Here is a 67,944-nt window from a genome sequence, read left to right on the forward strand (position 1 = left end):
CGGGAATCACCGATCGCTAGTCCCGTTCTCAATGTTACAAAGGATTCTTCTACCAGCTTCCAAAACGGTGGTCGCTGGTTTAAATGTACACCGGAATTACAGTTCAGACTAACGCGACTCACTTCCGATTTCAAGAAGGAGTTAGGAAGCGAACTTCCGTGGACCACCATAACTATCTCGGCCGTTTCGGAGACGATGACGATTCCCAGATTTGGTTTGTTGGATGCTCCAACTCCAACTCCGCACCTTCATTACTTCTCCCGTGTGCCAAAACGGCGTGTGGCGAAATATGGAAGATGACGTTTCCGTTCGCGAGATTCCGCGTCTCGAAAACGGTGGGAACTGTTCGGCGCGATCATAAATTTCGAATGATACATCGGCCCCGGTACCGGCGGTCCTCGAGGGAGACCAATTGACACGCAGTTAGTGTCTGTCACACTGGGTAGGGGTTAAAAATGCAAAACAGTACTGTCGCTTATACGGGTCGCTTCTCCAGCGCAGTGTCTCAGAGTGTCGCCAGACAGAGGTGGGTTCGGGACCGGGGACGATATGCCAGACACTCCGGGCGAGGGAATAGGCACATGATCAGTTGGTTAGATGGTGGCCGGAGGATGGGCGGTGTGTTGAGCATAAAATCTCAAACCAGCGGGAGGTCCCGGAAAGGGAGTCGTACGAATAAAAACAAAAAACCAAAACCCAAAAGTAGCATCTAAGAAACGAGAAACACTAAACAAACCTCGCATTAAAGCAAACGAAACTTCGGCTTCTTTTTAGGAAGAGATGCTGACAAGGTGGAAGACAGAGTGAAGAAGACAAGAAAGAGGGAGAGACAAGCATCGGGATAAACGAGCATCGGAAGATCAGCAGGTTACGCGGCACATGATCTACATTTCGCGGAATCGCCTTGCACCTGAGCCGGGCCTGGACCTTCAACCTGGACGAGCGGTAGTCCCGAGGTCCCGCGTAATTGACAACTCCTCATGGACTGCGCCGTGGTTGCCGGTGCCGTAGTTATGGTTCGTGTGCGTCCGTGTGTTAATGTGTTGCGGTTTTGAAGCGCAGAGTGGATGTTTGGCCAAAGGCCCGTTTGAAGTGCATCCAATGAGCCGTTGCGACGCAGAGAAGAGTTTCAAAGTGAACCGGCAAACCTTTGCGTTTAAGCGCTGACCTAACCTCAAACAACAACAACAACAACGGAGCGGTCCGTGTGCGCGCGCGCGGGGGCAAGAACGGGGGCACACGTCAAATTGTCCATCGGAGTTGGAGCTGGTGCGTGACGTGTTGTTGGTGCGGTTCGAGTCGATCGAGTCGCTCGCCTCAGTCCGCCTCACGAGACGTCATCCAGAAGTTCCGAAGGAGATCCCCCGTCCAGTCTCAGTGCTTGAGTCAGTGTGCATGTAAGTGTTGTTCTTGGAGTGAAATTTTCCCGTCCCGTTTTTTTTTCCGGACCGTGCATCCGCAACTGCCGCCCCGGGGCCCGTGTTTTGTGTGCGTGTGTGTGTGTGTGTGTATCGATTCTTAATGTGAAAATCGTATGCAATGGTGACACTAATGCCTTGTAGTTATATATCTGCCCCCCGGATCTCCATCATTGATAAAATGATAGAGATAGAACCAAAGGTACAAAACTAAACAATCCAAAATCTCGTCCATTTATAAAACGGTGGTAGTGGTTGATAGAGGTAGTGTCCCTCGCTTCACGACTAGCCTTAAACCCCACTAACCTAACGACTTAGAACTAACGTTCTATTCATCCATGGGCTTTTTCTTTTTCCTCTAACCATCCCACTATCGGCTCCAATCTACGGAAAAGCAAGCAAGTATGTGTCTTGTTGTGATCTTGTCCTTATCTTCGGTACGGGTCTTCTCCATCTCTTCTCCGTGTCTCACCTGTTTTCTAACCAGTTTTTATCTATCGATTTGCTGCCGGGTTTTCCTCCTCCCTCCACGTTTCATCTCTTCTCTTCCTCTATCCTCTTTCACCCTTGAGTTGTGTGTGAGATTTTTACGTCGATTTGATTTTACAACTCCCAACTCCCTTCTCGGGTGCTTCGCTGCCACCAACGGGTAGCCCCCAGAAGGAACCACAGGGAAAAAGGAAGGTTCTCGACACGAGTTCGGCAGGCCATAAATTTGTTTAGTTTTATGGCTGTTTAGAGATACAAATTATTTAACAATTTGTTCCCCCGTGGGTATCCTCCACATCCGATGCATCATATTAGAAAGAAAGGGGACTCGAGGGATGTGACGCTCTATGTTCGCCTATGTTTCATCCGATGAAGTTCCAATAAATTGTGTGGTGATTTGGGACTAAATTGTTCATATTGATTTGCTTTTAAACACCCCTCACTGATTTGATTTTCTAACCACATTGAGAGCGTTATAGCTATATCGCTGTAACTGGCTTCAGTTTGATTTATGGATGTTCTAACTATATATTGCTAAAGTTTGAAAAAAAACATGTTTAAGGGCTTAAAAACATTTTAAAATGCACCGTTAAAAATCTTCGCGATTTTCGCCACGGTAAATTTGCATTTCTGCACCTTCGCTGGTCGAAGTCCTTTCGTCTCCTAATAAGCATACGTACACATCGCACCTACATACACACATAGTGCACACGCACACCCCATTGGTTTATGGTTATTTTTCAAATTTTATTTGTCCGATCATTTCTCATTCCTGCGAGGTTCGTTCGCTCGTTTTTCCCAAGCCTCCCAGAGGCTGCCATAATTCTTCCTTTCTTACGTTCTTACGTACACTATCGCCCGGTCTGATCTCTCCAAGCCATCGGTCCAACCCCGGGGAGCTCCACGTGTCTCACTGCCTGTGCGTGTGTGTGCCTGCTAAAATATGCCGTGTTAATGTTGTGTCTTTTTGTTTATTAATTTAATTTACCTTGATCATTCAACCCGGTGGGATTCCACGGTGAATTCCTCGTTGCCTTCTCACATGGGGTGTGTGTGTGTGTAAGGTCCTGTGCTTGGATGCCCAAAGTGACAAATAACGGAGGCCGGGTCTTTTGTGCACGATGCTTCGAGGCCTTTAAGGTTGCATTTTTATCTCCGATTTTGCACGAAATTGTGCATCATCAAACAAATTAGTCTTCACTGGGACGGTCGAACAGTTGTGTTGAATGATGTTCAACATTTACCAGAATAGGAAAAGAAGGAGGCCATACGACATAAAACATGTTTAACATGTTAAATATTTTCTAAACATACACTTAAAATTTAAGACATACACTCAAAAAATTCTTTACGGTCTAAAAAAGCTAAACTTACCTCTAAAATGTGAACATTAATCACCACAAAGTTTTACATCTACCAGTTTGTGTGGATTCTCCAAGCAGCGCTATCGGCAATCAGCCATAAAATACGTCTCGTGAAAATCTCCCTAGACGTCGGGGGGACTTTACTTCTGACAAATAAAATCCCCAACCCAACCCTTGGCGATAAAAACGCAAATCCTATTTCCAAACAAACCCCAACCTGGGTGGAATGCTACAGTTCGGTGATAATGATAGATGATTAGCGCACTAGCACACGCCAGAAAAAGCGTAGCTTCAGCGTTTTAAATTAGTCGGAAAAGAACACCCTGGCGAGGAAACCAACTTGGTCGGCCTGTTGCCAAAGTCCTAAAGATCACTATCGGGGACACTGGTGGGGAATGGAAAAGTGCCGCGTGAAAAATGTGTCCCCGACGCCAGGGAGGAGGAGGTGGGTCAGGGACACGGAGGCGACGTTTGGTGACACATGACGAATTAAATCAAAACAAACACGCGCGCTCCTGCGGGGCGAAAGGGGAAGATAAATTAAAAAATAATATAAAATTAATTATGTTTTAAATTATGTTGCGAGAAGGACCGTCCCCCCATCCCGCCCTGCGCCTGGTTAACGACCCCGCACTCACCCGGCGTACGTGATTTGATCGCCGAATGGAACCCGGGGCGACGTCGTCGTCGGAGCCCGAGAAAAAAGGGGGAAACCCTCGCCGGGCGCGACGGAGAGAGCGAAAAGCAACGAATAATAATATTACCGGCATCCTCGGTTCGCCTTCGGCCACAAGGGGAGAGAAATTCCTGGAAAATCTTTCAACTAATATTTTAAGCAGCGTTTGGTCACTTTTCAAGTAGATTTATTAGAAGTCTGTGACCATTCCACGGAAAAGGTCTACCGGGCGAACGGCCGGGGTGTCAACTTCTTACCGTACCGTCGTGTCCACATTTGCCACACAAGGCGCAGGGTCCCGAAACTTGGCCTGAGTCCTCCTCGGGTTGGCCTGGTTTATAAGCTGCAGCCCGTCGCTTCGGCAGACTTGAAGGCTCGGTCACTTTTTGGTCAGCGAAAAAGGAAAAGCACATGGGAGTAACAGATTCGGTTTGAAAACAAGACGGAAAAGTAAAGAAAAGTGAACCGATGTAATGATTTCCGTCACTTGACACTTTGCAGCCGCGTAAGAGCTGCAGGAAAAACGGACCATCCGTTCGTACAAATGTGCTTCTTTTTTCGTTTTCGGTGTGCCCTTGGTTTGCACGAGTGTGTAAGTTCAAGTGGCTTTACCCTACCCAACCCTGCCTAGCTAACTTCTCCATCCGGATCCGGACACATGTTTTAGGCGTGATAAATGTGTGTCCCAGCGTCCAAGCAACAACAGCGTCTCGGGACGGTTGGTTCATTTTTCCCATTTGCACATTTTATGCTCACCGACACCTTCAAGAGCGTCAAAAAAAAAAAAACAACAGCATAAAGCTGGGGAGCACAAGAACTGTTCCTCCAAAGTGTACCACTGGCGTAATGCACCTCGTAATGGGGTTCGCTTCGGTTGCCGTGTAAGGTTGACTGCTCCTTCAGAACGAGATCGTGTGCTTCGACACGATCTTCGGCATCGGGATGTGGTCCGAAAGTACATCGAACAGCGAATGATTATGTTTGCCATATTTCACCAACCGTTTAAGCCCGCCCGTGTATTGTGCTAACAGTTTGCAACACTTTTCTGTCTTCGAATTGTGCTTTTTATTTCGTTCAGCTTTCGCCAGAAGGAACCATAACAAGATGGGGAATGGTTTTCGGAACGGATTCCGGGTAACGTGTTCTCCAAAACGATCGCCAAAAAATGCCATAAACGCTCATAAGCGAGCGAGAGGAGAGGTAGAGAGCCAGGTCCGCCAGAAATCGATACGAGCTTCTTCAGATTCCCCAACATCAACTGTACGCCGGGCGCTAAACACGGCACTCGGAAGGCAAATTACGATCGAGATTGATCCTCTTCTGGTTGTGTGCATCGGGTGCGCGAGATAAATCGCACGTTTCTCAACGCGAGTAGCAACCAGCACCAGATGATTCCACTGTCCCGCAACATCGATCGATCGAAGCAACCATTGGAAACATATAAAAAAAAACGACAACGAGCCTCGTAAAATAAACATAACCCAGCGCGAGAGCGCATCCGGAACCGTTTTGGAGACGGACTCCGCTGGAATGTTGTCAATAAAAATTAACCAGCAAACAACAACATAATTCTTTCGCCCATTAATTAGCTTTTTATAGTTATTATTTATGAGCATTATTTATGGGCCTTTTTTCTACCCCTATTTGTGGTCGGTTTTTTTTTGGGGGAAAGGTGTTCAGTTGGTGGAAGTTCTTACCTGGTTCGAGTCTGCTCGGAAATCAGCTGAAGATCGACTTCTCTTAAACCTTAAGGTCATATCTGTTCGTACCAACAAATCCATCGTCCATCGTTTAGTCACTTCGAGGAGTTCTACAAGTCAGTTTGAAGGGCATTACTTTTGACACACGACAACATTCAGTAACGGTATAATTTTATCGTTTTCCCTCACAGTTGGCGATGTGATCTTAGTCGACATCGACTCGACTCCGTTAAGCAATCTAGAGACTCATGACAAGTTGAAGCTTGAACAGGCAGTTGTGGAAGGGAGTCGACAGTAATCGTGGCGATATAAAATTCGTGTCGGCCGTCGACCAGAACACGATAACGGGGTTGATAAGTGTGTGCGCGTTTTAATGACATCCAGAAGTCACCCGGGATAACCGCGATAATTTACAAGGGTGATGCATTTCCACAGTTCTGTTGGACGAGGTAGACGCTCCGATAAGGTCCTTGGAAGGAGATGAAAGAAGGAGATTACAGGCCCATTATTTATGTGAGTGTGTGTTTGAATTTTACAATCTCTTCTTAACACATTTTTACATACAGTTTTTGTGTAGATGCAACTTGTTCCAAACGAATAATTAGAACAGGCTGGGACTACTCGCGTTTTAGACGCTTTGCCTTGGTTCGTGCCTTACAGAGACGCACAAACCAACAAAAAAAATCGGAATCATCGAAATCTTCGACCTCGTGTCAACACATGCGCCGTTTCTGCGCCGTTCCACGTCGATCGGTTTTTTATGCGTTCCCCCACCCGCCCGTGGCCCGCGGAACCTTGTTGACACCCATCAGTTGTCGCCTTTTTTATTTTTACGACTTTTTGTTCGATTTTGAGTGAGGTCTGTGTGATGTTGGATGTGTTTCTTCTTTTCTCATTTATTTTCCCTCCGATCGTTTTCTCATGATCATGCCCCGCGTTCGGCTCGGAATGGAAAAATAAGGAGGAAAAAAAGGGAACCACACGCGGGAAGCCCTTAAATCTGTCAAGTGGATCTTTCGACCGGCGGTGCATAAAATACGATGCAGGCGAAGGTTCGAATACCCGGGAAGCCGTACGACATGGTGCTGTTGCTGTTGTTGCTGCTGCTGCCGATGCTACTTCTGTCCCACGGAACAAGGAAGCGAACGCTCCGCTAGGTTTTTCCTCCCAGGAACTTGCTGGCCATATCGTCGTCGTCGCCCTCGGAATCCCCTCGAGAGGAAAGGCGGAGGGACCGGGCGATCCGATGGCATCTTCTGCTCTTATCGTGCCATTGGAGGAAGCGTTTAAATAATTTGTTCCCGTTTAGCGTTTTACGAGCCGCTAGGGCCCACCGCTAGATCGTCGCTCCTTCACGGAAAACGATCCTCCCCTGGGGGTGGTGGGAAAATCGGTGGGAAATGCGAGAACGGGTGGCGAGCTTTTTCGTACACGGCGACCCAGTTCCGACGAAGGAAAACTCGTTGCAGATAAATTACGAGCTCACCGACACCGGGGTTTCGGGAAAACACAGGAAGACACAGAGGGCCTGATAAATCACGATCGCTAAGTAGAAGGACCATGCCGCGTTGTAAATATTGAGACAAACGCCACACACCAATCATCATCATTATCAGGTTCCTTATCTTCCTTCTTGTTTAAATTGAACGATCTTTAACGAGATCATTTCTCTCACGGTGCTTTTGGGGAAACTGTTTTAACACTTACCAAAAATATTCTTTCGCTTCCGTTAGCATTTCTGACTCACTCCTGATAACATTACATTTATTTTCTCCTCCCTCACGTCATTTTCTTTCTTTTTCCCCTCCCGCCGCAGGGAAAACGATCACGCACTGAAGGACCCGAAACGACGGAACGTTCCCGGTAAGTAACAACCGTTTCTTTACGAACCACGAACCCATTTCGCGAAAGAGATTGTTTTTTAATTTAAACGCGAGAAGGAAATGATCTGCAGATCGGTTTAATGGCGTGCGTGATTATTTACGGTAAGAAAACGGTCGGGAAACTACACGCACGTTACGATATCTCTCCCAACATCCCAACAGGAAGGGGAGGTAGTAAAGCTGCAGTCCACCATCGCGCTCGATCGTAAACTCCCTGGCATCCCGGGTTTGTGGTCGTAAGAAATGTGCGAAGTGACGTTTAACTGGCGAGTCGTACGATCGGAGGGGAGGTTTAAGGAAGGATTTATGGCCCAGCTGGGGTTGGGCGCTTTATTTGGCACACCGGTTCGTTTCGCTCGTTTCATCGGTGCAGATTTGCCGGTTGGTTAGCTGACGGGCGAGTCAATAAAACGCCGACAAGTGCGTTAGAATGCAGTAAAGTGCGTTTGTGCCTTTGTGGGAGGAAACCGTGTCGATCGTCAAAACAAGACATAAAAATTGCTGCCACGGTATTACAGAAAATATCGGTGACGATCTTTGAGGGGAGGAAAACACAGAAGGAGGGAGGAAATATGCCAGGGAATAAATTTTTAAAGTCTGTTTTATGAACTAGCAACAAGTTGACAGAAGGATTGAAATGAAAACCCGAAGAAGGAATCTTGTCTAATAAAATTAAATTACGTTTAATGATATTTCTACCCTCAAGTCTATTGCGATTTGTAGGAAAGAATATGATAGGAGACAAGAAGAAACCCGTGTGCGTGCGTTGCTCATTGGCAAACCAGGTTCAGTCGGGGATGCGATCATCGCGATCGAAACACTCCGGTGATCAATTGGTCGCCAAGAAGCTCTCCACCTAACGAGCAATGATCAATAGCATTAAATCATAGTTCAGCGATAAAACCAGAAACGTGTTGAGCCACGGTTCGACAAGGCGCAAACGAAAATGAGCCCAAACGAAATTTACGATGCTCCCAAACTCATCCCGAACATTTCTCCTCATCGCGGGAAAAGGCAGCGTGAACGAGTCGAGCCCGAGAGTCGACCACGGAGGAGTTTGCGCGCGTTCCCGTTGGGGAACCAACCGTGGGGAACATGAATAAAACATAATCCCAATCGAAGGCCCAATCGAAATGGCCATTCCGGATAACGGAGGGCAAACGGGAGAAAAGAGGAAGAAAAAGATGAAACAGTGGACAAAAAAGACGAAACACCAAATCTAAAATAAAACAAACAACCAAGCTGTGACAATGGCCATCGTTGACAAGACTTTTGTCTACGGCGGAATGCGCGCAGATCGCCGGGGGGGGAACCGGGCGTCATCTGTATGCAGATGAAATGGCTTCAGCTCCCCCCCCGGGCCTTCGCACCCTCCCCCTACCTTGTTCCACGCGCGCGCGCGTTTTCCGATAAAGTATCTCGCTTAAACGGCTTAAATATTTAGATATATATAAACCGGCCACAAACACAAAACTATACGCTACTGCCCTGGACCGTATCGGATGTGGGATCTCCAATCTGGAAAAGCGATTCGGTGCGATCGATTAGCGATTAACGGCTCTCTGGCGGTGGTGTCGAGTTGATTCCGAACACCCGATCCCCGTCCGTTTCGGTGGGTGAGGGTTGTGGAGAGGTGTCGAAACGGATGCCCAGGGTGGAGATTAGTCACCGGGAAGGAATTTTCACACCAAGCTCCCCGAAGAAGCCCCGAACTCCACTGTTTACTTTGCGTGAGTCACAAGAAAAACGACGAAGGATAAATCGCAAATAAAAAATGGAAAGAGTTTGTTCTCTTGTGAAACAAAATAATAGTATTTAAATTGAATTTAAAACAACAGTTAAAATGGGTAACAAACACCTGATGGATGCCCTGCTTAACTCTTCACGAATCTAATAATGCTCCATCATAATTATGAAGTAGCAAGAAGTAAGCGACTAATGTTCGCATTAGAACACGAGACGAGAAAAAGAACCTTGCGCCGTGACAGCGTTTTCTCTAAACCCTCCGCCCTCGGAAACGGTCGCTGTCAGATCGTCAAAAGATAAAAGCAAAGCCGTGCCGCCGTCGGCGTTCGTCAGTCCGCAACCCATCTAAACCCATTTTCACCAGACGAAGACGAGACGAGAAAGGAAGCCGGCCGTTTTTGATGGACTGCTAGTTTTCGTCTAATTAGATTATTATAAATACCCGTACGCCGGACCGCAACCCGGACGCAGACTTATCCCCGGGAGCTAAGTGATCACTTTGGCGACCGGAACGGCATATGGTGGCCTTGGTCCTAGCTCATAGCGTCAACTACTATCGAGGGGCCAGATTTTATGCTCCTTTTTGGGTGACGAGCATACACACGGAAGAAGCAAGCCTCCGGTTGATGAAGATCGCAGTCAACATGTCTGGATTACCGTCCGGACGATCGTTTACGATCTCGTTAGTAATCGGTGGTAATTTGCGAAATTGTTGATTGTGTCACTGTGGCGTTCTGGGCTCGGGGGAGGGGATTAACTTCGAATGTTTGCCGGGGAGAGATTTACTGACGGCCGAAAAAGACCACTCCGAGTCGCTCGTGGAAACATCTAAATCATGCCCGATTTATCGTCCAGCCCTTGGTCGAAGCGTGGTCCGTTCCGTTGACCACATGTTTTTTTTTCTCTCGGACCGTCTTCGTGCTCCTTTTGCTTTGCCAATAAATTGACGACAATTTGTAAGGAACGATATTGATGTCAGGTTGAATTAGGATGACAAAGAAGTGAAACAATCCACCTCTCACCTGGACGTTCTTTTCGTTTGGTGTGTGTGATCCACCGGACGATCGATAGGGTTCCATGCGAAATAAAGTAATGCTGTGGAACGGGAAACCTTGAGGACCACCGATGGTTTGTGGACACGCGAGCCTAATGGAAACGGACGTTCGGAAACCCCGGGCGCGAATTCAAAACAAAGGAACTCTCGAAGGTGCGATGAAAAGAAGAGATAATGTTGGGGAGGTGGAGGGGAGGTGGTAGGAGGGGGATAAAAAATAAGATATACCCAGGAAAAGACACACTGATGATGAAGATAAAGATTATGATTTAAGACATTCAGCAGCGGTGGAAAGAGATATTCGAAGAGAGTCGCGTCTTCGACGACTTCCTCGAGGTGAAGCCTCCGGCGCCTGGGAGAGGGGGGTGGGGAGGATAATGGACCTTAGGCAAACATAGCAGCGTGTGCACCCTGGTGGGTGGTCCGGTCGGTCGGTCGGTCGAACACCGAAAGTGCCACGGAAATGGGGAAAATTAAATTCACACCAAGTGGCACGCACAGCTCGATCGCTCGATTCCTTCGGGCTCGTGACTTATGGACACCCAATCCTGGCTGGGCCCCTTACCCTGGTGGCTTGGTGACTTTTTTCCTGCTTCTTGTTTGCCTTTTGTTCCCTCTCTCCCCCCCCTGATAGCCCATTCCGTTGGATGGATCGATCTGTGGAATATCGAATTTTATTATGATCCGAACTGTTGTGGAAGGAAGATTATCTCTATGAACTTATTACTACTTGTCGAGTAAAAAGCGATAGTCTTCGAAAGTGCAATAAAACATATCCGCCTTTCTGTTCTTATTTTTGGTGTGAATAATATGTTGTTTTCTAAGAGTTTTGAACGACTTAAGATAAAAGTTCTTTTTGCTTACGATTCTGTTACAAACATAAAACTACGTTATTATAAATTCATTCACATTTTTTCTTATATTTCAAACGAATTTTCTCTTCATGCTTTGTTATGTTCGTTGAAGAGAAACAAACATATTTCTTTTTAAATCATTTTCTAAAAATAAATTCGCTATACATGGTCTTCCCGCTGGATCCCACGTGATTAATGATGTCAGTGAAAAACGTTGACGTTGCAAATTTTGGCACAATTCACATATCCCGAGCCAGAGGATGCGCCAACAAAAATGCTCCCCAATTAGGTAAGCTTCAATAGCAACAAAAGTCATTTAGCTTTCCGCGAGCTCGACAATTGGAACAACGCCTCGTTTCGTTCCAGTTTCGCAACATACTTCACATTTCCCCGCCCCGAGACCGACATCCGGACGACGGAGTGCGGATTTGGTTCGTTTCGTGTTTAGCTTGCGGAAAGGCGACAATTTGTGGCGCATTAGTGCAGGGAGTCTGTGCCGTTAGGGAGTCGCCCTAAACACCGCCCGCCTGGAATTAGCTGCGTCTAAATTCATGGCGGACGTAGACGAAACCATTAATCAACTGGTGGAAAGATAAAGAAACGCTTCGCCTAAGTGATCCCGTCCGGCATTTCAATATAAGGTCATGTTAAATAGAGTAGTTATTAAAACACCACCACCAGCTTGAGCCAAGCGATGGTACGGCAATTTGAGGGAACATTTGTGATCCTCCCCGTTTTCCCGAAGAGTCCACGGGGGTAAAAAAAGAGCAATCTGTAAACAGCACCGTATTGCTCAGCTGGTCCTCCGACCGTCGGCGTTCCAGGAACGTATGGTAGCCGGGACAACGCGGATGTGTGATCTGTTTTTTTATGGCGCTTTACCGAACCAGATTCAACGCAACGCAATGGAATGGAGCCGCCGGGTTTTTCCTTCCCTTCGTAAAATGCATTGCATGGCCCGACGGAAAAGGATCGAGTTTCAATCTGCGCCGGTTGGTACGCGCCCTTGCAACTTCGTTCGGTTCTGTAGAATACTGCGAGCGAGCTCCCGCTGGTTTTCCCTTCGTTAGCTCACAACCCGCGATGATGAAGGAAAACTATTCAACGGAAAATCAAAAAGAACAGTTAACCGGGGCTGCTTTTGTGAGTGCGTATCGTTCGGTTAAATGGACAAAAGGATGGTGGGTACATTGAAGGAACGTTTACTTACAGGAATAAGGCACCTGTAGCTAGGGTTAAAACTAAAAGAAGTAATCGTGGTACAAAAAAATATCATAAACTAATTGCTTTTCAATATGAGTCTTAGAATATTTAAATGGAATCCAATGAAGCAGCAGTTTAAGAATATTCAAATGAATAATGAGTATTAAAATGAAGTAGACACATTTAACAAAACAAGTTTAAAGGCTTCCAGCTGCACAAAAGCCATCAAAAGGCAATAAAAAGGAAACATCTCTTAAATTCTCCGCATCTGGTGTGCATTTACGAACAGGATGATGCAAAACACAGAGTGTCACAGAGTCCCAGTGGATTGACCATACTTGTTTTTTCATCTTCGCTGCTCCGATGCTGAGATGGACAAATTTTCTGGTCACTCTCCGAGGGTGTGGATAATTGCTGGTACGCTCAAATAAATCACCAACGCTCGAGAAAAAAACCCGGCACGGATCGAGAAGCGTGATCCTTACGCACCATTTCATTTGAATTTCTCGCCTTGAATTTTTGTCCTGTTCCTCGCTGGTAGGCGCGAGTTTCAGATTTCCCGGACCTCGAGGAAGACCCGCTTTTGGAAGGGAAATTTGGCCCGCAGAATACCAAAAACGCATCCCCGAGATGTAAGGAGTCTTTTTTTTTCTACTAGGCTACCACCACTTAACACTTGGCGTAATCCTTCCCACACACATACCGAGCACTGGGTTCGAAAGAAGGACCTAACCCTCTTTAGGACGCGGGCTTTCCGGCCGAGTTAGTTTACTCGCTACGAAGCGGACCCGGGCGTGAAGTGGCCGACTTTTCAGGCCTCTCGTGCTCTTGCCTCAGCCAACTCACAGTTTACCAACATGTGTTGCACAAATGCGCCGATGTTAAAAGGAAAAACGGGATGTGTGCGGCGGCGTGAATGGAACAAGTGGTCTCGCTCGAGGGCGCCCTTGAATCGGGCCCGAGGACCGAGATCGCAGACGTTGTGCAGTTTGTTTGTGGGTCGCATCTGCATCATCTTTTTTTTCCATCGGACAGAAGATGCAGTAGAAGCCAAAGAAGCAACCAGTAACGTTCCATTCTATTTGTACTTCCTTTCAATTTTGCCCGTACCAAACAGAATGCGCAAAAAAACACACAAACCCACCGTGGGCCTACGACAGCCCCGAAAGTCGCTAGGGTTCTGTGTGGCAGCCTTTTTTTGTTCCTGTCCAGCTGGCTTTACTTAGGCAGAAGCGCAAATAACTCATCTGCATCCAGCGGGTAGCGGGTTTCGGATGCCGACGGACCGTTCCGTTGGTAGAAATCTCATTTCTAGCGAAGCACAAGGTCGTTTTGGCGAAAAGGGCAATGGGAAGGAATGTTGGGAAAAAATGCCACGCACGTGATGTTCAAGATTCGCCCAAGAAACGTCCGCGCACAGTGAAACATTTTCTAAATCGGCGCGCGAAGAAACATTTGTTAAATGTCACGGAACGGAATTTATCGCCTCGCAATTGGTTCTACATAGGATTCGGTTTTTATGAAAACTGGGAACAAGATGACGCCTTTGAGCTACACTCAATATCAAACGAATTGGCCCGATATGTAAACAAACAAGACGAGATTTCGAGTAGGATATTACACTTTTCCGTTCGTTAAATGTTTTCCATGGACCCAATCCACCTGCCTCCCAAAATGGGGTCCAATAAAACTCTTGCTATGTTTATGTTTGTTTCAAATTTCATCGACACTTTGCTGGAGCCGCGGGGAAATAGCTCATCATCGTGCGGTCCTCAGGCCACGTTCTGCTCGTCAAACGTCGCGATGAATCGCTTTCTTACCCACTTTATGCGTAAACATTACAACTCGATCGTTAAAAGCGAAAAAAGCCGGCTCCAGATTGTCCGTTTGTACGAGAGTGATGAAGAAAACTCATCGGCACCACATAAAATAAAACCAGGAGCAAGGAAAATGGTAGAAAGAACCGTTCGGACAAAACACTCCAAGATCGTTGTGTTTTTTAAGAAGCCAAACGTCACCAGTTGTTCACCATACTGTGCGCAAGTCATTTGCTTCACCAAACTCTAAATCCAATCGTGTTTGTCTCTAGTCGGGGAATTTGATTCCAAAAGCCGTAACTTGTTTATTTTACTGTTGCCACATTCCGGAACAGAATGCCGCAATTGACGCTAAAGACCCGAGTGCGTGCACCAGCTCAGAGGGGCGACATTACGATGTAATTATTATGTAATTCTAGCATTATTACGATGGCGTAAGAAGTGCGCTGTAGAGAGGGAGAGAAAAAATAGAACGCACTCAATTCCGGCCGCCCTATAAATAGGCTTTAATTCATTCATTCGCCCGGAACACTGTTGGGGTAGAGATGCGCTCGGGCCATCAATTTACACCCCCACCCCCGGGCGAGGATGCATCGGTGCATCGATGTCACTTCCTGGCGTTTCCGCATCGCGTCACATCTTCCGCTGCTTGACTTCTTTTTATTTTGGTTATTTTATACGCACCGAGGCACGCTCTTGCGGGAAGTGATATTAAATTCGATACCTTCCCGCATCGGATCGTTCCTCTCGTTGCTCCGTGGTGGGGCTTCCGGTGAGCCGGTATCGTAACCAATCCATCCAACTACCTTCCGAATGGACAACGGAACGAAAATAGCTCCCAGTGCTTGCCTGTGCGTCTGCATTTCTTGCATTTTCTTCCCCTGTTATCTCGTTTGTTTGCTACCATTGATGGTGCATCATGTTATTCGATCTTTATGCGTTGGCTTTATGCGTGGAATGCAACAGGAACAAGCCAACTGTTGTGAAATGGAACCGAATCGAAAAGGTAAATATAACCATCAAAGTGGAAGTAAAACCGAATCGCACAATTTGATGGTCTCTGATCTGATGATGAGTTTGTTTATGTACAGTTCAATGGTTAAATTTTAAACAACACTTCCATGTGTTTTAAAATATGAGAAAATTACATATCAAATGATAAGATACTAAAGGATACAATAATGTTGGATTCAAAACTTCGGATGGTATAAGCATATAGTCAGATTTTACAACAAGTATTTATAGTTTAATAGCACATAAACTTCCATTCTTGGATCTGTTAATGATTAAAGCAATGTAATGGTTACTTATTTTGCCTTCTGTGCTTTTAACAATCTGTCTAGTCCTTCATCAAATTTTTGACAAAATTGCTCCTAAATATCATAATCATTTACTTTTCTTGTTATTGAAATTGAAATTCAAATTGTTTTTTCTTCTTCTAGATGGTTTAGTAGTTTGTTGGTATTTTAATCGATAGGATAAAGCATCATTCTCCATTTTCCACTTCAAATATTTCAGTGCAGAAGTTATGTGTATGTGTGTTCGTGCCTTTGATAGGAAAATCGAAGAAAATTCTCTATCTCTGATTCGTCCGCATCGTTGGCGGTTGCTTTTCGTCAATCGAATCATGCGTACAACCAACCTCGAGAAAGCGACAAACCAATAAAACCGTGAAAATGTTCTACCGGGCAGGCGTGGAAGTGTGAAAATAGGCACCAATCGCGTGTCGTTCCACATTGGGGGGGGGGGGATACGTGCGTATGTTTACACTCAAACGCACACCATCGGACGAAATTATCCTGACGATGATGTTGATGATGATGATGACGATGGTGGTGGGGAAAGTTCGCTTGTGCTTGAGTGAATATACTCCGAAGGGTGGAAAATTCATGGAAAAAGTATGTTGACCCAAAAATGCATCACCAACCCTCCCTGTTGTTGCCGACTCCAAAGGCTGCAGAGGGTTGGCTTGGGGGAGGAGACAAAAAAGAAAAAGGAAACATTTGTGTACGGATGGGGAGATCTCGGAACTGAGGCTTTGGTTTTCCACCGACGTCATCACGAATGCGACGAATCGATGACACGAACCAATCCGCTGCCATGGCGACGCCGACGATGACGATGTTTCTGCCGATGGGAAAGCGTAAAATATCACATTACATCCCTTACGTCGACCTGGGTGGGGGGGTGGATGGGAGCGTGGCTGGCGAAAACTAGAGGATAGTAGGCCGAGAACATAATGATCTCGTCTTCGTTGCTTTAATTTATGTTGTATCCACACTCCCGACGTCGCGTCGCCCTTGCCTGAAGGAAGTATACTTCAGGAAGTTGGGGAAGTAATGCGGAAGAAACGAACGAGCTCCATTTTGTTCGTACACAAATCGGGGAATTTCGAACAATAAATAAAAAGCACCCGGTAAATCTTTTTTCCATTCCCGATGACGGCCGAGACGGGGGATGTTTTGTACCGATTTCTTACCATCTTCAGCGTCACATTTCCCAAACGACTTATTCCCTCCCCGAAAAAGGCAGACGTCCAGAACTCCCCGTCATGAAACATAACCCTCCCAGTCCGGATGTTGGACGCCGGGCACGAATCTGTCCACGTTCTGTTCTCGGCGCTGCTGCCAAATAGGGTGGGCAATTAAATTATCTGGTTAACAAACATAAATGCTTAGCGTCACCGCGGTGTCGCCTTCGTCGTCTCCCCGAAGAGCGAAGGGAGCCCTCGAGAGGCGCTGCCAAAAGATGTGACCGTTTTGTCCGTCCGTCCGTCCGCGGACTCCCAAGAACGTGACTTTCGGGCGCGAGGCAACTGGAGGCAGCAAATCGGGACACAGCGTATCGGGATCGTAAATCAAACCGACACCGTCGCGGACACCTCGGCCCTGTCGTGTGCGTGTGTGTGTGTGTGTTTTATTTTATTGCTGCTTTCCCGCTTTCTTTAGTGGCCACTCTAAAACTCCGCTGGTGGCATCTCGGAAGCGAGCCCCAAACCAGCGAGGGCCCTCGCTCGCTCAATAAAGATGTTTGGTCAATTGGATTAGGAAGGATTATTATGATTATGTGCTGCCACCCTGTGGCCCGTGGCGAGTGGGAAATAAAAGGCACGAAATATGTTACGGCTCGGCTGAGCCAGCAGGAAATAAAACGTTTTCCCGTTTTCGGTTGTGCGTATTATTTTGTTTCCCCTGCTTTGTCGTACTCGAGTTTGTTTCCTTAATAGCCAACACGTGCTACAGTTTAAGCTGTTGTCAGCGAAGTTTCATCAGCGTTTTCCTCCAGCGCCGTATTCGGCAATTGAATCGAGTTTATTTGATGGAGGTTAAATTAAGAGGTCCTCCATTCTGCCCGTTAAACATTGATTTGTTGGTTCTGATCGGAGGTGACAGGATTTACATTAAAATGTTCCAATCGTAAAGATAGCCACGAGTTCTAGGTGGCCGCCGAAAGAAAAGCAAGACAAATTTAATTCATGGAAATCACTTTTTCGAGTCATCGAGAATCGAACCATAAAAAGGAACTAAGATGGATTGTAGTAATTTTATTTAGGAGAACTTTCTTTAAAACTATACCACGATGGACTCTTAAAGATTTCAGAAGACCCTCTAGTGTTACGCTTGGATGTGCTTTGTTTATCAACTTCATGCTTTTTCACATGAATAATTTAACCTAGTTTTGGGTAGGGAAATTCATTCCAGATATATTGACGAAAAACAGACCAACCACAACTAAAACAGTACTAGGTTAGATGTAAACATGATAGTAGCGTTTCGATTACGTCCCCACGCCGAACATTTAGAACACGAACGGTTGAGTTGACGACCACCACGGCTCGCATAGGACCGCATGATGATAACACCCACCATGTTGATGCCCGTGACCGTCCGCGGGACAGCGTGGGGTGAGAAAATTACCGAACGGAAACACTCCATTTCCCGCGGTGCCGTCCGACGACCGCTGGGCTGGCAATTCAAATTAGCTGTTAGCGCTCCAGCGTTCGGCGAGCGAGTTCGGACGAAGATGAATGTGTGTGCCGGATCCCCCACCGTAAGCGGGTTTGCGACGGACAGGAACCTGACAGTTGGCGGACGACGTATTACGACCACCCGTGTGATGATCCATTAGGGATGATCTTGAACTCAACGTCGATCTATTAGTTCAGCTACGACTAGCGTGTCTCCAATATACTATATTCTCCGAATAAGTTTGTTTAAAACAACACTAAACATCTTTTTGACATCGAGCGAACAAAACAACTCAGATGAACAAAATCCCTTTTCATTCTGTCAACAAAGTAAGCCATAATAGCACGGTCGACTTTGTTTTTCATTCCTCGCGCATTATCGTGACTTCTTGTTGTTGCCATTAAAACTACAATTTGGACAGTTTTTCCCCCTGGGGCAGTTTTTCTACGTCGCCCCAAACTGCCGTTGAAGCTTAAAAATTTTCTCACACTTTTGCTTTCTGCTGCGGTTTACAAAAATATCCTTCGTTGTGATTTTCTTCTCTGCGCACACTTTTGCAGCCTTTCTCGCTGCGTTTGGATTCATTGTCGAAAAACGGGAAAATGTTAACCGATTTTCGGTGCTGCACCCCGTGTCTCGGGGAGCACTTTTCGTCCGGACGGGAACCCATCAGCTTCGGTGGAGTGTTTACTAATGGCAATTTGTACAATTTGTTGACGAATGGCAATTGCACCGTTCCGGGCGCTGCTGATGAAGCTCTGTCCGTGTCTGTTTTTAAGGCTTCCTTCCCGGTTTGGTAGAAAAACATGGTAAGTCAAGTAGTCCGAGGGGGCGCAAAGTAGGCTGTTGTTTTTTTAAGATCGTTCAAGAACCGTTTCCTGGAATCGGGAATGCTAACCGCAAACTGCTGATAGAGGAGAGTTTTATTTTTTAAACGATATATTTTTCTTCACGCTCACAAACGTCACCATTCAGCAAATTCCCCGTTTGCCATTGAAAAAGGAACCGATTTGTGCTTCCTTTCGTCGCGCGGCAAGTGGCTGGGAACATAGATCCAGACACACTGGTTGTGTGTTTAATTTTTCCAGTTGACTCTTTTTGTGCCACCCTTAGCGCTCGATGTGCTCGAGTGGGCAGAAATTCGAGTGTCGACACTGTCCGGCTGCAGACGGAACGCACATCTCCATCCTGAGTATCGTCTCCACGGGCTTAACTTTTTTTTTTTTCAACTACAGAACAAACCTGTCGATGTTAGAACCTTCCCCCGCCATTGCTGGAAGGGGACTGGGGGTTGAGGGGTACATACGCCACGGTTTCGAGTTTCCGTGCCTTCCATCCGGGAAAGGAGGTAGGAATCGGCTTGCAAATATGTCGTTCCGTAACGGTACCCGCGGACACCTACAACTGGCCAAGGGCACGGTCAAGGGGATACGTTTCCAGTCCCCCTGGGCTGCCACGCGTCGACCCATCCTTGCCCCGTTCTCTTGCCCTCGATTGCACCAGGCACATTTATTGCACACATTGTTCCCTCTCGATCGCAATGGAATGTGTCAATCCTTGGCCTTGATTTTTCATCGTCCGGCCGTTTTTAACTGTGTGCCGCACGCTAATTTTATTTTTCTCCAACGACGGAAAAAAAATTTCCCAACAGCAGCGTATCGTTTAATGGAAAGTCTTCTTTCTAAAACGAAATAGTCATTTACCATCATTTTTTTATATTTAAATTTTTGAAACATTTTAAAACACATCCACGATATTTTGCGATGTCTCACTACTAGAACTCACTCACATGGTTCGAAGTTCTTGGTGATTAATTTATTAGGCCACCTTCCCTCGTCGCGATCGGTGGGTAACGTGTCGGGTTGGCATCATTAGAGGGAAAGTGTGAAATTACAATAAAATTAATGTCACCCACTGACGAAGGGCGAACCACACGTTGCAGCTGCGACGGTTTTTCGGGAAGGGTTGACCAGGGGGGGGGGGGGGGGGGGGGGGAATGGAAAACCGATCTATGCTACTGCTGCGTACATGGCGGTTTTATTTATTCCTGCTTCATTCGTCCATGTTCGAGCCGTGCGTTGTTGGAGTTGGAGCTTGTCCTACGTCGCATATACCGGAGCAACAGCCGAAAACCGCAAGCAATGAGTAAGAAGCTACGTTGGGTTTTGAAAAACGACCATCGTGGTTGCGGGTGCGTCATAATAGTAGGCTTTGTTTTCGGTATGACACGTCGACCCACATAAATCAAAGCCTGCTAGACGCTCCGGTTGGAAGGTGGTTGCAGAGGCGAAAAAGGGGGAAAATTGGAACCCGCGTTTTATAGCGTGCTCATCGTGAAGGAAAAAACAACGGTGGAATTTGGAAGAAAAATTGTCCACATCCTGATCCAAACCTTGCGTCCGAACGTTCTAACTACTGTTCCCTAACCCGGTGGAAGACACGCACGCTCATGCGAAGTCGTTGCAGAGCTAATTTGAAGCAACCTAAACACACTTTGTGTAAAAAAATAAACACGTCCTTTCTTTACTCCACACCGGAGTATTTGGTGTAAAAACAATTGTGATTTATGTGCTATCCCTTCTCGCTTACCCTTGTCAGAGTGTAGGCTCTTCGGCTTACCGTAAGGATTTGTTCCCGCATAAACGAAATTTGAAGCCTTCCCGAAGGAGCCCACTGCGTACACGTATTAATTGAGCTTTTCATATTTTTCATTTCCTACGCAGTATCTACAGTAACCTCTCGGAGCCACTGGTAGCTGCCGGAACGGTACCGACACTGGAAGGCATCGGAGGAGGACCAGCGCTGGCTTTGAGCTCCCCGTTCCACTACCCCGTTGGGTCGACGGCTACGAATCACGGGAACGCCAACGGTGGTGGTAGTGGTGGTCTGGTGGCAAGTTCACATTCCCTTTATCACCACTCACCGGTTGGAGGACTCAGTGGAAGCGGGAGTGCGACGGGCAGTGGTTCGTATCGGGGAAGTTCTGGCGGTTCGGTGGCGTTACACAACGGCCTCAACTTGACGTACGGTCCACCGGGCGCAAGTGCTAGTGCAGGTGGTAACGGGGGACTACTTGCAAGTCCTGGATCTCTCGGGAGTCGATTGAACAGCAGTGGCGGAAGTAGTGGAAGTAGCGCGAGCCATTCAACTATCACCTCCGGTTTGGGAACTGGATCCGGTTCGTCTTCGGGTGGGGGATCGCTAGTGGATGGGTTGTCCTCCCTCGGCACCGGTGGCCCCACTGCTGGCTTAGGCCAGGTGACGTCCGGAGCCACGACGGCCACGCTGGGCACCAGCGAGCTGGGAATGTCGCACTGGCTGAGCGACGGTACGGTCAAATCGGAACTGCGCAGCCCCGGACTTGACGGAAGCCTTGCAGCGACACAAACCACCAACCTGCCCCTCGGTGCCACCGCTGCACACGCCCACCTGGACGGGTCTGGGCTATTCTGCGCCAACCCAGGCGCCACCGCAGCCGCAGCCGTCGCCACGCTGGACGCGCTACAAAGTTCCACGGTCGCCGCTTCGGCGAACGTGTATGACCACAAGTCCGACTACTACAATTACTACAACAGTATGCAGCAGTACACACCGGCGTTCTACTCGTCGGCGTACGGCGCCACGGCCTATGGGACGCGGACCACGACGAAGATACCCTCGCCAAACACGTACCTTACGTCACCGTACGCTGCCGCCGCCGCAGCCGGCAACAACAACTCCGCCCAGCTCTACTCCTCCTACGGCTACTCATCGTCATCCTTCGGCCAGTTTGGTGCGGGCCAACAGGACAGCTACAGCTACTACAACGATCAGTACGGTCCGTACTATGCCAACACGGCCAGCTACTCACCGTACGTTAGCTCACCCGGATCGAGCGGCAGTCAGGCGGGTGGATTCCATGTGGCGGCCGGTCTTTCCGCGGAGAGTCCCTCGGAGGCGCACGCAACTACACCAAACATGCTGGCACACTCGCACTCCCCTCAGTCTCCCATCTCCATCTCACCGACGGCGATCGGTGCCGGAGGTCCCGGTGGTGTGGGGAACGTGGGTGCAAGCAAGACGACAACCCCGACAGGGAAGGCAGGACGGGCGCGGGGTCGACGGCATGCACATCCAAGTCCGACACGTAGTTCCACCAGCGAACCTGGCATCAGCGAGAAGGCTCCGGAACGAATTTTCGTGTGGGACCTCGATGAGACGATCATCATCTTCCACTCGCTACTGACGGGGTCCTACGCTGGGCGGTACAATAAGGTCGGTATCGGAGACATCTTGCCAGATCAAATACGATGGACCAACTAAAATCTCTTTAACATCTGTTCACAGAACCGCGACCATCAGGTCCAACTGGGCTACCGGATGGAGGAGCTCATATTCAACATGGCCGATGCGTACTTTTTCTTCAACGACCTGGAGGAGTGCGACCAGATACATATCGACGACGTAGCCTCGGATGACAACGGGCAGGATCTCAGCAATTACAACTTTGCCGCCGACGGATTCCACAATGCCACACCGCAAGGTAAACATCGTTAGACAGCGTCGAATATTTGAATGCATCAGAGGGATGGGTACATCCGGTACGCACCCCCGCCGTAGCCACTCCTCGACATCCTAAGTCAATATTTGAGACTGCCAAAAGGGAGAAGGGTGGCAGGAAATCGGCAAAACGGGAACCACTCAGTGTAGTTCATCATCATTTTTGTCACCGAAATCGATGTGAAAGGGAAGGGAAGTTTCTCTAATCGTGTTTTCTTGTTCTGTGGGACCATTTTTTTTTCTCTCTCAGCAGGAGCTCCACCTAATGTTTGTCTAGCTAATGGTGTGCGTGGCGGCGTCGACTGGATGCGGAAGCTAGCGTTTCGCTATAGGAAAATTAAGGACACGTACAATACCTATCGCAATAAGTGAGTATTTCGCGTTTCCGGTGGATCACTAAGCATAATCAGTGTGTCAAGCAGCTGACATAAACCATTCCCTTTTTTTGCTTTCCCTCCCAGTGTTGGAGGTTTATTAGGTTCCCAAAAACGAGACCACTGGTTGCAGGTACGCTCGGACATTGAGCTTGAAACGGACAGCTGGCACAGTTTGACGCTAAAGTGCTTGAACATGATCGCCCAGCGGGAAAACTGCGTAAACGTGCTAGTGACCACCACCCAGCTGGTACCAGCCCTGGCCAAGATACTACTCTACGGTTTGGGTCAAGTGTTTCCGGTCGAGAATGTCTACAGTGCGAACAAGATAGGTGAGTATTCGAAATACCGACGACGAGGTTAGTGAACGCATGTACTAACGTCTCACCGTTATTCTCCCCCCCCCCCCCCAGGCAAAGAACAATGCTTCGAGCGGATCGTCACGAGATTCGGCCGCAAGAGCACGTACGTCGTCGTCGGCGATGGTCAGGACGAGGAGAATGCAGCCAAAAACCTTAACTTTCCCTTTTGGCGGATATCGAGTCATAGCGACATCCGGTCGCTACACACCGCCCTCGAGATGGGCTTCTTATGAAAACTTTACCACCCATCCCGCGTGGTTCCGGAGCTCATAATGGCGGCAATCCGCGTACGCGTACTTCCAGCACACCAGTTGGCGCAAAGCATAAAGCAAAAAAACCAAAAAAGACACAACCGACAGCTCAGTTCCTCGAGACGTTCCCGTCCCTCCTGTGGTGGCTGATAATGGGGTTGAGGGGTTTCCGGGGAACGGGAAAGACATCGTGAAGCCAGTATTTATAATTTGTACACAGCACACCAATTGTTGTAGGTGTACAATAATTTTCACCCAGTATCCCATCAACTCCGTCACGAAATCTTTAAAACGAGAACAAAAAACTGAACAAATATCAATATGCTCAAAACTTTGAAAATAGATTCACACACACCCACAAGTAAATGTAAAGTACATGGCGGGTAACTTTTGCCAGCATTTATCGCAGTTTTAGAGAAGTTGCGGAAATGGATGATAACGTGAAGCGCGTTGTCGGTAAAGCTTCACTTTGTTGTAGATAATGGATCGTTCCATGATGACACTAAGCCAATATCCCAGTGCAAATATTATTTTCTCTATGAAACGACTAATCTTTAAAATGTGTACAATTTAAATGGAATAAGACATACTCGAGCAGAATTGAAATGGGTGAAACAGTCCAAATGTGAGTGGATAGATTTTATGCATGTTAGATAGAATCGCGAAGTTGTTAGTAAAAGTAGAGTATCAAACAGGAAGGCTAACGGTATCTAAACGAATGCATAGATATTCATGTACTGATACAATATATCATTCTCAAATCGTCTGGCTACTAACTTCCTACGACACGCAACAACATATAAAACTTTGATCACTCATCTGTGTACATACCTCGTCTGAACGTGTTCTTCTTTCTCCATTTTCCCCCGGCTACATGAGAAAAAAGCAGCTGTTGTTTCGCCTGCAACGAATAGCGATGGAAGATAGCCATCGTTCATAATTAGCCGTAGATTGTTGTAGCTGTGAAATATAGAGCAAATTCATTACTGAGGCGAACTGAGGCGAAACCGTGCGAATGTTGGGCCGTCGGATAAGGGCGTGGAGGGAAGGTTCAAATGCTGCATGCGAATATATCTATGGGAAGTGTAAATATTCACAAACGTTTACTCAAATCAAAATAATAATACACTAGAATAAAATTTAAACGCAGGCACCATCATCAGCATTGAATTGTAAGTGTTGTACATTCGTTGCCGTTTCCAACGGACGTGTAAAGCACATGAAAGCTTGAAGGATGTATAGTATAAAAGAAAATAAAGAGCAAAACATGTATTACAAAATTTCCAACATTTTATTTTTTAAGTAGTTTATATATTTGGATTCTTCCAAATCTGTTTATCTGTATGCACATTTTGGATATTCTCCTATAATACTTTGGTTGTCAACGTAAAAATTCGAGGAGACGATTAAAGGAATGAAAGTTCTCCCACCAATTAATTTGAAAACCAATTAATTTGAAATATTCATCCGAGAAGCATGTGACATGCTTGAAGTGAAGGATGTGCCTTAACATATTGGGGGTTTTCGTTTAATCGTTCCACGGTCTCACAGGACTTAGCATATCCCGTTGATGTCTTCTGAAGTGCTTCCTACACCCGGGGCCGGATACACTCACCTCGTGTTGGTAGTAGTCTGTTTTGGGCACCTGCTAAGCTTGAATTAGATCTTGGGTAATTTTTTATGTCTCATGCGATTCTAGGAGGAGTTGTGACCTCCACTGAGGACAATGATCCGCACCCATCCACCCTTGGATATCCTAATGGTTCTTTTCACGCGTTTACTATTCTGCTATTTATTTTTTAATATTTTTGTAATGATTCTTGAAGAATGACAAAAACGAACCACCCATAATAAAACTTAAAGTAACATTCGTATGGAAACTGATTTTAAAATCATATTTTAGTTATCAAGAATGCTAACCTTTTTTTTATTTTTCCACACACAAAAAACCTTAATGTATATTAAACAAGAATCAAGTTGAAAACCGCATCTACTATGATTTGACTTCCTCAGCTCATAGTGCTATTGCTGAATTAGATTGAATGAGTAAATTGTACTACTCATTATACATAAAGGATTAATAATTTCATGCGGCATGCGTAGCCGAAATATTTGGCTACCTCTTGTTAATGCATGATGCTCTTTTTCGAACCCAGGATCATTTTGCGAGTAGGATCGTTTTTAGCGCTGGCCAATTTTTCCGGTTTCATTTGAAGCCAATCGCATCTACGCATGTGACTAGCGTTGATGCGTTTTTCAGCAAGAATGAAGATGTCTTTAAAAAGCTTCTTCACTTCGTTGCTTACCGTTACATTTTCTGGAAAACTATAGCCCTTTGATATGATCTGCAATATATAAGTAAAATAAAAAGTTACATATATGCTTTGTAACCGTGTTGACTGTCCATACGTACCTTCAATTGATCGTTCATATTTCTGCAGGTGGCGTAAGGATGCCTGCCAAACAACATCAGGTACAGTACTACTCCCGATGCCCATATGTCGCACGGTTGCGGAGCGTATGGTCTGCACATGATGAGTTCCGGGCTGGCGAATGCGTAACTCCCACAGAAGGTTTCCGATAGCCGCAGCTCATCCTCATCAGCCACCTTCGACAGGCAGCAAGCAAAACCAAAATCTATCAGCTTTATGGTATCACTTGCGTCCAAAACGATGTTTTCGGGTTTTATATCGCGATGAGCGATACCACATTTGTGTAAATACTCAACAGCACCAGCGAGCTGAGCGAAGTAGGCTTGTGCATTCCTTTCCGGAAGGCACTTCTCTTTCTTTATCAATTTCAACAGTGAACCATTTACGGCATAGTCCATTACAATATAAATCCTAGCGGCGAGGGAAGGTGGATAAAATTGGGCAATACATTCAAATTTTGAGATCAATCTCATCACTTACCGGCTAGTTGTCTCGATGAAGTCATAGAACTTTATTATGTTGGGATGCCGGACCTTTGTTATAATTTCCTCCTCACGGCGAATGAATTTGGTGAATACAGCTTTCGGCTTACTTCGTTTTAATATCATTTTAACTGCCACCGTTTTCTTGCGATTGGAGTCATATCCCCTCTGTAGGTTTTGGAAATTGATAATTAATGGAACATATCATATTGGTAGAATAGCAAAAAGTGTATATCGAGCAGTTGTGTGAAAATTAGCGAACCTTGACATCAGAAAAGGCTCCATAACCGATGACTTTATCCAACGTAAATCCTTTCGAGGCAAACACAGGATGTAGAGCTGAGAACGTATTCCATTGTTCCTGCGTCTGTAGATTCCCTTCAACACACGCCATTTTTCTCGCTTTTATCGTTCTTTAACTATTTCCAATTGTTCACAAGTGCACGACCGACACGACCAGTTCGACTACAGTGCTCGTTGCTAAATGATTTCTGTAAAAAAAATCCAACAATGGGTAAAAGTTATCAAAGCCTACTACGTACATCAGAGGTTTTTTTTTGTTCTGCTGTTCTACTTAATCTTGGGTGTGTAGGGTGTTGTTTTCCGTAAAGACTAAAGTTATAACAGTTGTGCGTTGATAAACGTTCTGTTTTTCATCTGATGGCGTATTTAGAAACTTGGATAGCTGCCCAGGTAACCGCGAGCTGTCATCTTTGGAACATTCAATGTTTATACCATGTGCGAGAGCGAGTGCGCACGACTCACGGAAGCAATTACATAGTGCCTCTCCCTTTCTACCGCATCACACAACCATTTTGTAAACAAAATCAGAAGCAAGTTGCAAGCGTCCTGCACTCCGGAAATTTTGATTTTATTAAAAGTGGTGTCCATAACTAGTGAAAATGGCCGACAATAACAACTTTCTAGGGCAGCTCAAGCGTTCTGGTAATTTGTACAAGGCAAATGCCAAAAGAATTGCTCAGGAAAGCCAACATTCTTGTGGAACGGACCGTAAGTGTTTGTGCTTGTGTTGCTCCAAATGTGAATGGGAAATTTAAATGTACGATTATTTGTTTTAGCAGCTCCTAGTACCAGTGCGGGTCAGCTAGAGATTGATGACAATTCTTTGATCGTCTTCGATCCGGTTGATTCAGAAGAAGAAACGCGTTCCGGAGACGATCAGGGCCCAGATGAAGCCTCAAGTATCGATGATGTACCTGATAACGTGAGTAGTGGAGATAGCCATGGTGAAAGTTCCTCGAAGTATGGCGACATGACGATGGAGGAATGTATAAGGTTTTTGGCAGTTGTTAAAAATCTATCACATTCGATTGTGAACATGATACTTGATATTTTACGAGAGAAGACTACACATCAGCTACCGAAGGATGCTCGTACTCTTTTGAAAACTAATAGGACCGTCGCGAACATTGTTGCAGTGGACGGTGGTCGATATTGGTACAAAGGCGTCCTATGTTGTTTGTCCAACCGATTCAGGTAACAAGATTGAAATACTAGCCGAATGCTCATGCACGTATCGTGATGTTGAATTATTATTTATTTCCAGCAATGTGACTTTACCTACCACGATATCTTTAAACATATCTATCGACGGGTTGCCACTACATAGAAGCGGGCCGGAAACGTTTTGGCCGATTCTTATAAACATACATGAGCTTCCACAAGAGGCTCCGATGACGGTGGCAATCTTCAGCGGCTCGACGAAGCCTCCAAGGGTTGAAGAGTTTCTCCGACCGTTAGTGCAGGAGCTTAACGAGCTTTTGGATAACGGAGCCATCATCAACGAAGTGCAGCATGAGATAAAAGTTCGTGCAATTATAGCTGATGCACCGGCACGAGCATTTATTAAAGGTGAGACCCTCTTTCTCTCTATATGTTACTTTACTTATCTTTCTTACGTCCGTTCTCAGGTGTGACGAACTTCAATGGAAAACATGGATGTTTGAAATGTACTACCGAAGGCGAATATAATCCAAATTCTCGCACGGTAATTTTCGTTGGAGTTGATAAGCCAATTCGGACCGATGTTTGCTTCCGGCAGAGAGCATACGGCCAACACCACAAAGAAGACTCTCCGTTATTAGACCTAAAATATTTTAATATGATTGAAGATGTAATTGTAGCGGATCGTCTGCACCTGATCGATTTAGGTATCATGAGGAAACTCTTGAAAGGTTGGGTGTTCGGAAAGTTAGGTTCGCCCAAATGGTCTGATGAGAAAATGCGCAGTGTTTCGCAGGCGCTGAAACTAATTCGTCTTCCATCAGAAATACATCGCAAATTTAGAAAGGTTGAGCATATCAAATATTGGAAAGGATCGGAATTTGCTTCCTTTCTTCATTACGGTGGTATTGTGGTTTTGCGGAACAACATTAGCCCAGCTGAATATAACCATTTTTTGTTACTCTTCTGTGCTGTGACGTTGTTGTCCTCCAGAGTGTACCGATCAAGTTGGCAGTTTGCTGGAGATTTATTGGCTAAGTTTGTTTTGCAGTTTGAACACGTCTATGGAAGACAATATATGACCAGTAACGTGCACAATCTGCAACATGTTTATGATGAAGTTAAGAATTTTGGTGAATTAGGCACATTCTCCTCCTACCCATTTGAAAACGAGCTACAACATTTAAAAAACCTATTAAGAAGTGGTTGGAGAAACTTAGAGCAGGTTATAAATAGATTATCAGAGCTAGACCATTTCCAAGCTCTCCTTCGGCGCAACAGAACAACTCCAACGAAAACCTTTTTAAAGACGCATAGAGATGGAGTTACAGTTTATTTTAGGTCTCATAAACTAAAACCAACAAAACGAGATGCATGGTTTCTAACTAAAAACAATGAAGTTGTTCAATATTGTACGGCAACACAGATATCATCAACGATCTTAATTGAAGGCAAACGGGTAATGGATCCTACCGATGTATTTGATGATCCCTGTGAATCTACTGGCCTAAATATTTGCCTCGGATTGGTGGCCTCACTGCGGGGAACCAATATACAAGTAGATGCCAGATACATTAAATGCAAGCTTGCGGCCATCCAAGTAGATGAAGAGGGTCAACATCTATTTGTTCCTTTACCTCATACGTTGATGGAATAAGTTTAAAGTTCAAACACAAACAAATATCGAAAGAATAATATAAACGTGAAACATGTAAGGTATTCTAACATGCATAATAAAAACAAAATACTGTTTTTCGCTTTCTTAATGAAAATTTGTTTTAATTCGAATTTGCAAAATAATTCTATTTTGATTATAAAAGGAACATGAATTATTTATATACATAAAAAAGTAGAGAATCATATATACATGCAAAAGAAATCACAACAAGTTCACATTAATTCACAGGAAATTCTTAAAACAAAATGGAGATAAAAAAAAATACTATTAAAACTACTAATAAAAAACTATGGCTTAAACCTAATGATCCTGCAGCAGGTTTTTCGGGTGCCCTTTAATTCTAAACGCGTTTTAGCATTTTTTAGCTTCCTCTGCATAAATCGCTTCACTTCATCATCGGGAATGTCTCCAGCTAACCGGGCAGATTGGACCATCAATTCCAATATATTAACATGAGCAGATATGGAGATTTTAGGCCCGTTTTGTCCTCTGCCGGTCCAACTACATTTTGTAAATAACTCCCGATCAAATAGCAGGTCGATCGCCTCGTGCAAACGATTTTCGGCTTCGCTTGCCCTAATCGTCGAACAAAGCCAATTCGTCATGTCGCTTCTAAATTGGGCATCTGCTATCAGCTTGCTTTCGAGCTCTTGGAGTTGTTCTGGAGACTCCATAGGTTTGTATTCAAAAGTGCTGGGAACGATACTAGCACCCCCCAAATTTCCCTGTGAGAGGGCCAGTTCATGCATCGTTCGTTGGAGGGCTATTGTCCTACCCTGCTGATGCACAGTTTTTTTCAAAGAAGTTTGGTTCGCTTCTAAATCCTTTACTTTGCGTTTCAATTCGTTATGAGCAGCCAACAAATTATTAATTCTATCATTTTGGTCTATGTTTCCTAGGGGCGTCTGCTGTACCGAAATTTGTGTATTTGATGTGGAAGCTTCTGTTGGGATGCACGTCGGTGCATCACTTGGTTGAACATTATTTTGATTTTGTATTTGGTTGGAACGGCTACTTTTCCAGCCAACTGGTGCTTCTGGTTGTTTTTTGGTATAACTGTGGTCAGCCATTATCTGTTGAATGGATTCGTTAATATATATTGAGCATTTAAACTACCAGTCGTCGAAGCGGTGCGTGGCTCAAGTGGTTTGATGAACCGACAACAACATACCTCGTCTTGTACGGCGCAGTTCGAGCCTTAGAAGCAGCAATCACCAACACACACGTAAGTAAAACAACAATACTTCTCATAAAAAGATTTCAAAAAATGATGTTGTACTCCACTCTAACAGGTTGGCTCCCAATAGCTGCAGCTGCATGCAACTAATAAATGACAAGCAAGACCGGTGGAAATACAGCGGTTGATCCCGAAGAGTACGAGATACGATTCAGTCCAGTGAAAATATATATATATTTTTTAAAATTGCCGTTTTTTTTATTTCATATCGCTATACTTTTTCACCGGGTACAATCGTCGGCAAAAATGGCCGCCTCCATGAGTTGTCAAAACTCAAACGGCTGGGTTACAGTTCCTAATGTAGCGGTTTATTGGAAGGTGCAAAAACGTTCTAAAGATCAGACAGAATGTTCTAAAGATGCTTATCAATTGTTAGTTGGGTGCATTTAATAGTTTTTAACGAAAAATATTTTGTTTTTTGAGTTTAATAATTTTGTGATGACCTAGTTTTCCACTAGAGGACAGCACTTTCCACACGATGCTCCGGAATTAACCGTCGAGCAAAGAGTATAAACGTAAAACGTCATCAAACGAAAAAAAATCTTCGACAAATTGTCACGAAAAACAGCAAACTTTTCATTCTCGGTCGGTTTGTGAAATCGCTAGAGGTGAGTTGTGTTTGCCCGTACGTAAAACTTCTAAAGTCCCCAAGAAATATAAAAGTGTCGCGAAAAGTGTCTGAAGTAAATTTACACCGAGTGGAAATGGGTTTATTGCAACGCGAGAATCCTTTCCGCCCCTCGAAGAAATATGACCGCGTTTGTAGGGTTATGATTTCGTAATCATTGAATTTTGCATCAAAATTGCGAGTGGTTAGAGAAATATGGGGTTCGAAATGGTTTTTTCGTTTCGGCAGAGTTTCCGCATCAGTACAGCAATCCTTTGTCTGTTGCAGTGTGTTGAAATCGGTGTAATTTGCGCATTACATAACCATTTTCTTCACTTCAGTTCTCCACCCCTATCAAAGCAGTCATATGGTTCTACTAGACAGTTTGACAGTTCACTCCGTCTAGGATTCTTGCGTAAAGGGAGGCAGCAAAACCCACATTTGATTTGTTTTCTTCACTTCACATCCCCCAGGAACGATGGCCAACGTGAACCTTGCTTCGGTTGTGCTCCGAAATGCCCTGCGCACGAAGGTGGGAGTGCGTCAGTCCCACGACATGATCTCGCAGAAGATCGGCAAGCGGGAGGTTGTCGGACACGGCTGGAACGGCCTGCCGGTCTACGCCGACCGCGTTGACTTCCCAATGCCGGCGATCCGCTTCAAGGAGGACACCCGCGACATTCTGGTAAGTTGAATCATAAACCCCGCCGCTCCCCCTAAAGCAAATCGCTAATCGATTTTCTCCGCACGTCAATATAGGCTCTGCGCGAGAAGGAGAAGGGTTGCTGGAAGAAGCTGTCCGTCCAGGAGAAGAAAGCCCTTTACCGTGCGTCGTTCTGCCAGACGTTCTCGGAGATGAAGTACCCCACCGGCGAGTGGAAGGCCGCCCTCGGTGCCATCCTGATCGTGTCGTCGATGAGCCTCTGTGGCATGCTGCTGCTGAAGGCATTCGTCTACGATCCGATTCCGGAGACGTTCGATGAGGAACACCAGAAGGCCCAGCTGAAGCGTATGCTGGACCTGAACATTAACCCCATCCATGGCGTTTCGTCCAAGTGGGACTACGATAACAACAAGTGGAAGTAAGCGGTGCGGCTTTTGGTGTCGAATTGTAAAGCTTAAAAGTAATTAAAATCCGTGATCGGCCCATCGGTTCCGGTCAGCTGTTGTGCGCGCGCTTGTTGGGCTAATAAATATCAGTGAACCCTCTAGGAAGTCCAACGTGTATTTTTTCAAAACAGTTGCGTTGTTTCGGACGCGAAACAAAGCGATTTAAATTTAGATTATCAATGGATGATATTCGAATCGCTTATGCAATGCATAAGGCAAAGGAAAGAAGTGATTTTGAACAAATGAAAGAGGCACGCCTTATTTTCCTGCATCGAAATCCCCGCAGTTTGGAGACATTTTAGTATATTTGCATGAAGCGAGGATGAATTAACTTTATAAATAGCCGGATGTTTATGTTAGTGTGAAAAGATAGAAAAACGAAAACAGTATAAATAATTCTGTATCGATGCAAGGTTAGAATCTAATATTAGTAGCGACTTTCATTCATTTGCTGCTTGACGCTGCCGACGCACCAGACGGTCGTCCCCAGGCATTAAGATTCGGTACGACGATGCGCCGCTGACCGTTCTCCCGCTGTAAAACCTCCATCAAGCTCATACTGGGAAGCCAGCACTGTAAAAAACAAATGGAACGTACACTTTAAAAACAACCTTTTTCGTTATAAAGCAAACAGGCCAGTAAAATGCATACCGTAAACCGATCCGCAGTAGCCACGATATTCCGATTCGGTTCAGCATCGTATGCAACCGCTTCGACGCCAAACATGTGGCACATTTCCTGCACGACCGAGCGCTTCTCTCGGTTCATCACCGGGAACGAGTACGAGCGAGACTTTTGCTTGCTTTCCTTCGCCAGCTTGACCAACTCGGTCAGCTTGTCGTGTACCATCTGCACCAGGGCCAGGTCTTTCTTGGCGTAGCTGCGCAAGAACTCCGAGTAGTTTGGCTGCAGTTTTGAGGTTAGATCGGGGTTGCGAATTTGCAGTGCCAATGCGAGCCTTCGGTTACGGTCCAGGAGCTTGCACTCATCATTACATTCAAGGCTAGAGAAAGGAGAGATAAAGGGAAAGCATGAAGCATCATCAACCCATGGCCCAGCGGCCGTCTTTTTCTTACGTTCTATTGTTTTTCGGTCTGATTGGGCCCAAAATGTCGCTCAGCTCAACCGATCCTCCGCGTTGCATTTCCTGCACGGACGACGCCAGCTGTGTCGATGCAATGCGCCGATATTCTTTGGAAAAATCGTGACACGAGCGCTGCTGCTTCCGGTTACCGCACTCGCATGTCACATCGACCATCACACGGCAGGGCGTATCCGGACATTCACCTTCGTGGCAGGTTGCATTACAGAGGTGCCCACACGATTCCCTCGTTGCGGTGCAGCTTTGCTTGCACACCACTCCGTCCTGTTGGCAGCTGTCCTCGTGGCATGCCCGGATACACTTGTGTCGCCCACAGGACAACGGTCGCGCACAAGGCATACCACAGCTGAACGATTGCTGATAGCACGGAATAGTCGCACGCTGTTCGTGCTGGCCGAAGCAATACTTTGCCGTTAGCACAACACACGGTGGACACTCCGCTTCCGAGTGGCAGTTGTGAAGCGCGGGATGATCGCAAACGTGCCGCCTAGCGCAGGGTCGATCGCAGGCCGGCTTTTTGGTCCCGCAAGGCACCGGTGGGTAGATTATGTTGGCGCCACAATCACACGTCAGCTCGTCGAACGAAACCCGGTGACACGGCTGGCAGTTGCCCTTGTGGCAAGGTTTATCACACCGATGGCGCCCACAGGACAGCGGCAGGGAGCACGTTTTCGGGCAGATGTGATCAAAATCGATGCAGCACAGTTGGTTGCATTTATGCTTCGCGCAGCTCCTCCTGCGGACGCAACGTTTTTTGCAACGCGCATCGTCCGCCCGTGTCGTAAGGTCCTTGCACTTCATCGGTTGGTCCATGTTGCCACAGCGACACTTGACGGTGGTGGACTTTTTGCACGGTGGACACTCACCCCGATGGCAGCGTGCGTCACAGCAATGATGTGCCCCCGGCGGACCGCACGCCAACTTCTTCCCACAGTTCCCCGTGCAAGTTGGGATGGGATCAAGGCAGGACGTTCTACTACCCGCCTCGATGGGCTGTCGACCGCACGGACAACTAAGCACCACCTCGGGGCGGTCCATGCAGGGAGTACAATCGCCCTCATGACACAGCAGTTCGCAACGATGGTTCCCGCAGCTCAACGGACGATCACAAACCGCACCGCATCCGTAGACCGTTTTCTCCAGGTTTCCTTTCGTGCACGCCACCATTCGGTCGCACTTGCCACAGTGGCAATTGTGCTGGACCTGCTCTTCACACGGATCGCAGTCTCCACCGTGGCACCGTTTCGCGCACCGATGTCGATCACAGTTCAGCGCCTTATCACAAGTCGCGTCACACAGCAAATCCTCCTTCCTGCTGCACAGGAGCGCTTTCTCCAGCCTACCACATCCGCAACGACGCTGCACCGACGCCTGACACGGCGGACAAGGCCCAGGATGGCATAGCAACGTGCAGGGGTGCTCGCAAAAGTCTCGCCTACCGCAAACCTCGCCACAGGAGTGCGCCAGATCTTCCCTATTGTAGGTGGGATTTTTCTCCTTCCCACAGAAGCAGAGGTACTCGCGGGGAACTGTCTTCAGCACGTTCTGACACGCCGGACAGCGCCAGCTTCCATCGTCCGACTGCGAACTGGTCGCCCAACGTGTGACGCACGTAAGATGCAGTATGTGGTAGCAGTTCCCGCAGGACCACGTCGATTGCATCGGCTTAACGATCTCGCAGCACACCAAACACTCCAGCCGGTAGCATTCAATTTCGCGCATCAATTTTTCCCGCTGTGAACACTTCGAAAGCGGTTTAACCAGGTTCTCATCGACCGCGGGGGCAGCGGGAACGTTTTGCGCTAGACGATCTTGATCATGATGGTGGTGCAGTGTCCTTTGATTTCCCCTTTGATGTCTTCCGCTGGCGTAACGCGACGATGATGCGCTTTCTCCATTCATTGTCGACGAACGATCGTCGTCATCGTCGTGGTCGTGCATCCGTTGCAGTCGTCCACTTCCCGGTATCGGTTGATTTGCCTTCCACTTCCCACGCCCAACGGGACGATCGTCCCGGGTGTGCCAACCATTGCGCGGTTTCAGACTTTCGTTGCGTCTCGGGCGACTACTGCCAACACCGAAACCGGCCCGACCGGAACCATGCAAATGGTTGGATGGGCCCGCGCGACCATTTTCTTCTCGATCCTCTCGATCGATGGCCGAGGAGGTAGGCCGTTCGCAAACATTGTTGAACACCGGCGGAGCGGTTGCCAGGACGTACGATTCCAACGGAGCTGCCTGCGGCGTGGCAAAGGAGGATTGATACTTACGGGGCACAAATTCGGCCGCCGTCGGTGTAAGGTTGGAAGCGATCACATAAGGCGAAAACGGTGGTGGCGCCGCGCCCGAGGCAGGCTGCTGGCCGTTGCTGGTCGGTGGGAAATACTGTAGCTCTAAGCGAGCGTTGAACTGGGACACAAATTCATTGAAAGCGGCGCTTCCTCCAGTTGAAGCACCGTTTTCACTACCCGATGCCATCTCGGCCTGTTCCCCGTCGCCCGGGGGAGGCCCGGTAGCGGCAGGAGTAAACTCCAAACCTTTATCCCCTGTCGACGCTCCTAGAGATTGAGGTTTTGTTGTTGTGCGCGGTGGTCTGGAATGCGAAAAATGTGGACAATTGCAAGCGGTGATGAAATGCTGAGGGAAAGATGACTTGACGACAATTTCAGGTTAAGCACAGGAAGGGGGCGGTATCTTTCGGGCGATATTAGCCGATGCCCGACCGTTTTACGTTCACAAACGGAGGGAAAGTGCGGAGCGGGGCATTGAGCATACCTTGCAGATGTAATAAAACTAGATTATTGGGTGTTTAAAGATTTATCCAAGAAAATACACAATAGATCACAGAATAACTGCACTCGAGTGGAATCCTCGAAGAAGACTCGAACGATTGTCAAATATGGTTTGACAGCACGAATTCGTGACGAGTTGGACACAAGGATACGTGAACCAGGAGGTTGAAACAACAGGCAGGTAGTACGTGAAATATTCAATCATTGCTAAACATTTTACAATGAAACTCTTTACTTTCTTAAAATTGAACTCTCCTACACAAAAAACGGGAAATACAAGAACAAGTTACCACTGATTTGTAAATTTAAAGGGAAACTTCAGGCTTCTGTCAAAAAGGAGAAAATTATAAACAAGCGCACCTGCCGTCAATTAAAGGGTAAATAGGAACAGCTGTGCGTTTTCCTTCCAGAATTGCATTAGAAATCGTCTCGAGCAACAGACCGTGGCATAGAACTACGCAGTGGACGTAAACAAAGAAAGTAGGTTATTTAACACCAAGCTGAAATCGAACCGTTCTACTTGATTCAACGGTATCGAGTCTAGTTTATCATTGATTCGGAATAATTTTCGTTCGTTTTCCGCAGTTGAACGTGTTGTACGATTCATGGTTAGTTTAGTATGTTGCAAAGCATGACCTGGGAACATCTAGAACGTGGCAGTTCACCAGTGGATTGGTGCGAGGGAAACTATCTAGTTTCGCCAGACATTGCCGAGTTTGTGAATACGGTAAGATGGTGCAAAATGTGGCCTTCCGCTGATTCCGCGTGTGCCGTCAATTATTCGTGCAATTGGCAAAACAAAAATGGTATGCGCAATGGTTTTCATTACATAATGCTTAATTACCTTCTACTGCTTCGTTCAAGTAGCCGCCTTTTCTCTTACACGCGACCCTTTCTCGAATTTCTGTACCATTACCATTTATCACTTTGCATAAATTAATCCACTGGTATGTGTACACATAATGTCATTCTGTTTGATAATTTGTGCTTCCTGTTTGCTCGTACTATATTTGCAGATTAGCAACGTATTGTTTCTTCTTGGCCCACCGTTCCTTATCTACCTGTTTAAAGACTACGGGAAGTTCATACAACCGGCCATCCATCTGATCTGGGTCCTGTTGATTGTGGTCGGCCTTTCGTCGGCATACTTCCACGCGACACTCAGTTTACTTGGCCAGCTACTCGATGAGTTGACCATTTTGTGGGTGTTTATGGCCACCCTAAGCCTGTTCTGTCCGAGGCGACATTTTCCGAGAATCTTCAAAGGATCTAGGTACGGGAGCGAGACTAAACCGAACACGTGTTTTTGAGACACGTGGTAGAAGTAATTGTTACTTGACATTTGGTTTCGTTTGCAGGAAACGGTTCTGCTTATCGATGTCGATATTTTCCATCGCTGCCACAGCTCTCTCGTTTTGCCATCCTGCCATAAATGCGTTTGCACTCATGTTTTTGGCCATACCAGCAACGTACCTTTTGTATAAGGAATTGAAAATGTAAGTAGCGCCTTTATGGTTAAAAGCATTCATCATAAAAAAGTTCTCTGAAACTATTTTCAGTGTCAAGGATGAGCGCGTGTACCGTTTGGGTGTTCGTAACACAACGATCCTGATAGCTGCCATCGTATGCTGGATCAACGATCGTATGTTCTGCGATACCTGGTCGTCGATGAACTTCCCGTATCTGCACGGATTTTGGCATATTCTCATTTTCATCTCCGCTTATCCGGCATGCGTTCTGTTTGCTTTCTTTTTCGTCAACGACGAACGCCCCGAAAGCCGACCGACGCTGAAGTACTGGCCACGGAACGATTTTGAGCTGGGAATTCCGTACGTGTCCATTAACTATGCTAAAAAGTTTGATGACGATGAAATTTAAATCGTCGTCAACATATTTGCAAGCCAAATCATTACTTTCTTGTGAGGAACAGGGGAATTACATATTTGTCCACACTGCAAACGAAAGGTATTTGAATCTCGTATATTTACCAAAAAACCACAGAACGCTTACAGGGAGGGGATGCACTATATATAGATTGCACGCTGATTTTAATCAAATAGTGAGAGAAATATCGTTTGATAATCGACCCAGTAGAGCCAATCAAACATGTCAGCATAAGAAAGATTTTTCTCAAGTTAATGTAAATATAGAAGGCTTACCAGGGTTATTTGCAAAACAGTGAGTGATACTAGTAATATGGTTTTATTTGCAAGCAATAGCGAAGTGATAGAATTTCGCTCATCAGAACCTACTTTCAGGTGCATAGATTTGTCGATTACTATTTAACAGTTTTAATAAAATATTCAAAACAGCAATATTCTCTGCTTTGTGATAATGCTTTGAAATATCCCATTTTTATTGAGTCCATTTATCATAGTCTTTCATCTTCATTTGATCGTCATGGAGGGGGTCAGATCCGAGGCTTCCTAATTCATAATACATTTCATATGCAATACTGCAGTAAAAAAAATCCGAAAGAGGCAACAAGTTCACTTTTTCTACCATAAATTTCTAGAGGCTGGCGATGAACAGCTGCGTATTTAGCTGTCCGAATCAGATGAGAGATTGGAGGAGGTTTCCGACGACGCCGTAGGGCGCACATTCTTCGGTGCCTCTTGATGATGGTGATGTCCTGCTTCGTGTTTCTCGCCGCGATAGACAACAGAATTTTTATCTGTTTCATAGATTTTGATTTCGTACAGCAGTTCTGGAAGTTTCATGATCAACTTCAAGCTGTCCCATATAAAAATGGCAACGTTCTCGGTGGTGCTGGGGAGATTCTTAAAGTACGGCACATCCTTGTCCAGGTTCAGGTGGTCCAACTTTTTCATGATGGCATGGTCCATGTACTCCTTCAAATCGGTTATGTTTATCACCATGCCGGTCTTCGGGTCCACCGGACCGCGGACTGTTACCTCCACTACAAAGAGAGATCAAATTTGCCTGTTTCCGTTTGTCGGAAGAATTTCAGCTGCGAGCACCTCACTTACCGGTATAATTGTGGCCATGTCCGTTCGGATTGTTGCACTTGCCGTACACCTGCCGGTTATCTTCGTCGTTCAGGAAAGGACTGTGTATGAGGGTAGTTGGTGAAAAAATGTGTGCTTGTTCGGAGGGAAAGTTAAAGTACAACGAACCGACCTATGTAACCGGTGACACGCGCTAAAACATTCCTTTCTGGTCAGATAGGCTAGCGGACGGGGTGGCATGTTTTCACTGGGAATGTAGCTTTCTACAAGGCAGGTAACGTTAGCTGTTCACGCAAAACTACACCAATTCTATCCAAAATTGCCGATTCAACCTGTTGATCGTCGTTTGGTGAGTCTATTGTAGAATAATAACAACTTTCTAGTTTGTAAATGTGGTATTTTGATTAACAAAAGTTAACACTTGTAGTGTTGGCAGAATCGGGATTCGGGTGATTCGAAGATTGGATCCCATTTGAAGGATTCGGATCAGATTTGGTTTGTTTGGGATTTTAATCATCTTGATCCGAATTGATTTGGTGAACCAAATTAGTTACGTTGCGAGTCGATATAGAACTACAACTTTCAACTTTCATAAATTGCATGCCAAATGAACCGAACTTTTGATCAGAACGAGTGTATGTGTTGTTTGAATTAACTGAGAATAAGATTGGCCATATACTGTTTTTCTATCGTAAACCATTCAAATGATTTAACAAATGACATCAAAAATCGTCAAATTCGATGTGCACGCATGATATGACGGATCGGGATTCGGATTTAGCGATCCGGATCAGAGGAGTTGGAATAGTAAGAATCAAGTCCTTACAGGGATTTAATTTTCACATCACTAAGAACTACATTAAGCTACTGGAAGACGATAGCAATATTTCACTGCAAGCCCGCTTGGCGATTTCGAGCAAATCGTGCTAAAAACGTCCTACGTGAAACACAAATCGAGCAGTTTTGTATGGTGAGTAGAACGAAGTAGGATGACTGCTCGAAAATGTTCTACATATATATCTATTGCCTTATATATCTATTGCTTCATGAACAATAAAAAGGATAATATACCGAATATTCGATGCAGTGCATGATCGCGCGCCAGAGGCGACTACTCCATACAAAAAAAATTTCCAATTTCCTTTTACCATAAACAATTTACATTTACTTGTTGAATGTGGTTTTGACATGATATATGGACAAACCAAGCAATTGCTTGTGATAATAAAAATATTAAAACAGTATTACAGGACTCTTCCAATCTTGGTCGGAGAGGAAAGCTTAACCAAGGACGACATATGCCCTTGCGGTTAGTTCCAGAGAACCAATTATTACTGTAGGACGTTCGCGAGAATGCCTATCGGCAGGTTTTTGCTAGGAAACCACTGCCTATCGGCATGTTCTACATTCAAAGATGGGTCACTTTCGGTTCCGGTTACAGGACCGCCCGAATCCCGGCTCCATGCACCGACCCTTTCGATTAGTGGCAAACTGTTGCGGCCCAAGGATCTTTGCAACAATCAGGACACTACCACTTGGGTCCGACCGTTGCGAGAGGCAACGATTAGATGAAAATTGTTTGCAGATGATTTCCGGTCCCCTTGCGAACATTCCCTGACCGCGAGAAGGCGACGACGGCCGACCGGAGGGGTTTGGCGAGGGTTTGCTCCTTGAATCAGGTTTCCTGCTGGCAGAGCAATTTTCTCGATAAACGCTCTTACGGTAATTTTATGACATCCGGTTGGGTGTTTTTTCGCCGCCCTTCCGTGAATCCCTGGCCTCTCCCGCGTGACCGCACATGCACCAAATGGGTTGTAATTCAATGTGGTTAACCGTTCAGCACTTACTGGGAGGCCTACGGTCGTCGGACGGTGTGCCCGACATCGTTATCATCGTTTGCCGCCCGGTTATAATCACGTTAGCCGGGGAAAGGTTTTACGGGAACTATGTTTCCCAGGACGATGGTGGCGACGTCCTTGGTCGCTTCGTAGTCATTTATCGGGTGCAAGTCGAGTTCTCTTCTCACCCACCGTATCTTTCAAATGCCTTCTAATTGTGTACGGCAGCGAAAGAAGCCGCTTACAATGTTGGTTTTTTAGGTTTGTCTTTGCCAGGTTTAATATGCTCTTAATAACCACCATCGGAATGAATGGGTTTCCGGTATAAGCGAAAAGATATAATTGATGTTTGAATCAGTTGCCGATAAACGAACCTAAACTATGATCCAATTTCACTCTCGTGAATCAAATAACGCACACTTGTGGGTGTTAGTACTTCAGTTTGTGGGGTTCCTCCATTTAAGATTTTATCGGCAAATTTAAGTAGCTTATTTCACCAGTGTACCACTGAAAGCCCTGATTAAGATAGTGTTCATGATAAGCGGAACATATTTTTCAAGTGCCACAGTTTGCGTAAGACTCTTAGGGGACTTTTTCCCCCGCAGATTGAAGTGCTTTTAAAAGATCCCAATTATGATTCACCATGGAGCTGATGGAGGGTTCGGAATCTATCTCCTTTTTTAGACCCGAGGTGAAAGGATTCCATGAAGCTTCTTTTTGGGGACACTTCTAAAGAAAATGTGTCAAAACCTCATTCATGATCAACAAGTTTTTTTTTCTGCAAGGAGCTGTTTTTCTAGCTCCCATCGATTAGAAAGATGCAAAAACAGACGGTCGGCACCCGAAAATGAAAAGCTGAAAGTTCCATGCAGGTGTGAGACTGCCCAGGTTGGTAAACATATTTGCACGCGAGGGAAAGTAAAATTCAAAAACCGAAAAGGGATACTTAGAATCGGGTGAAAATAAACCAGACTTTTCGTAGGGGAGCACCGGAGTTTCGACTAAAAAACGAAAGAAGAAAGTAGCTGAAAAGCAAATGAGTCCTCTGGCTCATCTTTGGCACCTTTTGGTGGTAGGATGCATGCATGCTGGTAGAGCTTTCGTTCAACCTGTTCGACGAAGGCTGCCTTTTGAAGCACGAAATTCCAGCTGGTCAACTGGGCAGACCGGGGGCGACTTTCCGAAGTGCAAGAGTCCTCTGCGCAAGGTATCATCACGAGGTATCAACACCAGGTATGTTGCTCTAACCGAGGCATACCTTTGGGTTTCGGGCAAAACCGTTTGCTCTGGGACGTGCAATGGAACGAGAAAAGCACCGTAGGATGTCGGTAAACCAGACTTTCAAGAGAAGACTCAAACGGCATGGCAAATAGGAAGGGGCATTTTATTTATGCATACACACCCCGGCCACAGCAAAGCGATGCGCCACCTGGCCTTTCTGAGGGCACAAAGTAAGCTATGAGAGTTGACTATGCGTGCCGGATGCCCTTTCAATTTCGGTTGGTACAAAAATGGTACTTTATTTAACAAATTTATGCAATTCATCTTTACAACACCAAAGTAGTTTTCGTCAAGGAAAACCCAAAACCAAAAATTTAATTTCCATTTGATTTCCACGCTGTAAAACATTCTTGCGCAACGTGCATTCAATGTGTCTTATTTTGTCCTCGTTTATCCAACCTTAATCTGGACGCTCGGAACGGAAGTCAGGAAGGCGAAATTAAATGCTGGTACGATTAAAAGCGAGCTGGGATTACCTTAGTGTACGATTTAAATCTGCAATTGTATCCGGAACGGTAAGCTCGCTCGTTAATATCATTATCATTAAGAAGCTTTACAGTGACCTAGCACTTCCGACAATGCTTGGAATGATTTAAATTCACTCCTATCCCAACGTAGTTCTTGGGAAAGGGAAGAGCGACACCCGTGTTGTTCCTTTTTCTTACTTGCGTTTCCCGTCCGGAAAATCTGCTGTAATCGCGAATCGCCGACCTGGACGAATGAAGCCGTTCGGCAATCATCAGCAGTTTCTGGTGGAACTGGAGTGAATCTCACATCCTGCGAGACATGTGAGGCATCGTTTGTTGCTTGTCGTTTCAGAAGATCCACTTGTGTTCCCATCACGGGCAAGGGAAGGCAAACCGGATCGTTAGTTCAGCACACCCTCACACACAACACACTTGAACAATAATAGAAACGTGCGAGACACGTCCTCCACGCGGGCCCGGCTCGGGAAGGGCGAGTAATGTCTCCGAAGGAAAAGCCAGATAAGCGCTTCCGGTGGGCGTGTTGCTGAAGTGGGGGGAGGGTGTGTTGCGGTGGGCGCATTTGTGTCCCGCTAAACGGTTTACCCGTCGGAACACAATGGCACGGCACGGATGTCGTTTTCTCGCGACACCGGAAGCGCGGTCCTATCGCGCCATCTCTCGGCGCGTTGATGAAAGCAAGTGCATTGTAATTGAAATTTAAAACCCTCGCTTTCCAGCCGTTACCGTGTTCTAATGTTCTCGGGCGCGTGCAGGGAACGGGGACGGGATTCATCTTTCAAGCGTTGAGATTTTTCATCTCCTTCGATTCTTTTCCTTTTCCCTTTTCACTTTTTCGAGTGGCATTGTAACCTTTGACGCGCTGTGGGTGTACTTACACTCAAGTGGCATTTACACGCGCACGACGACGACGCCCATGTCGGGGCCTCTGATGGGATGGTGATGTGCCTTCTGATGCGACTGATATTCTGCATTTTTGAGAGGTTTTTTTTAATCGTCGGAGGAACCCGGGGTCAATCAGTCCTCTGCTATGTTTTTATTAACCAGAGAATGATCTGAGTTGCGTATGGGAGAAGTTCTTGATAGTGATCAGTCTATCAACCATCAAGGATAATTGAAACCCTCTCGCTAAGGGCGAAGAAGTCGTCTAGGTCGAGAAGAGAATCAAGAGAGTCTCTTGTCGAGTCTCAATAGCCCCTTTATCATTGTTCTGAATGTGATATAAACGGAGTCTGTTCATAATAATCTTCATCAGTATATGACGCGTGCTTGATTGAGGTTTGACTAAACTTAAGAAACCTTGTTTTACTAATAGAATGTGATAATGTGACTCCAAAATAAATAAATACAAATTGGATAAGCCATTTCATTTTTCATACTTGCTTCGGTTGATCCTTTTATTATTATTTTTGCAACTTACAGTTTCACCTTTTAAATGCCTCCTTTCCAACTTCTTTAATTTATACATTCATACACGTAAAGCTATACCTTCTTTGATTGAAAAGCCTACTTTTCTTCACGATCCGACACACAGATATAAGACATGGTTTCAAGCTGATTACACAGCGTTTGATCATCAAACGGCTTCAATGTCTGATGATGAAATTTTTCTTAAAAATAATTTATTATTCATTTAACCCCTGGAGTATAGTACTTAAAGGTAACGATGGCAAGAATAAATAATGCTGTAGCGTTGGTATCACAATCGTGTGGTTTTCGATCGGCTGCTTTTCCCCCCCGTTCCTCATCCCTCCTCAGAGACCATCCGTCAGCAGATCCTCCACTGGCGGGGTGTAGCTGTTGCACTTGGGGAAGCCGGCCGGCGGTTTCACCATCTGGTCCGTTTCGCCGACCTGCAGCACCAGCGCCATACCGACCGCCGTGTGCCACTCGTAGTGACAGTGCATCAACCAGAAGCCGGGATTGTCCGCACGGAAGCGAACCCGTGCGTAACCCCGGCTCGGAATGGACACGGTGTCCTTGCGGGGCGGAAGTCCGGCCGCGTTACGCTGCCGAAGTCGCTGGCGGGCGATCTGTTGGGCGATTTCGACCGTGATCGGAACCCGCCGGTCCTGGCCGAGCTCCATCACGAACATCTGGTAGCCGTGCAGGTGGAACGGGTGGTTTAGGTCACCGACGGAGGGCGTTAGGTCGAGGATGTACAGCTCCACGAGGGCGCCCTGCTTGATCTTGATCCGGTGGATGCAGGTGCAGAGTTGGCGGTCGGCGCATCGGGCAGGTCGGTTTTCGCTTGTGCAGAACATGCTTTCGTCGATCTGCTCCGGTTGTGTGAGGAGCGGGAAGGGTGGATAAGCAAGGCTGATGTTGTTGATGGCACCCTGTAGCATAATGTCAGCGTGGATATCTGAAGAGTTAAAGAGAAATCATCTTAAATAGAACTATAAGTCTTATCACAAAAAGATTCCTCAAGAATACATACTCATAAAATGTTCATATGGACGCCGCTCGAACATATCGTTAAAAGAGACAGGATAGTTATAGAAGCCAAGTGTAAACTGATGATCCGGAAGTCCGTTCACGACCGCTTCGTCCGTGTCGTAGGCCTGTAGGTCGGTGATACAGTAGTCTTCAAACTCCGGTTGCCCACAAGTGGCGTTCGGATGGTTTATCGTTGCAGCGTTAGGGAACGGCTTCTCATAAGGCGGCGGAGGCTCTGTCGGGAAGGCTGCATCAGGCAATGGTGTATCGGTGTAGCTGAGGACGGCGTACTGCTCGAGTTGAAGCTGTTCACATGGTCCAAGGGCTCGTAGGCGTACCCAGTAGGTATCTGAAAAAAAAAAACGCATAGAATAAGAGTTGGTTATGCCTCAATCGCGACGAAAGTAAAGTGTTTCTTACCTCTAGCACCTTGTGCATCGACAATGAAGTCATACCGCTCACCGGAAGTGGTGACCAGTGTGTCCACCTTGCGCGGCTGTAGATGGAACGAGTCGCTGGCGATGATCTCCATCGTGTGATCTTCGATCTGTAGCTGAAGTGGGCAAACGTGACTAGCCGCGTTGATGAATCGGAACCGGAAGCGTGCCCCCCGACGTACGTAGAACACCTCCAGCGGTGTCTGCGTGGAACCTCGGAACGTCCCTCGTCCGTTGATGAGTAGGTTCACCGGCATGATTCCGCCGGCCGATGGAAGCCCGGGCATAAACATTTCCCCGTCGATGTGCATCCAGTCGGACCCCAGAATCACGTGGGCCGGTGTGTCGTAGTGGTAGAGGTCACCATTTGGGTCATCCTTGCGGGGCTCACGTATCACAAGCGCACCGTAGTGGCCGTTCACCTTGTGGTGTCCCGAGTGCGAGTGATAGAACTGAGTTCCGGGTTCGGTGGCGTGATAAGCGTACCGGAAGGTGTTCCCGAATCCGATCGGACATTGCGTGATGAACGGAACGCCATCCATGTGGGGCGTCGCACGCTGATGTAATCCGTGCCAGTGGATGGTAGCGGATGTGCCAGCCATGGCGTTTGTGATATCGATCACGAGTAGATCCCCTCGGCACACGCTGATGGCTGGCCCGGGGATTTTCCGGTTGATACTCATAACACCTCGCTCGACACCATCAGCTGTGATGCAGGCCGGATGATAGCAGTCCTCCCGTTTACCTTTAGCGCAGTCCCGACAAGCACTGGAGGAATAAAAAGAATGACAAGTGAGCTTTACTTCCAGTTCTCCAATGGAACATTCATTCATAAACACCCGTGTTTGGTCGTGTCATAAGAAAGACACTTCTGAATTCATTGAAACCGGTTAAGTGTCACCGTGTTGAAGTATCACTTGAAGTGGATCACTGCCGAATGACCTGCCGGGGTCTCGAGAATACTTCACGCGACTATTTCAAGTGGGTCAAGTCGTACATTCCGAATGGATTCCCGCTTATCCGTACCATATCATTCTAATCCCGAATGATTATGGCTAACTAGTAACTGTAATATTTCCTGCTAGACATGTTGTCTGGATAGAGCATGTAATCGAATTAAGACCTTAATGCCGCTTAGCCTACATCACGAATAAAGGTATAATACTTTCTCTCGATAACGTTGAACAAGGCGTTCCTTCCTCAAGTGCTGCACAACTAATCCAGCTGGATGTTGCATTTTTAGATGTAGTCATATTTTTATGACCTCTTCAAGTTCGAAGTATTTTTATGAGACACTCTAGTTCATCAACAAATCACCCTTGGCCCTGGACTAACTTAGTAGCACCCAGTAGCAGAGGATTTTCCCATCGAGGTAATGTTGCACTTTTAAACTAAAAAACCAGCTATATCTTCCCCACATCGAACATTGAGCGGGTCGTAAACCTATGACGCCAGTTCTGAGATAGTTTACGATACGCTGGAGTTCTCTCGGATTCCTATCACTATGCACACGATCTCAGCTGTTCGTATCGCCTAGTTCTGTGGGGCTTTGCTGCGTGTTTGCATCTATTCTCCGACGAAAACAAGGTGACGATATACATCTCGCACGTAGAAGAAGTGTCTCGGTGGACTCCGGAACTTCAGGAAGATACACTTTTGTTGACTTAGACGCAACAACAACTCGGCTTATTACTTACGGTCCCATCACGTGGTAGTGTTCCATCGTCCAGGCAAAGTGGCAAATCCGTGGCTGCGTGTCGTCACACTGACGCAAACACTGTTCACCCGGAAATGATCGCACGTCCAGTGTTCCGTTTGAACGCTCCAATGCCGTTTGTAGCCATGTTTGCGCTTCTATTTCGAGGCAGCATAGGGCTACGATTACTGTCAAAAGTGAGGATCGCATCACGTTTTTCATCCGCTTTCGGGGTTACACTGAATCACAAGAATCGTCTGGTCTAATTCACACCCACTAGAAGTTCCGACCTTGGCCCTAATGATCGGGCAAAAGTAAATGCGGTCCCGTTCTCGATGCGAACGTAGGTGCAACTGACAGTACTGTGACCATTCGCGCCCGCTGGCGCAAATATTTATAGCGGAATGCCGTCCGACTCGAGAGGCAATAGAAATCCGCGGGCTTTATGGCTTGGGAATTAGGAGCTTTGGAGATAGCCTTTCGTATGTCTTGTACATGTGTGTCTGTGTGTGTGAGTCTATGCGGCCGAACACCTTCTACCTCACTGTCAAGATCAACCGGGCGTCTCCATAATGGTCGTAAAAAAATAGCAAAAAAGATAATTCAATAATTTGCCCTCTTTTCAACTGAAGCGGGACAAAAACCGAAATCGTCTACTGGATTTTCTTGGAACTGTTTTCCATCAGAAAAACATGCCAGACGTACCACGATTCCGCGATATTTGCTTACATCTTAAACTGTTCATCTTTATCTTCAGAAAACAAAGCGTGGTTCAACATCGCGGGGGAGAACCGTTTGTAGACATCCATTCCAACTGGCTGTTGTAGTTGAACAAAAACAGAACAAATTGTCCAGACCAACGTGAACAATCAACACTGCGGTTTACCCAAACAGCCGTCGGAGATATATCCAGATTGTAGCGTCACGATCGGTTTGACTAAAGATTTCGCTAGCTGGGCATTTTGATCCTACGTTATCCCTCGTTAGCAACCGACCCAAAAGGGAGGCGACCGGCCAACGTCACACAATCACCTCAGCAAAAGCGGGCAAAGATTCGTGGAACTTATTATAATCCAAGTTGTAGTATACTACAAGGCGCCGCGCCGGAGGGAATCGCGGGTGAATTGTTGTAGGGGGTCGGAACGTAGAGCAGGTAAGTGGACGGAAAAACGACATAAAGATTATTGTTCACTTCCAGGTACAGCCGGTCACCCGTGGAGCGCACCGATGAGCCGACGGCCATCAACAGGCCTCTATAGTCGGCGGAACGAGCTGCAGATGCAATGAGATGCGAAGAAATTAACGAGCTTAAAGGATTGGCGGGTCCGGTTGCTTCTCGAGCCGGAAACCGTAACGAACCAGGTCAATAAGGTTCGTCACGAGCAGGAGGAAGTGTTTTTTTTTCCACCAGCGACCATGTGCTATGATGGTGATTGGAGAGTGGAATATTTAGCTTTCCGTAAAAGATTGCTTTGGGTCAGAATTTATTGGGTCTATACTCAAATAGAGCGGAATTTTGTTCAATAGAAACCTAGCTTGACACAGTTTTTCAACGAAAAGAAAAATAAAACTCTTACAAAGAGGTTGAATAGGCAACTTTACTTGTCTCACTTAGGTTACTTTTATTGTAACCAACTTTTAGAATCAAGAGACAAGGAAAAAATGTACGCAAAAACTGCCCCGAGCGACGAAGGGAGGTTTCGTGAAACGAGCAGAATGTTCCGCTATTTTTGCTGCTGCCCCATTAATGATCTTTTCTTCTCTTCTCGGGTTTTTGTTTTCATAACTAATACAAGAAAGAAAAGCAGGACATCGTGGCAAAGTAGGTTAATGGACGCAAACATAGGAAAGTTTGATAACATAATGCAAACAATTCGCGTGCTTGTTCCTTCACCCTGCATTATGTTGTGGATCTTTTGAAAATTTTCCATTATTTCCGGGGCACGTTTCTTTACCCAACAGTTTTCTTAAACAATGCTCTTTTTATTTGAAAATATTCTTTTAGTTTATTTTAATTAAATTAATGGTTATAGAATCAGCTGTAATACAATAAACGATGGGAAATGTACCTTAAAGGTAAGGGTTTTTAATGGTAAAACATGCAACACCAAATTTATGCTAGCCTAACATGAACACACTCTCCTCCCATCAAGGACATGACTCAATGTTCGTTCGTGACTCGCCGCAAACAAAACCTTTTTTAAACTGTTGCCTAATGTACATAGACATCCGGTTTGATGAACTGCTCCTGGGTGTCGTGGTTAACGGGGGGGGCGGGGGTGGAATTTTTATCACAGCGCAGGACGGGGGGAAAACACGTCCGGTTTGTAGCTGCCACAGCGTGGAAAATCATCCGGCGCTCGCTTCATCTGCTCGACCTCGCCGACCTGCAGCACGAAGCTCATCCCGATGCCGAGATGCCACTCGAAGTGACAGTGCACCAACCAGAATCCTACACGAGGGGGAATAAAAAAAACAACACGGAAGAGTGATAAGCGTGAATGTAGCGATTTAGGAAAAACCATACGTTATGGTCGGGAAAGGGAGGAGCGAGAAGTACCTGGATTGTCCGCCCGGAAGCGTATTTTAGTGTAACCGCGGGACGGCACCGAAATGGTGTCCTTGTACGGCGGGTTGTGACTGGGTGGCATCGTCCGGACGTGGCGCGTGACACGCCGGGCCACGAAGTCAATCTTCTCATCCGCCGTCCGCAGCACCGGCAGCTGACCCATGCCCGTCACGATGAATCGATGGCCGTGCAGGTGAAACGGGTGGTACAAATCGCGGATAACTGCAACGGAAAACGGTGGAGGGGAGGGAGTGTTATAAGCACTGGCACGCACGCACACCGTTGCCTCGTATCGTATCGTATCGTATATACCTTCCGCATCGTCGATCAGCGACATCTCGACCACGTCGTTCAGGGCAACTTTGAGCCGGTGGAGGCAGAAGCAGGCCCGGTGCGGCTTGCAGCTGGCCGGCTTGTGCGTTTCGTTGCAGAACGGCGTGTCGCCGGTAATCAGTTCCGGTTGCGTGAGCAGCGGAAAGTCCGGAAAGACCATGCTGATGTTGTTCGTGACACCGATGTTGTTGAGCGTGAGTACGACCGCTAAAAAGTGAAGTAAAAAGCGAAAACCGACAGAAACAAAACCCATGGTTATAGGGACGGGTAAAGGTAGGCCGGGGGAGGGGGAATGTCCCCAGAAGCCTGTGCCACCACTTACTCATGTAGCGGACGTAACCCTGGTCGGAGAAGAGGATGTTCGGGTCGGCGGTGAACGTGTTGAACAGGATGCGGAACTGCTTGTCCGGGGCCGCATCGATCAGGCTGTCGTCCCGGTGCGACTCGTACGCCTCCAGGTCGGCCACGCAGAGGTCGTCGTCGTCCGGCACGTAGCAGGTCGCGTTCGGGTTGTTCAGAACCTTGCGCCGACGATGGAACCGGATGAAGCCAACGAAAGGAACGTTAATAACTGCCCCCTCCTTCCGCACGGTGGATCGAAAGCGATTAAACCGTGGCTAATGCCACTCTGGAGTGTACTTTTACTTCACGCCTAGAGTGCGACATGCGAGTGACTCTCATCCCGTCGAATAGCAAATTCTCATAATCGCGGACACGGTTTTGTTTGCCCGTTCTTCTACTTTCTTTCAGCGGCTTCATGGTTGTTCAATTCCGAACCACTTCAGCCCGGTCCAGAGCGCCTCTTGAAGCCGAAGGTGAAGCCTAAGACCCTGCCCTTAGCTTGTGCTTAGAAAAGGGGACTTCCCTGCGTCATGGCTTCCGTCATTTATATCGACAAATACGAACCTTCCCGGAAATTACTTTAATCCCGCTTCTGGCAGGCAGCCAGTGAGGCCACGATTCGGACAAGGTTCTTAAAAGGCAAGTAAGGGCTACCTTCGAACACTTGTGCGATGATCAAGTGAATGGGATTGTTTTGTTTGAATTTTGCTCTTTGCTCACTCATTTGCTATAAGGCTTTAAGTTAAGCTCTTTTCTTTTGACAATGTTTATACGAGCACATGTTGAACCAGCTGATGGGAACATGATGAATTTAATTTAAAAATTCTTTCCCTACATTCATACATTGATGATAATGCGTACGGCTCCCGGAGTTGTCAGGCAAATGAAGCACATTATTCAAGAGGAACCAAAAAACAACCATGTTGCATGTGTTTAATTTAGCCGAGCCAGCTTCAAACAACTGAGCTCCAACGCTTGGACGCGAGAAACATGAGACCTGTTCGAAAAGGACGCTCCGGGAATTCGGGGTGATAAGTAGGCGATGATGATTAAAAGCGCCGACGAACGAGCCGGCGGGGTGAAGACAAATGCACCGAATGGTGGTGCCGGTAATGAGCATAGTATGGTTTTTGTGGTCCTTTTTCGGAGCACCAGGGTTCGGTCACGCTAGCTGATAAGGGAAAGGTACGGACGCGGACCGTGTTCCTGTCTTAGATCAGTTTCATTAGTTGCGGACCGTGTTCAGTACCGAGTTCAGCAAAAAAGGGTAGGAAAATTGAATAGAAATTCGTCGTAGAAAGGCATCTTCCCCGGGCGTGGGATGCAACGCACACCTCAATGAAGTGACAGGTGCGGGTGTAGGCGTTGCCTTCCGATGAATGAGTGGCTTACCGTTCCCGAGGGAAAACGTTCGCCCCAGGTGGGCGGCCTCGGTTTCGGGTAGGCTAGTTCCTCATCCGTTACGGTGTGCTCGTCTGCGTAGGACAGGATGGCGAATTCTTCCCTTCGCTCGATATTGCAGAACCCGATGGCGCGGACGCGCACCCAGTAGTTGCCTGTAAGAGGAAAGAGAGAGGACCAAATCGGGCAAGTCAAACATACGGTACTGGTATTTCCTGCAAACCTACGTGGGTTGCCTTTCTTTCACTTACCAGGTTTCTGATCGGCGGAAAGGACGAAGTCGTACCGCTCCCCGGACGTTGAAATGAGTGTGTCTATCATCTTTGGCTTTACCGCGCCACCGTCCGTGGAGATGAGTAGCATTCGATGATTTTCAATCTGGATTCAATGACACCAAATGAATAACACCCGTCGTTATTGGAATTCACTAAGACAATTTTAATTCTCCAGATATTACTAGACACACTTACCTGAAGTTGGAACGGACAGAACTGACTTCCACTACTGATTAGTCGGAACCGATACCTTAAACCCTTCTTCACGCGATACACAGTCAGAGGTGCTTGAATTTGTAACTCTTTCTCTACATCCTGAAAAGAGTTATGAAAAAAACGTTTACTTTGACATAAACAGCTTCTAATCGTCTCATCCTTACGTCATAATGGCGCCCCCGACCGTTGATAAGGATTGAATCCATCTGTACGGTACTACTCTGAAGTCCCGGCACAAACTTTTCGACCAAATCGAGCGTCCAGTCCGAAATAACTATATGATGCTCGCTCAGGTCATGATCGTACAGATCCCGGTTGATGTCGGTCGGCGACCGTACTACGAACAGTCCGTAGTGTCCATTCGCCTTCTGGTGGCCGGAGTGTGAGTGATAAAACTGAGTGCCAGCTTCCGACGCGTTGAATGCGTACCGGAAGGTGGCACTGGAAGGCACGGGGCACTGTGTGATCATCGGAACACCGTCCATCCAGGGTGTGTCCGACTGGTGGATGCCGTGCCAGTGGATCGTCGACTCCAAGCCCTCCATGTGATTCATCAGGTCGACCACGATCATGTCGTGCTTGCAGACGTAGATCGTTGGTCCCGGAATCTGGCGGTTCAGCGTGAGCACGCCTCGCTCCATCCCATCCGCCGTGACGCACTGCGGATGGAAGCAGTGACTCCGATTGCCCCACCGGCAGTCACCACAGGCACTACGGAGAACATGACCCACGGTCAGAGGACTTACTTCTGGAACGTAAGCTGTCAGATACTTACGATCCCATGGCGGCGTAGTGTTCCGCGATCCACTTGAAGTAGCATATCCGTGGGACTTCGTTCTCAGTGCAGACGCGATCACACTCGGTACCATCGTAAACCTTAGCCTGGAAGATAGGTTCCACACGCTGATCACTCCACGCTACCATCCGCACCAGAACGGGACCCTCGTAAACACGCCCCACACAATGTAATCCTTTAAAACAAACAGCAATCAACGGTAATCCTTGGATCCTATATTGAACCGGACTTGGAACACTCACTCGCATTAGGGTAGGTATAGTGGCGCACCAGAAACACACAGCACACAGCAAGCACCAAACACCAGATGGGGAAGTACTGACACCGTCCGGCCATCCTGACCCGCGGACCGATCACTAAGCAATGGCGCTCTGGATCGGTGCGTCGATTTTCGGCAGGGCAACGTTTTGCAGCTTAGCGCAACATTTTATAATTCTTATCAAACATTGTTCACACCCAGCCCCGGCCAGTGAACGGGAGCTAATCTTAGATCGTTCCCTTTTTTTTGGTCTAGCTGTTACTGAATGCTCACATCACATTCAAAGTCTCACCGAATCTGATGGAAAAGGAAACTGACCTGCGTCTCACGGTCGGCAATGCTTCGTTTGTTAGCCAACAATCGGTTTAGTCTGTTGATTCAATAAAAAGGTCCTAAAAAAATGAACCCGTGTCTGGTTCGACGATAAGAGTGTTCATGCATGTTCACTTTAATTGGTCCGAGTTTGTGGTTAGATTATGCTCGAAGCTGCCGGAATGTCTTAATTACGTCAAATGTGAGTGATAATTGTGCGACGAAGGGGACAGGGACGGTACTTTGTGGTATCGAAGGAAAGAGTGATGTTACAAAAAAGTCAACCGGTAACAGTCTGTGTAATTGATTCGATGCAATATCCTCTTGAGACATAGGAATGCTTTAGAGCACAGAGATTGGGTGCATGGTGGTCCTAATTGTTACATGATGCTCCAGATATAGGGAAACCCGGCACGTTGTGGACTTCAAAGAAACCGAAGAATTTAATTGAGTTCGATGCATCTGAATTTGTTTCCAAGAAACCTTTGATAGTAGAAGGGCTCAGTTGGATCGAACACCGACAACAATTTATTTGAAGGATTCATACTATACAAGTGCAAGACATAAGGATGCAATTAAAACGTAGTTCTGACTACATTGAAGTTGCTTAAGTTTTCAACTTTTTATTGAATTTCCGTTCAACTTTTTAATGAGAAAAGGTGTTTTCTAATTTCGCAACAAAATGGCGCCTTAATCCCTACATTAGGTAATTGTAAATCACTTCAGCATCATCCCCGGTATGCTTAACTTTCAATTTGCGCCCCTTATAACAGTGCCACAAACCTTCCTCTAATCTTTGCCCTCTGACGCACTCAAAAGGAACAAAAACCAATACCAATACCCTCGGAAAAAACACCCTTCCACGTGTGCCGCATATTCAAGGAGGGCGACGACGCATCAACGGCACATATGTTGCTGTAGGTTCTGTCTAACGGCGCGCCATATCAGTGGCGAGCGGAACTCGACAAACATTCCTGATTCTTTTAATTAATTTCATCACCACCAGTGCCGTCATGTATGTGTGTGAGTTTCTGGGGGTATACTTAGAAAGTTTTCGATTGTGACACAACAACACCAGAACTTCTTCCAAACGGTTATCTCGCTTTGGTTCACCGACGGAACGAACTCGTCCTGCCTTCTCCCCGGTTTCGTTGCCTGTCGTTGTCCTCCGGGGGCCAGGACTTTGGAGATAAGTTTTTGCCCTACCTCCTGAGCAACACGAAAAGTTTACTGGCACAACATTGCGCTGGCTATTTTACTTTGACTGCTCCGTACTGTAGGAACACATACACACGTGGAAGCAAAGCGTTGCTTATAGAAGGGAATATAATTAGTATTAGAACGACCAAAGGAATGTTGTGCGTTGTGCTAAGAGAAACAACTTCTCGTGCTTATGCTGGGAAAATATTTAGGTAAGCATTGAACGTTCCGGTGCCGTACGCCGGTGGCCACCCTTCCGCAGGTTCCGACTGTGTTATGATTTGTTTGACTCCCCTTTTTGGTGGACTCTTTTGCATCCGCTTTTCGGCTGGTCGTGTGCGTGCTCATTCCTTATTCCTTAAGTGTAGGAACTTGTCATGAATTTGAATTTCACACAATTTGGAACCGAATCGCCCCCGGGGAACAATCTGTGACAGCGCCGTGGCCGTGCGTGTATTAGTGCTTGCAAGGAGTTTCCTAGTCCCGAGCAACAACGATGACGATGTTAGTAGCCGGCGGATTCTGTTTTCGCGCCGCACCCGGGGATAATCATCAAACGGGAGGCATGTTTACCGAATGCATTACCATTTATGCTAAATTGAAGCCGCACGGTAAATAAGCGCGCTCGCAAGCAAACAGCAATCCGCAAGCCGCCATCGGGTAAGGCGCCATCCATAGGGTAAGCTGTTGGCATACACAATTAACACATGTTTTCCTTCGTGTTCAAATTCTTTTTTCTCCCTTCCGGAAAAGGACGAGAGCGTGCCCTTGGCTGGCCGGTCGCCGACGCGAACCCTCCGCTCGCGATTGCTTATTCCTCCCGACCCGGCTTCCGCGGGCAGGAAGTTGTATATTTGATTAAGTAGGTTGATCGGAGGGAGTGCCAGATTTGGCTTTCGTGCGGGTCGCGATTGCATCAACCCCCTTTTTTTATCCCCCTGGCGGATTCTGAAAACACCCGCCCGGTCCATCGTGGCAGGAGATCGCCCGCACGCCCTCGTATGATTTTATAAGATTACGCCGATGGTTTCTGCGGTTTCTGCAAAGTCTTCTGCGGTCGCTCGCTGCCGGCACATCACCCTCGGAACACCCGAGCGAGCGTCATCCAGTCCCGGGTGTCCCTGGCGTAAATTTGTTCCACCATCTGGAGACTCGGGGAAGCGAACGCCAAACCACAAGGGACCACCCCAAGGGGGCACAAGAAGGAAAAAAACACACATCCAACTTCAGTGCAAATTAGTTCCAGGCTTGATTCGATTAAAAATTGTGGCTGACACTCCTGGTGGAGGGGAGGAAAACGGGAAAGGTCCTTCGGTGGTTCGTACCGAAGGCAAATACTGGCAGATGGGAAATGAGCACTCGTTGTGTTGTGTGCTTGTTAGCTCGGGATGACGGATTGATATCTTCTTGTGCGGATGTTTTTCCTCCACGTTTATATCAACTTTCTCTTTGCCGATGTTTTTCAAACATGTGCGGGAAAGTACATGATGCATAGTTATGCCGATTGAAAGTTTTCATAATTGAGGGGAGAGTAACGATAATGGCGATTATGATGAGGAAATATTACTCGCACAAAAATTTGTTACGACTCGGGAGAACATTTTCGAAAACATTCCAACAAATTAGTCACGGGATCAAACCAAGCAATGTGATAAGCAAAACTTTGTATAATTTTTTACCATTATCATGTCTTGATGAGGCAATTTTTTGCAAGACAACAAGCCGCTCAAGCACATTCACAAATCTCGAACCCATCAAAGTGCGTCTACGGAGGGGCGCACGTGTTTTAAATCAAACCTCAAACATCGCTGTACGTAAACGCGTCACACGGGACACTTAAGGAGCCGGTGTTCATAAATTATAGAACACTCCCCATCTGTGCTCTCCGGGTTCGTACTCGCGGTTCCGTTCCGGTTGGAAAGTCACGCAGAATGCAAATGTTTGCTTTCCGGATAACTTTTCATACCGACGATGATCCCTCTCGATGCCGGTGACCTCGTGTGTCATCTCGCTCAACGTTGATTAGGGTTCCCCAGAGGGCCGCTGGCGTGCGCTGACTTTTCCCTGTCACCCGGTAGGCATATGTCGTCCTTAAATTGCTCCGCAAACACGTACGCACCGGCCGAGTGCGTGTGTGTATTTATGTGAAAGCAAAAGGAGTGCAATGCGTGTTGTTTTTTTGGGGTCTGAAAGGCTTGATCCCACCGGCTCTACCGGATATCCCTGGTTGGGTTGGAAAGCATATTCAAAGAGCCAATTAAAGAAATTACATAAGCTAGCTCGGGTCTGGGTTTTAAATCCATTTGAGGGGTTTGCGATTGAGAAGGCACTCCCAGTCAGTTCAGGGAAGGTTTATTTGATTATGAAACGAACAGAGGAATTTGTGCAGTGAAAGCGAAAATAAACGCACGGATGAGAAAAAAAGACATCTGGCCCGTTTCAATGGAAGGATCTTCTATTTATCCTTGGCCATTTGCAATGTCTCCGCTGCTAAAATAATTTTCCGCTAGCTAGAAAATGTGTCTTGTCTAAACTGATGTATTTCATGCAAAATGCGTTTAACATTTCGATTGAATTTGTTTCATTATTCTGATGAAAGCGCGGTTCCACAAGAGTCAAGTGAATAAGTAAATTCCTCTTACCATGTTTGGATGACGCTCGAAGTATATTTTTCCTAACAAACTGTAGAATTCGTTGGTAAGGTTCCGCTGTAACCCATGGGTTTGGTTGCCGTGGGAAACAAAAATAATGCTCTTATTCTAGCCCTTCCTCCGACAAGTCGTAGTGTCCCGTGGGCAGCTGAAAAAGCTGCCATGGTTTTCACAGCCGTGGGCCAAACCGGTCAAATAGATATGCCAATCAGTTTCGGTTGATTTATGGCATGTGAGTGCGATAGGATCGTTAGCCGGGTGTTCTATCGCAGGATACGACAGTTTTGGTACCTTATTGAATAACCTTTGGAAGCGTACCAAAGCAAACCAGATTATTGTATTTTTTTTATAGCGGAAAATTGGTTATATTAAACGAAAAATAAATAAATAAAGGATACAGGATACTTCAAAATGCAAAACGTTACAAGCTTATGTGTTTTCTAGAATTTAAAAGTAACGCAACCGCTGTAACGTGTATAGCAGTTTGCCTACCTTTAGGATTCGAACGTGTAACCCTTGACAGCGCAATGCTGTTTTTCAACAACAAACCGGTTTCAACAACAACAAACAGATTATCATTCAAAATTCATAAACTGGTGTTAAAGATCAAATAATTTAAGATCAATACTTACGTATTCATAGGCAAAAAGATTTTCCGATGAATATTCTCTCATAAGGTAAACACCAATCGGTGTCTTTGGAAGAATTAACTATTTATTTCCTACCGCCTAGCCTTAACACAGATTCACGCCGGCCACAAATCCATAATTTAGTACCGAGCTGGGATAAATTTAATGCTGCACATTGCCATAAAACTACGCATACTTTTGACTTCACGTTCAATTTGTCGGAAAATCCGGAAGCCGGCTCAGAGCGTGGCGCCGTCGAGCGGCGGTTGGTAGCTGCCGCAGCGTGGAAAGTCGGCCGGTGGTTTGAGCATCCCCTCGATCTCGCCAACCTGCAGCACCAGCCCCATCCCGTTGGCAAGATGCCACTCGAAGTGGCAGTGTATCAGCCAGAATCCTGCAATCGAAAGGAGAATGGGTTAGGTTGGCGTCGGGAGGTTTGGTGTCTAAGAAAGAGAGACCCACCCGGATTGTCCGCCCGGAAGCGTATCCGCACGAAGCCACGGTTCGGGATGGATTGGGTGTCCTTGTAGGGCGGCGAGAGGGCGTTCGGTCGCCGGACGGTGCGTAGGTTCCGCAGGTACGGGATCTGGCCCGTGGTGATGTTGCCCGGAAACCGGCCAGTATCGGTCACGATGAATCGATGGCCGTGCAGATGGAACGGATGGTAGAACTCTTGCCTTACTGTGAATCGAGTGAGAGAGAGAGAGAGAGCAAGCGAGACCGATTGGAGGTTGGGAAATCGATTGGGGGTTTGGTGGGGGGAGTTGAAAAACCTACCTTTGGCGGTATCGTACAGCACTATGTCGATAACGTCGTTATGCTGCACTTTCATGCGATGGGTGCAGAAACATAGGTGGTCGTCGTCGCAATAGGCCGGCTTGTGGCTGACGTTGCAGAACATCGTGTCCTCGTCCAGTATTAGCTCGGGCTGCACCAGCAGGGGGAAGCTGGGTGGCTCGAAGCTGATCATGTTCGTTGCACCGATCGTGTTGAAATCGTCCTTCACGGCTGAGTGAAAGAGAGAGAGGGTGAGTGGCGGGGTTTGTTTAATCACCGAGGTTGTTTATGAATTTATCGTCTTCATTAGAAACCCTTCTTATGGTTCGGCAAAGGAGGCCGTTTCAATGACACATTAATAGAGTCTTTGCGGCAAAGAGAATTTGTGGGAGAATGCATAAGACTCATTTGCCAGGGAATCGACGGCATCACAGACATTATTAAATTAGTTCCATTGCATCCTCAAACCGACCGTGTGCTTATCGAGTTGAAAAACGACAACGAAGAGCACTTCGGATCCTGCCTCGGTATGGCGAGCAAACGATGAATTGAAGGTGATTTCCAAACATGCATCAAGCTATTGGCGTGGCAAATGATTAAAGATGCTCCATTTTCCGATCGTCTCCGGAAAACTCCTTGGGCGGAGTTTCACTTGCACATTCACTCACTTGCAAAATGCGCGGACCCGCGTTCGGCGAAAAGCACACTATTGTTCGCCCGGATCACGTGAAAGCCCAGGTAGAAGGTCCGATCCGCGGGTGCATCGATAAGCTCGTCGTCCCGGTACTGCTCGTACGACTCCAGATCGGCGGCGCAGATGAATTCATCGCCCGGGGTGTAACATGGTGCCGTCTGGTGGTTCAACACGATCCCGAGCGGGTACGGCTCGTCGTACGCCGGGACCGGTTGCTTCGGAAAGGCTAGCGTCTGCTCCACCGTCAGCCCCGGGTCCATGCCTTCGTCGCCCGTGATGTACGACAGGATGGCAAAGTCTTCCACCCGCATCGAATTGCAGAAACCGATGCCACGCACGCGAACCCAGTAATTACCTGAAGTGAGAGAGGGTAAAGGGAAGAAGGATTTCCGTTCAGTTCTCGATGCTCCAGAAGTGGTTTGTGGCTGGGCTGGCGTACCGGGTGTTTGATTGGCCGTCAGGACGAAATCGTACCGCTCGCCCGATATGGCGACTAGCGTGTCCACCGTGTGCTTCGGCTGCACCGCGCCTCCGTCAGTCGAGATGATTAACATGCTGTGGTTCTGGATCTAACATCAAATGGGATAATTGAATGTTTGCATCTGTACTTTCGTTACAACAACATGGAAGTGGTAAAATCGATGAGCTTTTGCATAAGTCTAACATATAAACGGTACTATTTTATTCAAGAAAACACAACACAAGGATAAGACAGGTCTTGAGATAAGAAATGGCGAATAAAAGTTAAAATAATACTAAAGAAACTGCACAGGTGCAATTGAATGCAGGAGACGAAACAAAACTAAGAACATTTGTAAAAATTGTTTGAACATAAAAAGGCACTAAGAATAGTTCACGACATAAGTAAAGTTAAAATAAAACTAAAGAAACTGCACAGTTGCAATTGAATGCAGGAGAGGAATTAAAAAATAAGTGCATTTGTAAAAACTCTGTAAACATAAGGAATGCCCTAAGTACAGTTCATGACATAATAAATAAGGTCATGGTTCATACTCAAATTTTCCTCAATTCCCACCTAAATTAAATTGAACTGAAATATAAAATTCAAATGAATTTATGTACATAACTTAATATGCAGGTAACCCCATACCTTCAATTTGCATATTCGATTAATGGCCTTAATCGGCTCCCCTAAAGTGGAGCAAAAGGGAATCCGTGCTCGAATAAAAAAAAAAGGTGTTCGGAAAAAATAGAAATTGCTAGCAATTTGGTTTCATGAAGAAATATTGCTCATTTTCAAATTACTCAAGCAATTATACAGGAATCGTGGAATGAAAAGGGGATAGCAAAAATTGTTGAAAAAAACGGCACTCGACCATAATGCGCTGGAAGCGAACGATGCTCCACATATCCTAACGCAATTACAAATTTTACCAACTACTTCTCGAGCGTACCTGCGTCTGAAATGGACAGTACTGGCTGCCGCTGCTGATCAACCGGAAGCGGTACCGCTTCCCGTACTCCACCCGGTACACCGTCAACGGTGCCTCCATTCTTGTGCCGGTCGTTTCCTGCATCAAAACCCAGAGAGATGGTGTGGATAATTTTCGATAAATTTTCATTTACAGCACGTGTCCGTGGAAACGTGGGACGGGAATGGGAAGGAAATTCATTATTCATACATTAAAGTACCGCCCGCGACCGTTGATCAGGACGGAGTCGACGCGCATCGACTGGTTCTGGAGGCCCGGGACCCACTTTTCCACCATGTCCAGCGTCCAGTCGGAGATGATGATCCGATGCTCGCTCAGGTCGTAGTCGTACTGGGCCCGGTTTAGGTCGTCCGCCGAGCGCACGACGGCCATCCCGTAGTGGCCATTCGCTTTCTGGAAGCCTGTGGACGGGGAAGGGAGGCGAAATTAAAAACTATTCCGTCCGCCTGCTAGATCGGCGAATGTGTGCTAGTGCACTGTGGGCCGTTAGTTGGACAAATTTGTAGCTGGAATATTTTCCTGATTGATTATTTAGAAACAGCGTTAGTTTTATTTCATTGAACAAAAACAAATAATGTAAAACCAACCTGAGTGTGAGTGATAAAATTGCGTGCCCGCCTCGACGGCCTCGAACCGGTAGCGGAAGGTGGTCGATTGGGCAATCGGACACTGGGTCACCATCGGCACACCGTCCATCCACGGACTCGCTTCCTGGTGAAACCCGTGCCAGTGAATCGTGGAGCCCGCCCCTTCCAACCCGTTCTCCACGTCCACCACGATGGTGTCGTGCTTGCAGACGTGTATCGCCGGGCCCGGAATGCGCCGGTTGATGGTGAAAACTCCCCGCTCCAGGCCGTTCCCGGTGACGCACTGCCGGTGGAAGCAGTGCGTACGGTTGCCCTTCTGGCAAAGCCAGCACGAGCTGCAAAGCAAAGTGGACAGTGGCGTAATTGAGGACGAAAGTTTTTGGACCGGACCGTGGGGAGGCCTTTTCCGTGCGCTAGTACTTACGATCCCATGGTGGCAAAGTTTTCCAGCCTCCAGTGAAAGTGACAGGCGAGGGGTGGGCCATCCGGGACGCACTCCCGGTCGCACTTTTCGCCCCGCACGATTTGTTCCGGAGTTGTTGGGAGTGCACTTTTCAGTGCTGATGGAGGAAGTTTAAGGAGAGCGGGCCATAGGCTTGCTGCAATGGGAAATATATGCACGCTTTTGTATTGTTGATGTTCTATTGTTCCTCAGTTTTATGCCACAAATTCACTCAGTATCTTTTAGAAAGGAAATTTATTTTCACGAAAAACGAGTAGAAGGCGTTTGTCAGATTAGATTATAATTGTTCTTACGTTTTCGAAAAACCACATTCCAATTCAATCATTTGGCACAAAACACTACTTTAAGAGCAATTTTCATGCAGTATTGTAAAAAAAATTTGTTATTTGGCGACGTCATTAGAAATGTTTTCCCATTCAGTTTTGAGGTCTCTCTTTCTATCTCTCATTCTTCTCAAAACGCAAAATTCTAAGCAATCCTTTGATTTACGCTAATGCGTTCCAAATGCTCGCTACATTGTTTTACACAATATTTTGATAACCACGAGCCATTGTCTTTCACGACTAACCTCCCGACTGGGCGAGTCTGGCTTGTTTTTCTCCTAGTAACCATTATCACGAAAGAAGTCGTTTATCAGGAAAAAAGAAGAAAGAAAGCTTGAACTTCAAACCAATTTTCAGCAAAAACATATGACATCGAATTCTGTGCCGAAATGTTCATACAGTTTTATGATAGGGGTTTTGATTGATCAGCACCGTTTCGTTGCTGATAATGCAACTAATCTTTAATATGATGCTAAACAAAATAAGGCTTAGGGCAGTCTTTATTGAAGGTTAATAAATACATCCGGCGATTCGCTGATGTTGCAGCGCAAGCCAAAAATGTGTTATGTACATTTAATTTTTGATAATGCTACGTTTGAACCCTATACTCTACTAGATTTTGAGTTGAGGTTGGGTTATTTCACCCTATGTTGTAATTTGTTCTTCAACTGTGGCCGTCACTGATGAAATTCGCCAAGCTGGCAACAGTCAGTTCTTCGTCATGGACAACTTACGGTATGTTGAAGTGCTGATAATTTAAAAAAAGTATATATTCGATTTGATATAAAAAAGTGGTGGTGCAAATACTATGTGTAAAACAAAGGGGAGATAACGGTTTAATTTGATTAGCTAAAAAATCACAAGAAATGTTCCGTCTCGAAATGTTCACAAAAAAAAATTATTATACATTGGAAACCCTGATGTCAAAATTGTTAAGCTATGAACACATTTAAATGAAATTTGGTTCAATATTTTTAACCAGAAACTCGAAGAATTGGATGCGATATATGAGACTTGTTGAGATGTTAAATGCTTTACAATCTCTCAGCAAAAAAAAAACACACTTTAATTGGAACTGAAGAAGAAAAATGTGATACACTTTGTGAAAAAAATTGAAGCATTCACGTTCCTTTAAGTTATACTTAGATACAAAAGGACACGAATTGATCGAAGTTAATTAAGGAACTCTTTCGGACTGTTACACACTGATATTCAATCACCAAGTATTCTCAGTTTCGCACACTAAAGTAACACATAGGTAACTCATTTAGAAAAACAATTCACAACAGAAAGATTTCCACCCACCCGGTTTCGTGGCCAACGGTAAGCCGATAAAAGATTCACATTCGAAAACGAACTGCACAAACGCTAAAACACATGGCCACCAACTTCTGCCGGGAGCTCCGAGAAACATCTTTTCGTCGTTTTGTGACCGGTCAACGTACGCGTGGCTACTCGCGTGCCTTCGAGAAAGCAACTAACCAACGATTAGCGGTCGATCATTGCGTCTGCCGAGTTCAAAACCTCCGGATTATCGGAGGGCCTAATTTTTTGTCATCTATTTCGAATTAATCAGTCGTAAAGTATGCTTCACCGAAGCGGTTGTTGTTTATTTCCTTTCCGCTCCATTCGGTAGTGCAATCGCGTAGCGGTCCTTATCGGAAGACCTACTCACTCGGGCTTAGATTATGCCGCAGAGGACGCGTGCCGGTCCGGAAAAGGCTGAACCCCCGACGCTGCATTGGTGCTATGTTTTCTTCCTTTTGCATCTATGCGTCTCATCGGAGGTATAAGTGAAAAAAAGTACGTCTACATTACGATTACACGCTGTCTGGTAAAGGTTTGATTCTCGCGTCGTTTCGTTATTTCAACAAATGCTGAAATGAAATATTGCGTAACCTGATAATCATAAAACTTTACGTACAAAAATTTAATAACAATTTAAAAGGGTTTTTGATATGCGCAGCAAATTATTAATATTTTCCAAAAAGATTGCCAATGCCTGAATCTTTGTGTTTTTGTTGTAAAGTATTGAGAATACTGGTTCTAAAAGGAAGATATACATGTATAATACAAATACAAAGGGAGTGCGTATGTTTTCCAGCGCTTCTTCTTTTATGCTCAATTCGGAGCTGATAAGGCTGTAGGAATACGCTTTGTTATAATACGTTAGAAAAACTGGAAAAATATGTAAAAAATCTTACCAACTTCCTGAACCCACCCCACTCAAACGCAGTTGTTGATCGACAAAAGATTCATATTTGAACTCGGGATTCTCAGGGGGCCATTGTACGTTCGGGTGCGTGTGTAGGTTCCATTGTGTGCCCACTACCATCAATGCTAAAAGATCCCACGAGGCCACATGTTCGTTGGGCTTTCAAGGAAGCTTTTTGTCATCAATTTTTTCCAACCCAGTTTGAAAAAAAAAAACACCAGACACATCGAGGAGCTTCAGGTTTCATTTCATTTATTTAGTACTGAATACTTCCTGTATATGAATAATACTTTTCTTTTGTCCCGTTCCCTTATCCCCCACGACGTCGTCGAACAAGCATTTTTTTCCCGCCCGCCCAGTATAACGTGCGTTCTGTACTTCTTTTTCCTTCATTCTTAAATTAGTCCTTCCTTTATATTCACTTTGCATTATAACAAACATTTTTAGCTAACTACGTGGCTTACATGTTCCTGTTGCTGCGTTGCGTTTGCGCTTTCGCCGTTTTTTTGTTTTTTGGTTTTTGCTGGAGAGAAACATTGTAACATGGCGAAATTGGAGTTATTGAAACGAGTCGAGTTCTATTTTACATGGAACGGGAAGTGGGGATTTTCTTTTATCTCTTTTCCAAACATTGATGCGACGGAAGGAAGTTGAACAATGGTCAAACTTAAACGCAAAACAATCGATCTCCGATCACTTTCTTCCTTTTTCCCGGTCGCTCTCGACGTACGAGGTGGAGTTAAAATACTGTTAGAGTTTCTTTTCGTTTGAACATTCCCACGCTGCGTCCATCCTTGACCATTTTAATCTTCAATAAAAATACCATCTTTCGTTTCCAACGTTGGAAACCGCTTTCCCTGTGGTTTACGCCCATTTTGTTTTAACTATTTTGTTTCACCGATTCTGCAACGCCCAGAACAGTAGCACCGTGAGCAGCACAAGGAAATGTTGGTCCCGGTACGATGGTGATCCGTTTCGGGCCGCCTGTTTTCCTCCGTCGTCCAACTGGCTGCGGTTGGCGTGCTGCATGGCGGCCGGTTTTTCACCTGTTGAAGAGAAGGCGCAACACGATCGTGTTAGTCCTAGCGAACGGTCTTGTTGTTCTCGACGTAAATTGTTCCGAACGTATCGAACCCGATTTTGGCAAATGACTGACAGATGGTTCTAATTTTCCACGAACTCGCAACAAGAGCTTCAACAGTTTATTAGTTTACTGGAACTACCCTCTCGTAGGTAAATGGTTGTACGCTTCAGAACGTAATCCCTACGATTTCTGGAAACAATACTCACCTTGCAGGACGTGCACGGTGATGCTGGCCGGACGTGCGTTCGACGGGGCGCACGTGTAATTACCGGCGTGCCTCAGGTGGACCTCCTTGATGGTGAGGATGCTCGGGGCCGGCGTCAGGATATGCGAGTAGAGCAGCGGGCTGCTGGAGAAGTTGTGCCTGAACAGCCCGTGGAGCCGGTGCAGATGGGCCTGGTTGTGATGCGTGTCCGGGAACGCTGTACCGACGCGCTCCGACGACAGATCGGAAGGATGGCTTTGGTCCAGATGTTGCAACGAGGAGGAAGGTGAAGCAGATAAGGCGGCGGCTGCCAGGGACGCGAGTAACAGCGAGGAAGCGGACGAGGACGAGGAGGAGGCAGAGGAGGGCATCCGGAGGAATGTGTCCTGCTCGAGGTGCAGAGGGCGCCGTCGGGAGAGGTCACCGTCGTCGCCAACGTCTTCGTCACCGAAGGGATCGCCGAACGCGTGGTCCTCCGACGAGAGTTGCTGCAGCTCGTGATCGTCGAGAGACGGGTGTGACAGGAGGTGATGCAGGTGCTGGAGGCCAGCGGTGGCCGGAGGCTGGAATGGTGTGACGGAAAAGCCATTCAGCTGGTCAAAGTTGACCATGTTTTGTTCGTGGTACCTACGGAGGGGAAAAAGGAACAAAAAATAGATGGTCTTAGTAAGCTGGTTTCTCGATTTCCTAATAAATATATTTAAAAGGCATAAATTAAAATGCTGGTTATTGACCAATCACGCAACAGTCACAAAGTGGATTTTCCATTAGTAGGAGTTTCGAGGAAATTTTAATACACGAACAAACAGTCCTTCACAATTTCCATACGCTTTTAGCCACCAACATTTACCATGAATTTTAATTTATTTATGTCACAAAAATTCTATTGAATTTCGGAAAAATGTTTCTGCAATTCATTTGCATGCGCTTTCGATCGGAAAATCCGTGAATACTTCGGCAAGCAATTGACAACATTGTCGTTGGCGTTGTTGTCGAGAGAGCGAGAAATATATTTTACTTGTTTGAGGCCATCCGTATATCCAACCGTGGTTACTTTTGATCGAAATGGAGTTTTTAATTGAATTCGCGAACTGTGAAAAATGTCGAACCAACCATGAACATGGACGGGTGGAATTGGATGGCAAAAAAAAGATTGTAAAAAAAGGTTTTGTTACAGTTTTAAAACAAGTTGATGTTTGTGTTTTCCTGATGTATTGTTAAAGGTTTTGAGTTTTCGCCAATAATTGAGTTTTCAAACGAACCATTGAATGGAGGGAAAATTCTTCGACCTTGGAAGTCGTGGATTTGTTACGATTCTGTACTCATCGTGTTGTCGGAAAATGGGTCCGTTCTCCACGGGAAACACAATTGTTTAGCAGCCGCGCTGGATTCCACGCGAGAGTAGATTCCAC

General features: G+C 46.4%; 10 protein-coding genes across 12 annotated transcripts in view; 3 read left to right on the forward strand and 7 right to left on the reverse strand.

Annotated features, from left to right (window-relative positions):
* The first annotated feature begins 1,539 nt into the window (after positions 1–1,539).
* LOC131262257 (developmental protein eyes absent) lies at positions 1,540–24,968 on the forward strand. Its single transcript, XM_058264221.1, has 7 exons — positions 1,540–1,620; positions 7,464–7,510; positions 20,896–22,426; positions 22,499–22,694; positions 22,962–23,079; positions 23,173–23,417; positions 23,499–24,968. Exons 1-7 carry the CDS (start codon positions 1,540–1,542, stop codon positions 23,678–23,680), a joined length of 2,400 nt encoding a protein of 799 aa, XP_058120204.1. The 3' UTR covers positions 23,681–24,968.
* An 856-nt stretch (positions 24,969–25,824) lies between these two features.
* Positions 25,825–26,738, reverse strand: LOC131267598 (testis-specific serine/threonine-protein kinase 4-like). The gene is made up of 3 exons (XM_058270516.1): positions 26,611–26,738; positions 26,112–26,541; positions 25,825–26,043 (listed from the first exon to the last, which is right to left on the reverse strand). The coding sequence occupies exons 1-3, from the start codon at positions 26,736–26,738 to the stop codon at positions 25,825–25,827; spliced, it is 777 nt and encodes a 258-aa protein (XP_058126499.1).
* A 4,793-nt stretch (positions 26,739–31,531) lies between these two features.
* Positions 31,532–32,809, forward strand: LOC131262269 (cytochrome c oxidase subunit 4 isoform 1, mitochondrial-like). The gene is made up of 3 exons (XM_058264236.1): positions 31,532–31,599; positions 32,072–32,283; positions 32,358–32,809. Exons 2-3 carry the CDS (start codon positions 32,077–32,079, stop codon positions 32,682–32,684), a joined length of 534 nt encoding a protein of 177 aa, XP_058120219.1. The 5' UTR covers positions 31,532–31,599; positions 32,072–32,076; the 3' UTR covers positions 32,685–32,809.
* A 176-nt stretch (positions 32,810–32,985) lies between these two features.
* Positions 32,986–36,335, reverse strand: LOC131262253 (protein shuttle craft). Its single transcript, XM_058264217.1, has 3 exons — positions 33,785–36,335; positions 33,360–33,711; positions 32,986–33,281 (listed from the first exon to the last, which is right to left on the reverse strand). Exons 1-3 carry the CDS (start codon positions 36,286–36,288, stop codon positions 33,153–33,155), a joined length of 2,985 nt encoding a protein of 994 aa, XP_058120200.1. The 5' UTR covers positions 36,289–36,335; the 3' UTR covers positions 32,986–33,152.
* Positions 36,336–36,995: 660 nt separating this feature from the next.
* Positions 36,996–38,927, forward strand: LOC131262267 (alkaline ceramidase). Of its 3 annotated transcripts, none has more exons than XM_058264233.1 (5): positions 36,996–37,082; positions 37,188–37,329; positions 37,619–37,875; positions 37,961–38,098; positions 38,162–38,927. In XM_058264233.1, the coding sequence occupies exons 2-5, from the start codon at positions 37,222–37,224 to the stop codon at positions 38,478–38,480; spliced, it is 822 nt and encodes a 273-aa protein (XP_058120216.1). In that variant the 5' UTR covers positions 36,996–37,082; positions 37,188–37,221; the 3' UTR covers positions 38,481–38,927. The 3 variants fall into 3 exon arrangements, with proteins under 3 accessions (XP_058120216.1, XP_058120218.1, XP_058120217.1); XM_058264235.1 differs by having other exon boundaries at positions 37,027–37,069; XM_058264234.1 differs by lacking the exon at positions 36,996–37,082 and having other exon boundaries at positions 37,089–37,329.
* A 7-nt stretch (positions 38,928–38,934) lies between these two features.
* Positions 38,935–39,984, reverse strand: LOC131262270 (6-pyruvoyl tetrahydrobiopterin synthase). Its single transcript, XM_058264237.1, has 3 exons — positions 39,744–39,984; positions 39,593–39,672; positions 38,935–39,522 (listed from the first exon to the last, which is right to left on the reverse strand). Exons 1-3 carry the CDS (start codon positions 39,809–39,811, stop codon positions 39,143–39,145), a joined length of 528 nt encoding a protein of 175 aa, XP_058120220.1. The 5' UTR covers positions 39,812–39,984; the 3' UTR covers positions 38,935–39,142.
* A 4,945-nt stretch (positions 39,985–44,929) lies between these two features.
* Positions 44,930–48,492, reverse strand: LOC131267604 (uncharacterized). The gene is made up of 5 exons (XM_058270522.1): positions 48,477–48,492; positions 47,749–47,935; positions 46,035–46,819; positions 45,616–45,963; positions 44,930–45,540 (listed from the first exon to the last, which is right to left on the reverse strand). Exons 1-5 carry the CDS (start codon positions 48,490–48,492, stop codon positions 44,930–44,932), a joined length of 1,947 nt encoding a protein of 648 aa, XP_058126505.1.
* Positions 48,493–50,038: 1,546 nt separating this feature from the next.
* Positions 50,039–54,015, reverse strand: LOC131267611 (uncharacterized). The gene is made up of 10 exons (XM_058270528.1): positions 53,922–54,015; positions 53,659–53,854; positions 53,048–53,594; positions 52,863–52,982; positions 52,644–52,770; positions 52,384–52,547; positions 50,972–51,170; positions 50,629–50,856; positions 50,308–50,538; positions 50,039–50,199 (listed from the first exon to the last, which is right to left on the reverse strand). The coding sequence occupies exons 1-10, from the start codon at positions 54,013–54,015 to the stop codon at positions 50,039–50,041; spliced, it is 2,067 nt and encodes a 688-aa protein (XP_058126511.1).
* A 4,954-nt stretch (positions 54,016–58,969) lies between these two features.
* LOC131267616 (uncharacterized) lies at positions 58,970–64,442 on the reverse strand. The gene is made up of 10 exons (XM_058270534.1): positions 64,334–64,442; positions 62,667–62,841; positions 62,243–62,577; positions 61,845–62,056; positions 61,617–61,733; positions 60,641–60,770; positions 60,176–60,556; positions 59,508–59,738; positions 59,193–59,411; positions 58,970–59,124 (listed from the first exon to the last, which is right to left on the reverse strand). The coding sequence occupies exons 1-10, from the start codon at positions 64,440–64,442 to the stop codon at positions 58,970–58,972; spliced, it is 2,064 nt and encodes a 687-aa protein (XP_058126517.1).
* A 1,080-nt stretch (positions 64,443–65,522) lies between these two features.
* LOC131262262 (uncharacterized) overlaps positions 65,523–67,944 on the reverse strand; it is an 11,569-nt gene continuing 9,147 nt past the window's right edge. The window contains exons 5-6 of the mRNA XM_058264227.1: positions 66,534–67,159; positions 65,523–66,289 (exon numbers count right to left, since the gene is read on the reverse strand). Coding sequence (XP_058120210.1) covers positions 66,138–66,289; positions 66,534–67,159 — 778 coding nt within the window. The 3' untranslated portion in view covers positions 65,523–66,137. The remainder of the gene's footprint in view (positions 66,290–66,533; positions 67,160–67,944) is intronic.

This window comes from Anopheles coustani, chromosome 2 (genome assembly GCF_943734705.1).
Source record: "Anopheles coustani chromosome 2, idAnoCousDA_361_x.2, whole genome shotgun sequence".
Lineage (NCBI taxonomy): Eukaryota > Metazoa > Arthropoda > Insecta > Diptera > Culicidae > Anopheles > Anopheles coustani.

Bases quoted from the DNA above. Each gene is read 5' to 3' on its own strand.
- LOC131262257 (XM_058264221.1), top strand. From the start codon at position 1,540: ATGGTGACACTAATGCCTTGTAGTTATATATCTGCCCCCCGGATCTCC. The intron at 7,511-20,895 runs GTAAGTAACAAC...TTTCCTACGCAG, and splicing joins GAAACGACGGAACGTTCCCG to TATCTACAGTAACCTCTCGG. The intron at 23,080-23,172 runs GTGAGTATTTCG...TTTCCCTCCCAG, and splicing joins TACAATACCTATCGCAATAA to TGTTGGAGGTTTATTAGGTT.
- LOC131267598 (XM_058270516.1), bottom strand. From the start codon at position 26,738: ATGATATTAAAACGAAGTAAGCCGAAAGCTGTATTCACCAAATTCATT. The intron at 26,542-26,610 runs GTAAGTGATGAG...CCTCGCCGCTAG, and splicing joins TTCATCGAGACAACTAGCCG to GATTTATATTGTAATGGACT. The intron at 26,044-26,111 runs GTACGTATGGAC...TATATATTGCAG, and splicing joins ATATGAACGATCAATTGAAG to ATCATATCAAAGGGCTATAG.
- LOC131262269 (XM_058264236.1), top strand. From the start codon at position 32,077: ATGGCCAACGTGAACCTTGCTTCGGTTGTGCTCCGAAATGCCCTGCGC. The intron at 32,284-32,357 runs GTAAGTTGAATC...ACGTCAATATAG, and splicing joins AGGACACCCGCGACATTCTG to GCTCTGCGCGAGAAGGAGAA.
- LOC131262253 (XM_058264217.1), bottom strand. From the start codon at position 36,288: ATGGCATCGGGTAGTGAAAACGGTGCTTCAACTGGAGGAAGCGCCGCT. The intron at 33,712-33,784 runs GTAAGAAAAAGA...TCCTTTCTCTAG, and splicing joins AGACCGAAAAACAATAGAAC to CCTTGAATGTAATGATGAGT. The intron at 33,282-33,359 runs GTATGCATTTTA...TGTTTTTTACAG, and splicing joins CTACTGCGGATCGGTTTACG to TGCTGGCTTCCCAGTATGAG.
- LOC131262267 (XM_058264233.1), top strand. From the start codon at position 37,222: ATGTTGCAAAGCATGACCTGGGAACATCTAGAACGTGGCAGTTCACCA. The intron at 37,330-37,618 runs GTAAGATGGTGC...CTATATTTGCAG, and splicing joins TTGCCGAGTTTGTGAATACG to ATTAGCAACGTATTGTTTCT. The intron at 38,099-38,161 runs GTAAGTAGCGCC...AACTATTTTCAG, and splicing joins TTGTATAAGGAATTGAAAAT to TGTCAAGGATGAGCGCGTGT.
- LOC131262270 (XM_058264237.1), bottom strand. From the start codon at position 39,811: ATGCCACCCCGTCCGCTAGCCTATCTGACCAGAAAGGAATGTTTTAGC. The intron at 39,673-39,743 runs GTCGGTTCGTTG...CCTCATACACAG, and splicing joins GCGTGTCACCGGTTACATAG to TCCTTTCCTGAACGACGAAG. The intron at 39,523-39,592 runs GTAAGTGAGGTG...CTCTCTTTGTAG, and splicing joins ACATGGCCACAATTATACCG to TGGAGGTAACAGTCCGCGGT.
- LOC131267604 (XM_058270522.1), bottom strand. The intron at 45,964-46,034 runs GTAAGAAACACT...TTTTTTTTTCAG, and splicing joins CGATGCACAAGGTGCTAGAG to ATACCTACTGGGTACGCCTA. The intron at 45,541-45,615 runs GTATGTATTCTT...TTAACTCTTCAG, and splicing joins TCCATATGAACATTTTATGA to ATATCCACGCTGACATTATG.
- LOC131267611 (XM_058270528.1), bottom strand. From the start codon at position 54,015: ATGGCCGGACGGTGTCAGTACTTCCCCATCTGGTGTTTGGTGCTTGCT. The intron at 52,983-53,047 runs GTAAGGATGAGA...AACTCTTTTCAG, and splicing joins GTCGGGGGCGCCATTATGAC to GATGTAGAGAAAGAGTTACA. The intron at 50,857-50,971 runs GTAAGTGGTGGC...TTCACTTTTTAG, and splicing joins GGGTTACGTCCGCTACATGA to CGGTCGTACTCACGCTCAAC.
- LOC131267616 (XM_058270534.1), bottom strand. From the start codon at position 64,442: ATGTTTCTCGGAGCTCCCGGCAGAAGTTGGTGGCCATGTGTTTTAGCG. The intron at 62,057-62,242 runs GTTGGTTTTACA...CCCCGTCCACAG, and splicing joins ATTTTATCACTCACACTCAG to GCTTCCAGAAAGCGAATGGC. The intron at 60,771-61,616 runs GTACGCTCGAGA...ATTTGATGTTAG, and splicing joins ACTGTCCATTTCAGACGCAG to ATCCAGAACCACAGCATGTT.